Source organism: Saccostrea cucullata, unplaced genomic scaffold, assembly GCF_032062105.1.
Source record: "Saccostrea cucullata isolate Sc308-1 unplaced genomic scaffold, CSIRO_AGI_Scuc_v1 ctg319, whole genome shotgun sequence".
In the NCBI taxonomy this organism is placed as follows: domain Eukaryota; kingdom Metazoa; phylum Mollusca; class Bivalvia; order Ostreida; family Ostreidae; genus Saccostrea; species Saccostrea cuccullata.
Window position 1 is genome coordinate 896,147 of NW_026920610.1, and position 72,089 is coordinate 968,235.

At 31.7% G+C, this 72,089-nt stretch overlaps 1 protein-coding gene across 3 annotated transcripts; it reads left to right on the top strand.

Annotated features, from left to right (window-relative positions):
* The first annotated feature begins 32,771 nt into the window (after positions 1-32,771).
* Positions 32,772-60,203, top strand: LOC134253713 (short transient receptor potential channel 7-like). 3 transcript variants are annotated; one of them, XM_062736293.1, is made up of 17 exons: positions 39,628-39,789; positions 40,615-40,672; positions 43,255-43,367; positions 47,704-47,862; positions 48,183-48,674; positions 48,978-49,154; positions 50,209-50,373; positions 52,717-52,969; positions 55,298-55,437; positions 55,707-55,806; positions 56,729-56,880; positions 57,408-57,562; positions 57,715-57,913; positions 58,063-58,293; positions 58,432-58,569; positions 58,693-58,759; positions 58,883-60,203. In XM_062736293.1, exons 1-17 carry the CDS (start codon positions 39,643-39,645, stop codon positions 59,446-59,448), a joined length of 3,312 nt encoding a protein of 1,103 aa, XP_062592277.1. In that variant the 5' UTR covers positions 39,628-39,642; the 3' UTR covers positions 59,449-60,203. The 3 variants fall into 3 exon arrangements, with proteins under 3 accessions (XP_062592285.1, XP_062592277.1, XP_062592294.1); XM_062736301.1 differs by lacking the exons at positions 39,628-39,789; positions 40,615-40,672 and adding an exon at positions 32,772-32,989; XM_062736310.1 differs by lacking the exon at positions 40,615-40,672 and having other exon boundaries at positions 39,708-39,789.
* Positions 60,204-72,089: the final 11,886 nt, after the last annotated feature.

The following is a 72,089-nucleotide window of genomic DNA, read 5'->3' on the forward strand; positions in this document are numbered from 1 at the left end:
TTTCTTTGTGATATGATAGTTGACTGCTTAAGATACCGTATCTAAAAAAAAATAAGTTAAATCTGGTGGTTAATTTGTGGTTAACTTGTTGACCCCCAGCCTCCTTAACATTTCAAATTTCTAAAACGATGTAGAGTTTTAGAATGTTAATATAATAGATCAGATTTCTAATTTTCAAAAACTCAAATGGATTTGGTATATTGAAATTTAATATTTTAGTTCAAAAATCTAAATTTTCAAATTTCCAAACATGTTTCAGAATTTTAATATTTTAGATTTTTACCTTAAATATTCAAAATTCAAATTTCCAAAAACACATTTTGTATTTTAAAATTTTGATTTTTTAAGTTACCGTTTCTTCAGAAAACTTACGCTCAACAATCTAAAATTCAATAACATTTAGAATTTACTTCAAACTTCCAACTTTCAAACGTTTTAGATTTTTAGACATTGAGAATTTTGATTTAAACACTCAACTTTTAAATAACCAAAGCATTTTTTACATTTTGAGTTTTTAGAAGTTTACTGCAAATATCCAAAATATCAAATTCCAGACCTGGTTTAAATTTTGAAACTATTTCAAAAATTCATTTGGTTAATCAAAATACCTTTTAGATAGTTAGAATATTGAACTGATATTCAGAATTCAAATCGGGTTTGGACATTTGATATTTTGGATATTTAAAGTAAAATTCTAAAAACCCAAAGTGTTTTGGTTATTTGAAATTAGAACATTTGAATCAAAATTCCAAATTTCTAAAAATCTAAAATGTTTCAGTTGGATTTTAGAAGTTTGAAGCTAATTTGAAATAATCAAATGACGAAAAATATTACTGGACTATAGATTGATAAGTGTAAACTTTCTGAACAAACGGTAGACTAAAAACTCAAACGTTTAAATTACAAAAATCGTTTTTTGAAATTTGAATTTTGAACATTTAAGGTAAAAGTCTCAAATATTAAAATTTTGAAACCTGTTTCGAAATTTGAAAATTATATTTTTGAACTAAAATATTAAATTCCAATATACCAAATCAGTTTGAGTTTTTAAAATTTAGGTATTTGAACTAATATATTAAAATTCTAAAACTCAAAATAATTTGAAATTTGAATTGTAAAGTGTTACACGGACTCCCCATGAAATTTTTAAAAAATACCACAAACTGACACATCTCTTTCATTTTTGGATATTTTACTAGAGAAGGACGTTGATGCCAATCTAACAACCAAACTCTATGATAAATGTGATGGCTTTAACTTTTCAGTCGTCAACTTCCCTTACTTACATACCTTCTTCACCTGTATACGGGCCGGGTTTATATCTCTCAACTTATTCGATAGACTATGAACAATTTGTAAATCGGGGTAATTTATTTACAATTCTGTGGTCTATAAAATGACCTTGTCAGCAAATACAATCTATCATTTTAAAAGTCAAATACTGACTGACGTTTTCATACTGATTGCTCTAGGCCATTATTTACACACTGAATTGTCGACGGATTTATCCGTTAATTTTCGACCATGACAAGGAGCACACGGCGGGTGTGACCAGTCGGCAGGGGATGCTCACTCCTCCACTGCACCTTATCCTACCTTTAATGTTTTAGATATGTCTATGTTGCTCTGCTCCAAAATTCGTATTATTTGTAAATGACTTTCGAGCTTGAATGCTGTTCCTTATATCCATAATGTCATGTATAAAAGATATAAATTTATTATAATTAAGTAGATATCAAGTCTTTACTTCCTTTGAAATTAGACCTCTATAACTAAATAAATAGTGAAACGTTTCTTTACAATATTAAACAACGTTGAGACTTGATAATGAATGGAACACACCGATTATTTCTGCATACGGAGATTTTAAACGTGTTTGGTTTTTTTCTGTTTAATGTTGGACCATTGATCCAAAAGATTTGTAATATTTTTTTCCCGGACAGTAATGTGCCCTGCTGCTGTATCTGACCACCGAAAAACCACACATTATCTTGCACATCTAGAATACATAAAATGTCAATTTGTTAATTACAGTCTGGAATACTATGTGGAAAATAACTGTCCTGACCTATTGTCCTTTACTATTGGAATGAAGATTGATTAATATCAAATTTGAATGCATTATAACAGCTTAAATACTTCATTTCATAGCCAGCATTTTGTGCAGCCAAATATTGCTGATTGAACATATTACATGATTCAAAATAATGCGCTTTCAAACAGAAAGTCACATTATATTCTCATTACTGAGTATTATAAAAGATTCCCCTTTTCTCTTTGAATATCCATAATCAGTACATCAGTGTATAATTATTTTTAACTTCCCCATAATCCACAGAATACTAGTATCATTTTGTGGCATGTAGCTTACAAATGGTGCACTTGATATTTGAACTTTTCGGGCCGTTATACAATTTGTCAGAAGAGGGGCCGCGATAAGTTGGAGATGGAAGTAAATAGAATTGGAGAATAAATTGTAAATCCTAATGGCATTCATTATTACAGCAACATAAATCCAAGGCTCGGAAGTACTGACCATGCTCATGGGATGGTGAATTTCGTGTTCAAAAATGAAACATCGGAAGTCTTTCAACAACTAAAAATACACATGTAGATAAACGAAATCGGATATTTTATAAACTGCCAAAATCAGCGGTTGTTTTAATTTTATCAAAATGAATCTATTCAGACAGACATAAAAGAGTCGAACACATGAAACAAGAAAGAAACTGAGACACTCGTATTCTGGCGAGTTAACCCTTTAGACCAACATAACACTATAGGAATGACGGATGGCTATGAATTGGCTATCAATTCTGCAAGGAAAAAAATATTTTTTTATCTAGAAATGTTTGATAATTCCTCATGTCTAAATTTGACCATTTCCGCAACACTTGCAGTACTTTGTATTTTTTAAATAATAGCAATACGAAGTTTTTCTTTTTCAAATACCGGGGTATTCTCGGATTTTTAGGGATTGGTTACTGCTTTTCTTGGCCCCGAATCCGTCAAATGTCTGCTTTTTAAACTGCAAATGTAGTTCAACAGATGAAAAACATAGAACAATTAATTTTTTCTGGAATATGTTTTTACAAGGGAAGATGGAAATGAATGAGATAATTTTAGTAAGTTCAAATAAGATTATGGTTGCAAGGGCGAGAACTTTTTGAGCAGTTAACAAAATTTCTTGGTAAACTAAACAATAAAGATCTTGAAGCTTGTGAACTTTTAAAGAACGGAACCCTTAAAATTCTCGGTTAAAATTGGTTGTAACTTGCATAAGGAGGCAACTAAAATTCAACAATGTATACTTTCTTGGTTTTTCTGTTAATGGGAGAGGTTTAGAAGTCACCATCAACGAATAGACTGGATAAGTACTTGAACTACCCTACAAACCCTAATGAATGGAAAACTATTGTAAATGGAAATGGGTTACAAAGGTTTTTGCACTATTACATTGGTGCAATTACATTAAAAAACACACATATTAATTAACAAATCTTTGTAAAATTTTACGGTTATAACGAACTCTGATATAACGAATTTACGGATATAGCGAACTGATTTTGAGTCCCGTTGAGGTTAAACATAATGAAATTTCTCTTATAACAACTTTCAAAGATTATAAAAAATTTGATAAATTGAACTTAAGCATTTGAATATAAAATTCAATTCATAATAAAACCTTATTTATCGAAGATATGTTTTGTAATATTTGCTTCCCTAACATATTTGGTAGTAATACTTAAAGAAAAGCATGCGTATATAATGGTTATATGAATTCGTTATACGGATATAACGAATTACGGATATAGCGAATTAAAATGCGAGGACTTCGCTATAACCGAGTTTTACTGTATATTAAAAAACATATTAATTACTATAGTACGTATTCGATAAGTGATGGTTCTCTCTTCTACAACTACTGTATAAGAAGGTTATAAATAAAGGGACATTGTTACAACAATATAAGATACAATGAAATATTTATTAACAGATATTGAGTTAATGCTACAAAATCTCAAGAGGGTATAGGAGCACAAAGAAATAATAAAATATTTATTAACAGATTTATTCAAACCATATTTCATTTACATTGCCATTCACGGCTCTTAGAGTACCGGATGAACCATTGATTCTATAATGTCCACTCTAGCAAACGTATTTAGTTCGCATCCTTAAGTGCTAGTAAGACAAATGAAAAAGCCTTTATAGTGCACGTGGTTGTAGAGAGAACCTTGACTCTTGGGACACTTAGGAGCTATATATGTATGTCATCAAATTAAGTAAAGCAACACAATGGAAGCGACCCTGGTTTATCTGCGATCTTTTTCCATTCATCGGTTTTGTTGGATTTTCGATTATCTTTTCGGTCTATTTCTCGATGATTGCTTTGCAGACTTTACGGATAAACTACAATGGAATTTTATTGAATGTGAAGATCTCCAAAGTTGGGTTCACCAATAAGCATTGTGCTCTACTCAGGGAGATCTTGCCTAGGTAACAAGTGTTTAACCTAAACGTCTCTCTTTCCCCCTTTCTTCCTTCGATAAAAAGCATGCATATGCCTTGACAATGTTATTCGTTGCTTCCTTTCTGTTAAACTAAACTATACATGCAGGTTAAGAAACTGAAACCGGACCTGATGGTCAGGTTCAAGATCCGTGAACAGCTGTAACGACAACCTATCAATTTGTAAGACAGTGATAATGTATTCAGCTCCTGAAAAAGTATTCTATCAAGATACCTGAATCCGCCTGAACATTAGATTTTCAGTTAAACACAGAAACTATCCTGTAGAAACCTTACCTCTACTCTGCGAAAAACGTGAGAAATATTATATTTATAAGCAGAATTTTTGCTAGAATTCAATTTTTTTTATTCTTGTTCGCAACAATGAGGAAATAAAGAACAGTATTCAAGCTCAAAAGTCCATTAAACACTATGAAATAGGAGCGGAACAAGAACGGACATCAGACATCAGAGGTGGGATCAGGTGCTAGGAAGGAGTGAGCATTCCCTGCCGACCGGTCCCACCCGCCATCTGCTCCTTGTCATAATTGGGAAATAACGGGAAAATCCGTGGACAACTCAGTGTTTAAAAAATTATGACCTAACAAGCAGTATGAAAAACTTCAGTCAGCATTTGACTTATTGATAAATTGTATTTGCTGACAAGGTGTTTGTATCGACCAAAGAACTTACAAAATGATGACTTTAAACGAGACTGCTGATATTCTATCTTCATCAACTTGCTTCATCAACAACTCACCTCGTTTTAGAAATTGTACTTACGTAGAACATGCTCTTCCGTATCGAATAAACTAAGAGATATAAACTCCATATGCAGGTGACAAAGGTACAGTCATGTATAAATTGCTGCTTACGAAAGAAAATGAGATTCAGAATATAAACCAGAAGAGTTTCATTGCTATTTTTCCAATTCTTGCAAAAATGTTCAAAGAATCTTCAGAGCAACAAAAAATATATTTTTAGAACTTTTCAAAAATTGTATATGAAACTTTAATGTTCAATTCATCTCATTTTTAAACCAAATTATGTGGCCTGTCCATTTTTAAATTTATTTGCTGAAAAAAAAACAGATTTCACTTCTTGAATAAGAAAAGGCCTTTTAAAGAAAGATATTTGGACTTTGGACGAAATTATAACATAAATCCTTAAAAAGCAAGGTTATTTACTGTATGATTTTTTTCGGGGCAAATTTCACAACTAAAACAGAAAGATATTAATGCATGCAGACATTGTTAGTTTAGAGATTCTAAGAATTTTTCACCTACAAGTTTATTAAACATGATGAAATCCTATTTATTGATATTAATAAAACTAAAAATCTGCTTCTTTTAGCTTTTATTTTGGTTTAATACTTTTCATTTTTTTAATGACATTATCTTTCGGGTATGGCTTTTCGTGTCTTTCTTTGTACAGAAAGAAAAACAAACATTCCTTAGGGATTGCCAGCGAAAAAAGCAATGTAAAATCTCGGAAATGATTTGTGTTTGAGAACAAAGTAGAAATCAACTTCAAGATAATGATTCCTTAGAGGCAGCTAGAAGGAAATAGCTTGACAGATAAACTAAATCACGCCTTCATAAAAAAACACTGACTTTCAAACATGGCGTACATTTTATATTTTGCGATATTTTTCCTGAGTGTTTTATGTGTCGAGAGGTAACAAAACACAGGTCATGTTTGATGGCGATTTGTTCAACGTCCCTTCACAAAAAGTTGACTTAAATTGCGACGCCAACACTTGCGAGTGGAGGACTGCAAATTTAGACCTGTACTCGGTACTTACCTTTGAGCAGTGAGGTCTTTTTTTTGTGCCAGCTAGTACCTACTGCGATAAAATATATTTATTTTAAAATTTTAGGACCAGTCTTCATGTCCCGCAATGTGATTGAAACCGCCCACCCCGTAATATAACGACAAACGAAAGAGCTCAAAGAAATTCATTAAATTTGAGTAAAAATATTTAATTTTTATCAATCAATTACGTCACATCACAAGAGTTATACTAGATTGTCTCCGTTAAAAACAAGGTAGAACTACGTCTTGGTTTGCGTTTGTTCTGCGTGGTTATGCTTTTGCTAACAAAAACGATCAATTTATTGAACGATTTAGCCGTATATCTTACACACGTTCTTTATTTCATAGACAGTAAAGATGACGCTGAAAAAAAAAATCAAATTTTTTTAAAAGAAATGTTTAAGCTAATTAAAATTTATGACACCAGTCCACGAATTTTGATAACCTCTCGACTTGTACAACCACAATATATAAAATAGAAAGAATAAATTGGCGCTTAATTTTTTAATTCCAGCTTCCAAACAACTATCAGAAAATTAATTGTGCAAATTCTTGAGGGAAGATACTTTTATAAAAATGCTCGTTTCCCTTTTAAATGAACGTTCTTTGAAGTAATAGATCACACAATGTATGCACTTAACAGGAAATGCTAAGCTGCACCAAGTTTTCATTTACTTCTATGGCGGCGTTATCTAAATAAAAGTGCATAAACCATGACGCCACTGTCGTAAATTTTCATTAATTCTTTGCAACTATTACTGTTTCCAGCTTCCTTTTAAAGAAGTCAGTAAACTCGAACTGATGTACAGAAGCAAAAGTGGAGGTGGGTTTCTATGGCAAGCCCTTCTTCTATTCATTCGAAAAATAAAATTTATCTTAAAATTACAGAGATATCTCCTACGTATTTATAGAAATATCTTAAAAAAACAAATATCACTCACCTTCAGGAGGTAATCTCTATAGGAAAGATATATCTCTTACACTAAGAGAGATATCTTTTCCATTTAATTAAAGAGGTATCCCTTATACCTTTCAGAGCTTTCTCTTTTCTTAAGAAACATACGAGGGTTGTTCGGAAAGTTCGTGGACAAGCGCCATGAAATTAAAACCGCTCAAGATACATCAATGAATTTTTCAAGGTTAATTAGCATCATTTTTTTTATTTATTAAATAAACTACTAGTATACATCGTTAATTTTATTTTTTAATCAAATGTTGATGTTTTTGAAAGCAGTGGTATGTGCAGGCGGCACAACCTCGAAGATTACGTTTCTCTACCTAAATGTGATTGAGAAAAAACTTTTTATGTGAGCAGTTTTGATCCAAAAATCCTGTTTATTCACTCATGTAGTATGACTCAATTGTACTGTAAAATTTGCAATCTTTACCCCATTCTGTAAGTTCTTTGAAATTTTATCATAATTTTATTTGCAATCCCTAAACAGTGAGGTTAAATGAGGTCATTTAACCTCATTGTTTAGTGATTGCAAATGCCAAAAAAAGATTAGAGAGACCAGAGATAAAAGTTAAAAGTTATTGTGGATTTGTAGTAAGGGTATTCAAAGGTAGTCACGTCGTAAAGTGACGTTGATTATGTGTGATAGAGGCTGAAGTCCGACAAGCAAATATGCTGTTATAATCAACAGAGGATCTTTCACGATGTATAGATCTATTTATAATATTGTACGCATTGAAATCAGTTGATCATGACATTTTACAATAATAAAAAAAAAACAAGACCGATTAAAATTTTTTAATTAAATCCAAGGAATCTCATTAAGATAAGTGTATGAGGTAGACAATGCGGGCCTCGAGAAACAATGACGTCATGAAACTAAATGGCGACTGCGCCGGTGATCATAAATTGTCATTTTTATTTTAGGATAATTTGATAAATTCTCAAGGTATCAAGCTAAAATTTTCAGCATTTTTAAAACTTTTGTTGTTTGATGTTCCCTCCAAATTTTGTAAGCATAGACTGCATATAGTATTAATTTTATCGCATCCGTTCACGAACTTTTCGAACAACCCTCGTATACATTGTATATGATAATGTTTAAGAAATATCTCTTTCACTTTGAGAGATATCTCACTTCAAAAAATATCTCTTTTTGTTAGGTAGATATTTTTTTTTACGTTCAGATTACCTTTCCAAGTTAAAGAGATATCTATCAAAATTAAGAGATGTCTCTTAAAGTTTATCTTCAGAGATATCTATCAAACGTCATTTGCTTGATGTATATTTCCTTCTTGTTCCATATTACTCAAACGAACTCGATGACATTACAGATAAGTGAATGCTCTTTAATAGCAATGAAGAATTGTCCTGATTAAAACTTTCAAATCGACCTCAAATGTTTTTCATTTTATCCTAGTATAATTGAAGCGACATTGGATTTTTCCAGTTGACACGGTTATAAAAACTACCGGTATTGTACAAAAGGGAGAAAGCTTAGATTCTAAGTGGTGTGAATCAGATGTGGATACTCAAAAATTCCCAATAACTTTTAGACAATTTGAAAACATAAGATTTTACCAAAATCAACAGCTTGAAAACTTACGACTTTTCAACTTTATACAAAACCATTCCCCACGATAAATTAAAGTCCAAGCTTTTTGAAATCATTGACAACTGCTTTTTCAATAAAAATGGAAACCATAAATTTACTTACCTTGTCATTGGTTATTTGCAAAATTATTTTGTTAAAACATTCTGATAGTACACACAAGTACTCTGAATATCAAAAAGATGCTTGAGTTTCTGATTGACAATATCTATGTGGTTTTTGGAGACCAGGTCTTCCAACAATTTATTGGAATCCCCACGGGTACCAATTGCGCTCCGTTATCAACGGACCTACTTTTGTATTCGTATGAGGCAGAATTTGTGCAAAATCTTATGCGTGAAAAGACGAAAACACTTGCTGTGGCCTTCAATTCAACATATAGATATATCGAAGACGTCCTGTCAATTAACAATGGTTATTTCCATTCCTATGTCGATACGATATATCCTGGTGAGCTTGAGATAAAAGATACAACAGAGTCTGACACATCTGTTTTATACTTGGATATTTTACTCGAAAAAGACATTAATGGTAATCTAACAAACAAGCTATATGATAACACACGATGACTTTAACTTTTCTATCGTCAACTTTCCTTTCTTATGCAGCAATATACCTTCATCACCTGCATACGGATTTCTCAATTGTTTCGATACGCTAGAGCATGCTCTACGTATGAACAATATCTAAAACGAGGTAAACTATTGACAATCAAGTTGATGAAACAAGAATACCAGCAGTCTCTTTTTAAGTCATCATTTTGTAAGTTCTATGGTCGACACACAGTGACCTCGTCACCAAATACAATTTATCATTGGGTCAAATGCCGACAGACGTTTTTCATGCTAATTGTTAGTCCATTATTTCTACACTGAATTGACGACGGATTTTTCTGTTATTTCCCGATCATGACAAGGAGCACAAGGCGGCTGTGACCGGTCGGCATGGGATTCTCACTCCTCCATGGCACCTGATCCCAACTCTGATGTTTTGGAGGTTCGTGTTTGCTCTGCTCCTATTTTGTATTGTTTTATGGACTTTTGATGTTAAATACTGTTTGTTATCTCCATATGTTTCATTCTGAATATTTATTGGTTATATCATAAACGATTATGCATCATCAATCACTTTGAAAATTGCATCATGACGTTATACAACAATGTGAAAATCAAACGATTTAATGTTTTGGATTTAAATGCATTAGTGCATTAATATTGTTTACAACTGTTTTGATACAAGGCATGTTATACATGTACTTCCTTATTTGGAATTATGAAGACATTTTTCACATTTGTTCAAACACTTAGAAAATGTATTTTCAAAACTTTTTTCGTTTATTTCTTCTACTTTGCACCAAGTCAAAATATTTATAGAAATTCTATCTCAAAAGAACATTTGGAAGTTCCTTTACTCACAAGTGTCATGGACCATGCTTTGAAGCGAGCAGTTTTCAATAAAGCCACATTAATGCACTGAGAAAAATGAATTATTATACCTCTTATGATAACCACGATAATTATCAAAGTTTAGTAGATGACAACAATTTGAAATCAATTTCCAAATAAATACTGATATTTGTTCTGATATTTCCACATGATCTTTGGAAAATGCAATCATAATGAATTACACCAGCCGTTTATAACCGTAAACATTAGTCTTCCGCGTAACAAATTAAAGAGACGCCTCTTTATGTTTAATTCCGGAAGTATATATAAGACTGCATAAAACAAAGAAGAATCTTGGTGTCCTACATATATTGTGAAACTGACGACATTAATATTACAGATGTCAATGTACATTTCACATGATGGTCCACCGGGATTAACGTTTTAGGTATAAATCAATGATGAGGGAATAAATAGAACGAAGATTACCTATACCATAGATGGACCGATTTTGTGCAGTTTGGCCCCAAGGCGTGGAGATGCAATCACTGGAAATACAGGGTTTCGGGAACTGAGTGTGTGTCAACGTTTTCGATAATTAGTTTTCCAACAGGTGCTCTTGTCACGACGGCCGTGCATAACGAGTTTTCCTGCTATTTCAAAATGACATCTCACCTGAAAATCATCAACGGAAAGCGACAATTGAGGACTCTTCATCCACAAGCTACAAATCATTACCTCGAACTTGCTAGCGCAACATTTACTTAAATTTCTGTTTTGCTTGCGACTGATTGGGGATTCTATTGCAATCGTCTCCTGAATAAGGATCCAGCGGACAAATCATTCTTCAACGGAGATATTTGTGTGGTATTTACTCATGGATTTGATTTCATTTTTGGATGAAAATTTAACACTGCATTAAGGTAGGTTTTCTTCATTATAGATGATGTACATATATAGACATATATAGACAAAACTATATTATATATAATGTCATTAGACTACTTTATAGGTGGGGTTGTCATTTACTTATGAAAAAAATAATGTTTTGGTGTCAAAATTCACTTTATTACTTTTTTAAATATAAATATCTTTCGCAGAGAAATCGAGTGTCATTTAATACTAAGAGACAGGTAGGATATATTGAATACTACAATAAAGTATTGAAATCTTACACGACTACATTTATAAAATATAACATCGGACAATAACAATTGTATTTAAGTGTAACATGTAAACAATGTATGTTTTTATTGCTTCATACACCGTATGCGTACCGTGGATCTCTGAACAAACAGAAAAAAAATACTTTGTTCGTTTGTAATAATTGGCGTCAATTCGAGAATTCATTTTGTTGTACAGTAAGTGTTCTTCTGGATAGAAGCACAAACTCTTCGTTTTATTTTTCATTTCTGATTATGTACGACGAAATAGAGACAATTCCGTTGATGTTCTATCTCTTCGATTGTTTTGGATGCTTTGCTTTGATACAGAATGCATTTATATCATTGTCTGTCTTCTTTGAAAAAATCGTGTAATAAAAAGTACTTTTATGCTCAACATACTTAACTAATTAAGCATGAAGTGAAAAAGCTCGTCAAACTTTTCAATATACATGTATAAAATTATGTGATACTGAAGAAAGATTAATTTAACGTCATTTAGAGTTTTCTTTCTCTGAATAATTGTCCCGACCATGCAAAGTCAAGATAACTGTAATATAAAATGATGTTTATCATACATATAAAGCATGCTTTAGCATAGAATTCGGATCAAAGGGAGTACGTGCAAATGGCAAATAAAGCACTTAAAATCAAAATCTAGAATTCCAAACAAATACAATGAACACTACAAATGTCAAATCTCCCATATTTACAGTATTGTTTTCCAAACAAAAACACCAAACAAACAAACAAAGAAAAACAAACAACATTGTCATCGCGAATAAATGAACAGATGCATGTAAACAAAAACAACAAGACGGTCTTTTTATTTGGATAACTTCATTTTCCCCAGAACCAAGATAAAATACGTGTAGGTAAGTATACCAGAGGACAGGTGGAAGGGCAGAGACCCCAGTTAAGTTCGTAAAAAGTAAATATAGATGACATCCTTCTATATCATGCACGATGCAGTATATGTATAACTTATTAAAACACATATACAGACACATTATAGCAAATTCACAGGTTTATATTTGATCATCAATCAACTTTTTACAACAAAATCCTTTCCTAAAATAAAACGGTTATATAACTTAGTTGTCTCATTATTTTACCTGTTTTATGTAACAAGTTAACAACATTTCATGTATCTTAACATTCCTCATACCATTTATATCCCAAGTAATAAAGGTGTCATTTTTCATTGCAAATTTATTTACATAATGCGATATGCAGATTATCCGATATTATCGAGCAATTCTAAGGACAAAATGATGATGATGTTGTTGTTTTAAGACCTTGTTTTAAGCGCTGGCCGGGTTTGAAGTTCAGATAAGCCCCGTGTAGGCATGAAAGTAAAAAAGTAAGTTCTTTAAAATGAATTATTTATCGAATATTATTTCTGAAAATATATTTCAATAAAACATTGTTTTCCTTTAATCTAAACACTGTATCTTTACGTCTAAGCCCTTTGGGAACATTTTGAATTTGGATAGGCACCACCAAAAAAGGAATTACTTGATAATTTTATCTATTGCAAAGCTGTTTATTTTGCAAACAGATTGAGGAATATCTTTACAACCGTCAAAAGTGCAAATTATACTTATTATGCAGTATTGAAGTCTGTGTACGAAGTGGTAAATTAAAAGACTACAATTGTACCAACACGACAGATCAGCATTAACGCAAGATTAAAAAAAAGAATGGAGTTGTAGGATGAATTCTGTAGTGTAGAAACGGATATTTTTGGAGATGTCATCGCAAACAATTGTCTCGATAAAACAAATGGGAAAATATTCTAAACATAATAAGAGAGAATTCAATTTTTTTTCATCTAGTGACGGAACAAAAGCAGTACAGACTAAGTGGCGAACAGAAATTGGTTGATAATTAATTGTTAGGCTAGAAGGGCACAATTTAAGTGCACCTTAGACTTTTTAATATCATGCCGAGATCTAAATCATTTGGACATTTTTTTCTTTACCAAGACAATATTTTGTTGAAAGATCCCTGAAAAAAGTTTAAGAACTGGTATGAAACAAGTCCATCAAAATACGACCCCAATGACTGGAAATATTTTCCAGCAAGGTCACAGTAACGAAATATATGAAGATGATAATGAATAATATGTAAAGCTGAACACCACTCACAAATAGGAATACGACATTTTCGAGATTACTATCTACGATATCAGTACCAGGGTGTACTCTTTGCATTTATTGTCATGAGTATCGGTGTGGAATAGCGACCTGTGCTCTAGTAGTATCTTGCATTGCCTTTATTTACAATTTAATGCAGTAACGTGTATTTGTGTTTGTTTGTATACTGCACTGATCTTGAATCTTTTGTAAGTTTGTTTGATATCTAACTTTCCTGCATTAGAAGAAGTATACATGTATTTTTTGTCGCTACCGAGTAGAGTATAGCATTCATCCGTCCACTCTATTGACAATTGATTACACTGAATAGTGACCAAGTGAGCTGCTCTATATACAGGGACCTCAGATATAGCGAGAGTCCGATCGAATATGGAGGACACATTCCTTTTAGGAATCGTGGTCAGCTTTAAGTCCAAAAAGTCCAATCAAGCAATAGAAATCAGAAGCAGGTCTATCTAAAGCAAACACGGATTTTCTAAACCTTCAGAGGTGGGATCATGTATCATGGAGGAGTGAGCATTCCCTGCCGATCGGTCCCACCAACCCTGACAATAAGGTGAAAATTAAAAAAACTAATGACTCGACTCCGCATCGAACTAGTCAGGTGCTCTACCGCAGTGCTATCCACGTCAATATTCATGTTCCCTACAGTCAAAAGATTCCTTTTCCCCTGGCAGGACTCTCAGTTTCTAGAACAGTGGTGGTTGAATATAACGGGAAAGAAAAAAAAATTAGAACGAGAATCAAACCATGCATGGCCCCTGCATTACATGTCAGAAGGGTAGCTGCAAATATACGGTCCACGTACAATAATGGTAAAGGTGAAGATAATGAAAAGTGATCGATGTACGAAATATCTATAAACAGTGAAAATTTGTTAAGAGAACAAAAATATGTCATACGGAAGCAAGATAGAAAATAAATGTAACCATCTGCTTTTGTGCGCATATTACTTGACTGACTAATACATGTATGTTTGCAAGCATTGTGAAAAAGAATTGACAGCTTCCTGCATTTCAATGTATGTCATTTTTTAATACTATTATATTATGAAAGTACATACGTTGCTCTTTAGAGAAGTGTGCAAACCTTTTGTCACTTACTAAAGTGAAGTAAACAATTTAGCCGCTCAGATGTGCTTAAAGTAAAGCTATATGAAGGGAAAGTTAAACCAATAATTGTATTATTGACTGCTCTTTGTTATTGTGAAAATCTATATTCATTTCAAGAATTTCAAATAGATCATACACGCATTAGCAATGCGATGACTGTTTTTTTTTCTTTTCATGAATGAAAAAAAAGAAGTTATTATTGATTTATTATTATAAATTTATCACGATGTAATATCTATATTTGATTTTTTTTAAGCAGAACTAATAATGTGCTAGCCAAAGAAATATCACCTGAATGAAATACAAAGCTAGTTCATTTTTTTTCTTAAAAAATGAGACTTACATACCTATATGTAGAGATGATGACTAGACATGGGTCAAAGTACATTTTTTATATCATGCTTTGAAGAGAACCCTTCAGACGATTCTTAAGCAAAGAATGATTGTAGTATAACACTAGTCTGTACTTCACAATGCTTTAAGATATTTTTTACCAAAATTAGGGAACCAAGGAGAGGCTAAGGTGTTGATATGTGATCGATACAATGACTTGTCACAAAGTACTATCTATTGCTAATTCAAATACTGTGTTTTCCATGTTGTTCTGTCATTCTTTATACACTGAATTTTCTACGGATTTTTCAAGACAAGGAGTACACAGCAGGTTTAACTGGTCGGCAGGGAAAGCTCACTACTTCATGGCACCTTATCCCATCTCTGATGTTTTAGAGGTCCGTGGCTGCCCTGTTTTTGATTCTGATTTGTTTCGTTCGAATGGATTTTTGAGCTTGAATACTGTTCTTAACGTATTATCTCCTCATTTTAGGTGATAAGTTAATAAAAAAAATAAATGGTAAATTGTAAAAACTTAAAAAGCAAAATTTGTTCGGCTACATCTCACTCGACACTTAAAAAACAGATCGATTAATTTTAATTTGTTTAAAGAAGGGGACATAGGAAAAATAAATACAGCTTATAGATCTTCAGATGGGGTAAGAAGATACTTTTTAAAATAATACAGATTAGAGGATTCCTACGGCCTGTCTTAATTGACAGCACCTACAAATTATTTGAAAGAAACAGTTCTCACTCATCAATATCCAAACACATAACGACTATATTTCAGACAATATCATGGTTTTGAGCTGCTCTTCAAACATCAAGAGCACAATTTACTGAGAGAAAACCTTCACATTAATTACAAGTTGTGTTATATGAACATCTATATAACTAAAAAAATACAGCAGATACAATTATTTATGGACGTCCTGCCCTTCAACACTAGACTCTTACATGTGTATCAACAACCAAAGTGAAAAAAATGCCAACCTCAAACCACTAAGTTTAAAAACTACTGCCTGATCTGGATTGATGCTTACAAAATTTTTATTGAAGTTTATTCGTCAATTTTCTTCTTGGGAACTTCTCGCGCGTTTAAGCTTAAGCATCATCAATACGTAATGCTTTATGTACCATAAGCAAAAGTTGTTAAGGTGTATCATAGCTTTTCAGAAGAAGCTTAAGTACACCACTTGTAAGGTATACAACAACACCCTGTTCCCTCAGAGAAGAATTTATAAAGAATAGCAGCATTTCATACAATTCGTACAACGATTACCGAAAAATGTTACTTAAAATTTCTTGTAGGTATATAATAAAATAAATGTACTTAATGTATATGAAATTGTAAGAACGATTGCATGTGGAAACAGTTGCATTTGCCGTCCTTCGAGGAAGGAGTCGTCTTTAAAGTCTAGGATGAAAAATATGGAGATAACGAACTGTATTCAAGCTCAAAAGTCCATCAAACAAAACAAAATAGGAGAAGAGCAAACACGGACCTCCAAAACATCAGGTAACTTGCAATAATGTAGACTTCTCCCATTTTGGGGGGAGAGGGCTACAACTCTTTAAAATCTTCGTAATGTTGTAAGTGAGGGAGTGATTCACTCACATTTTGGCTCAAATTGTCAGTAAATGACTATTTTATTAACAATTCTTACCTCGACTCCCAAAATGTAGTTATGCAAGACATAAATCGATCCAAAAATATAAAGAACGATCCTTATATCGGTTATTTTTCGTGTATGTCAACATCACAAATTGAATTTATCCGCCATGTTTACTGACCTTGAAAAATTTTATTTTGGGACAGCCAATGAGAATTTAGGATCTATAGGAGCGGATCTTTTAGCAATGCCCTTATTTTAAGCCTAAATATCGCTGTTTATGAAAAAAAAACATATGGAATGGTTTTAATAATCGATATTTAGTGATATTTTTCAACATAATTATATATAAATACAGACATATGATTTGTTGAGTTATTCTAAATTTCAAGTCTAAGTACTTCACGCGTGAACTGTCATGGCTGCTGAATAGATCGACGGGTAGCAGATTAGCAGTAGCAACATGCTGATTTATTTTACATGGTTTTCGTGTTTAACGGGCTATGTTCTTGATAGTGAATTAAAATTTCCTCATATTAGAAGTAAGCTGAATGTAAAAACTATTTATTTTCCCTGCAGTCGCTTGTATTTAGAAAAAAAAAATATTTGCACCATTACGGAGATGCTGAGGAATTGTAGCCCTCTCCAAAAAATATCAGATAAAAAAAATCGGAGAGGGCTACATTATTGCCGCTAATAAGAGGTTAGATCAGGTGTCATGGAGCTTTTAATAAGAAAACATAAATTAATTCTTTGTATTTCATATAGTCTTTATTGGAACTTTGTAGTACATATATTTGATGGTAGGTCAGATTAGAGGAACTAGTGCAAAACAAATGGTTGTTTTAATGTCAACATCCATGATCATGATACACATTCTAAACTACCATTATCAGAAAGCAAATACTATAATTATTTCTATCTCCTGAGTGTACTCAATCACAAACTTCAATTTGCAGACACGAACTATTAATGATGATTGAAGAACCTTATATGTTTTTCATTTGTGATTTCTTTATCTTATGTCCTTCAACTCCTGAGCCAATTGAAATGTTCTGTAATTGCTATTTCTTTTCATATGCTTTAATGACAACCTGTCACGCAGTTTGTTGAGAGCACATAAAATGATCTGCGATATATTTTTCAATGAGGATGTCATCTTGATTTAACAATTTTAATTATGTTAAAATTTGAGGTATGATCTCAATCTTTAATAATTCCAAATACATGTATTGCACTTTGTTACTTTTGTCTTAAGGCTATTGTGATCATTAAAATGTATTATTATGATGAATACATGTATCTAGATAATCTTCGTTGAGTCGGCAATTTCATCTATAAATGTAGTCCGAAATATCTGAGATTTTTGCAGGCTTTTTCACGGAAAACGTCAGAACCGGCGCCCTTATGAAAACTGGAAATTTCGCGGTCTCCAACTAGAGCCTATTTTCAATACTTTCGAATCGAATTAAAGACCGAAATTACAATTTATCCATAGTCCAATGCCTATAGTACTCACCAATATCGATGAAAAGAAAAATATCACTCATAATTTCGTAGCAGATCTCTGCAAGGTATTAAAATGTACGAAATGAAAAGAAAACTCGACGGTGTGATGAAATATTTCACCGGACATGTATTTTTACGAACAAACAATAAAAACGAGTTTGGAAATACTTAAAGCATTGCACCATTGATAAATTGTAAATTCAGCATTAATTTGATTCTCAAGTATCGAAAATTTACCCGAGCAGATTCCCAGTTGTCGTATTGGCGCCGGTTCTGGCGTTTTCCAGGCACAAAAATATCAAAATCGTGAAGCCTTGAAAACGTACGCTATTTCATACTACTAAAAATGTAACAATCTAGATTCCATTCTTTTTTAAATAAAATAATTTGAGAATGAGTTTGGACAAATATTATGTGTGTTCGAGAGGTTCATTGATTTTGGACTTAATTATTCTACTTTAATCTAAATTTAATGACCTCTAAAACATCAGAAATGGGATCAGATGATAATGGTACTACGATATATTGCTACAAAATGAGGGAGTTGATGATGGAAAAGTTCAAGACATCGCTTTTATCATAAAATTTTGTATTTAGATTACAACATTTACATCTTTTTTCGTAAAATATCCATATATGAAAGGGGCGCTATGATATGTTTTATGTCGAGATCAGAGGGATAAATCGATCGATCGAACGAATGAATAAACATGAACATTTATTATAGAAAAGAAATCGCAAGTATATCTGAATGTGAATGAGGGAATATATAGACTTCTTCTTTTTATGCCCTTTAAAATGTTTTGAAATTATTCTGCTTTATATGAAAATAAAAATAGGTCTGCATAGAACATGGAATAATTTGTGCCCGTTGAAATTCCGAATGATAATGTGAGGATTTAATCGCAAAGAACTACAGACATGTAGCTATTTGAATCAGAAACTCAAGCATCGTCCGAGAAAAGCCGAGTAACGATTGGGATTTTAAGTATTTTGACTTTATTTAAAAGAAAATGTTTGAAAATTCAAGTGTGTACAATATTCATATACAAGGTTAAAGATTTTAACTTATTTGTTCAAATTTAATTTGATTTGAAATTTTTACTATTTATGATATTGAGATAAGGCTTTCACAATACATTTTGAGAAATAAATGCAGTTTTGATTATAACCAGTTTGAGAGATAATACTCAATAATCTATTGGAAATATGGAAATACTCTCTGTTCAGCAATATAATGATCAATTTGGAAATAAAGCAATACATAAGGAGTAAATTAATGTAGTTAATTAATGTATTTGTCATCTACTAAAGTAGTACATTGGCTTACGTACTGCAATATCCTGTGTAGACAGGGTAAAAATAAAAACAAATAGCCTAGACATAATGGAAAATTTGAGAAAAAAGAGAATTTGTTTTTTTCATTTATTTCCAAAACATTTCTTAAAATGCCTCTAAGTAAAACACAAAATTGTCATTTGGCGAGTAAAGCGGGAAAAAAATCAATAAATCACTCCATACTGATATAATGTGACTTCAGTTTTTTCAGACTAATTGAGTGTGAAGGGGTACAATAATCTGTTAAAGAAGTACTTAATAACTGGTTTATGGCTGAATTGCACGAAAGAGAAGATATTTTACCACTAGAAATGTTTCACTCGGACGCCTGTAAGAGACCATGTTTTTATGTGTTTAATGTACAAAACAGAAAACGTCTCACCATTAGAAATGTTTTGCAGGAAGGACAATAGGGGACAATGTTTTCATTTGGTGAATTACAAACCTTTAAGAGACACAGAGGAGCTGGTATAGGGGACATTTAGCAAATTTAGCCTTCATTTAGTGATATTTTGATTGATATTTTCATATCCATTATTCAGCGTCTTTGTTATTGGCGCCGGTTACAAGTCCAAAGCCAGGAATCACCAATGTTTTATGCCGTATATACGTGAGTAGTTTTTTGAATGTCATATAAAAAGCTTTACTCTATTTGCTTAGATTTTTGGATGTTTGGAAAATATTTCTTCAATATGAATATACCTATGCCGTCTTTAATAAATTATTTATTTGCCCTCTCCAATACATTTTGAGAAATAAATGCAGTTTTGATTATAACCATTTTTTGAGAGATAATACTGAAATAATCTATTGGAAATATGAATCAATTTGGAAATCAAAATTTCTAGTTAATTAATGTATTTGTCATCTACTAAAGTAGTACATTGGCTTTTGCAATATCCTGTGTCAGTACTTTTTTCAAATTCCTGAAATAATTTTTTTTGGTCCATATTTGAATTTTTCCATTCCGAAAATATATATTAAACTTTTCTGAAAAATAAAGAATTGCTCAGCTACTTAGAAATGTTTTGCAGGAAGGACAATAAGGGACAATGTTTTCATTTGGTGAATTACAAACCTTTAAGAGACCCTGGTATGAGAGGACAATTTCATATAAAAAGCTTTTATTTATGTTTGGAAAATATTTCTTCAATATGAATATACCTATGCCGTCTTTAATAAATTAAGATGATTCTTCAAAATTTTCAACTCAGTACTTTTTTCAAAAGAAATAAAAATATTTGAATTGGTCCATTCCGAAAATGCAAGAATGAAAAATGAATATTCTCACTACTTATCAACCTGGAATCTTGGATTGTTTGTCTGATATGTCATAATCATCTGGTAATTTTACCTCATGTTCTTTGTATATATTTAGTATTAAGAAAATAGACTCCAACAATGTTACATTAAGGCTCATAATTCATTCTAAAGTAATTAAGTATGCTAATTTAGATTTCTGCTAGAATGCATATTTCTGTGAATCTTTTCTGCATAATTATGTCACCTCAAACAAAAATGAGGTGGCATATTGTTATAAGTAGACCAAAAACTATGTCTGCAAATATTCTTGCAGATGCATTTAAAGAATCTTACAGAATTAAGTATTATAACTTACTCTATACTCTAAATGTACCAGTTTTACGTGAAATTTTCAATATTGCCACCTAAGAAAAAATATATACATGTATGTACATTTCTTTAAACGTTTTTTCAGACACCGTCCAGCAAAACATTTAAAAAATTAAACAATTGTCCATTGCATTTTAGCAAAATGTTATCTACCAAAAATTCTAATTTCATTACAAAAAGTTTGTTACTCTGTCATGTACAGAATACGAGAGTTATGATAAAGGTCAGATTACAAAGAATGATTGATCTTAAAAGATATACAGAAAATGTAAATCAGTAACTGGAGGTAAAAACGGTCCCTTGGAAATTCCAGATCTGGACCAAGACCATGAAACTGAGAAACACACTTAAATCTATTACGAATCAAAATATATTTTTGTAATAATTTTGAAAATGTATTTTCAAAAAAATAATTTTTAAAATATGTTTAAATTAAAAGAAAATTATTGCCTGCACATTATGGCATATATGTTAAATATATAGCTTAAGATAAATATCAAAACAAAATATTGACTTAATTTAAGGATGACGTTTACTCAGGTTTCAGAAAACAGAAAGGAAATTTTATAAAGTATGATATGTTAAATCAAAAATTGTTCTAAATGGATAGAATTACAAAGTTTTAACTCAACATCAATTTAAAAATTTCATATTTTATTATTTGAAGAAAATATACAGGAACAAAAGTCGGTGTATGGTGATGCAGAGGGAATTCGGACTAAATTCTTAATTTTTCATTTTTATAAAAATCTTTTAATTCTTGCAATATTAATCACAATGTAAAGGTTACATGTTTTTTTAGACATCATTTTGCAAATTTCATATTTCTTAAAGCTCATAAATTAGTTCAAATAATTGAATGCTATTAAATGAAGAAGTTCAAAAGTATGAACAAAAACCATTCCAGGCAACATATCTCAATAATTTAATCATTGACCCCATATAATGTTAATACCATGAGAATAACGACAGGAAAGGTAATATGAGGCTATAAATAATTAAGAGTTCTTATCAGTCAGATTTTTTAAATATTTGATTAAAAATGGGGAAAAAATATAAATATAACAGAGGAAATTCGGACTGTAATAATTATTAAGTTTATGGCCCAAACTCTTATCTTTTCTTTATATGAAGCAACACTGTTCCATTGCTATAATATTTCATTATTTAAAGAGTTTTGTTGCTTGTAATATTTTGTGAGTGAAGAAAAAATTGGTCAAAGTGTGAAAAATTGAGGTATTTCCTGAGAAATACTCAGGGGCCACTAGCATGAAAAGTAGGTCATTGACCTAATTATTTGAAATTGAAATTTAACACAAGAATTATAGGTGTACAATGTGCATTAGGTGGTTTTTCGTTCTTATCAGTGGAATTTTTAGTCATCTGAGTAAAGGTATACCTTAAGTCTATTCTAAGTTTATGGTACTAAATCCAGGTGTCTAGTAGGAGTATGTATCCCTGTTACATGTGCTTACATGATGCATGTACTTGCATGTGCTTAGTAATAGTTCATTCTTTCTCTCGGGAGGCAGAAAAATTGTTTTAACGTGGCAGTACTGACACGATCTTCCAAAATGTTTAATAATTAGGTATTATATACTTGTTCTATTTTCTCTCCTTTTAACTCCTCAAATGCAGTGTTAGAATCAGTCAGGAGTGACTTTTGCTATTGGTAATGCATGCCATTTGCTTTCAAAAGCATATACGTATATTCTATTTCTTGACTCCAATCCCCTTTCCTTGTAAAACGTCGATCCCTCACGTTTTTTGAACACGTTGATTCTAAGGAATCCGATTAATTTGCGAATTTTTGTCTGTTAATTCAGAGTAATGGTTGTCCTTCTTTTTCTACTCTTCATACACCAGTTATTGATTTTGACCTTGAGACTCTCTGCTTAGAAGAGATCCATCCGCAGTCAGAAAGCTTAAAGATATGTATAAGTATAGCTAAAAGTCATAAGCTTCTTATACTCAATGTCAGTACTTAATTACACATTTGTTTATATCAAAAATTGTTAAATGAATTTGAGGGAGAAAGTTATATGATACAAAGAAGTCTAAGTATCAAAAAGTTATATCTTATACTTATACCTAAGTGATAGTTAAACTTAATATACTTAAAATTAGTGCAGTTATACGGGGGTATATATCTAGAATATCATGTACATGTCAGTAACAATCATATTTAATTTAATTTACCATTCCTCCACTAGTACTGGATTTCAAAATTGCATAAATTCCTTACAAATATTTAGAGGGATCCAGTAAATATGAAGCCTCTTATTTTACTTCTTATTAAATATTAAGAATATTAAGAATTAACGTGTACTGAAGGAGAAACATCAAGGGTACTTTACAAGTATAATATATTTGAAAAGTGATGATAATGAGAATTGTAAACTTTAATACTTAAAGGGACCTCTGAAAAGAGGATGGGCGAACAAGGCGGGCAGAATGCCTATAGCGTCAGATATTAAGAAATCATATTAAATATGTGAATTGATTATTCAAATTAACTTCTAATTATTCAAATTTTTGAAATTATGAGAAAAAATCTTTTCTGAGAAAGAAAAAATCTCGTAAAAATTTTCTTTCATAAAATTATTAGATGGTATTCGTGGGATTCGAACTCTAGCAATAAGAATCCGACGTATCAATAGCATACTGCTTTGAGACTAACGCGTTAACCACTATGCTACACCGCTTATGATGATTTTAGGCATTTAAATCGTCTGTACTTTAAACATATTTTATTGAGTTTAATTCAATCAGGATTGGGCAACAGGCAATGCCTATGTACACCCTCTCCTTGTATAATTGGTCAAGATACAATAGTAGGAAATAATACATGAACATGATAATCAATAAAATTATAATGAAAAATAAAGATTCACAATCAAGTATTATTTATCAATATTATATCTCAAAAAAATGACAACCCCCTAACTGTATACATATTATTTACATACTGTTCCAGCTTAAAGATAATACAAATATTTGGAAAAAAAAATTATGCATTTAATAGAATATTTAATATAACAGTGTCCCTAATTTAGTCTTTTAGAAGATTTAATAAATTCTTGTACATATGAAAATATTTTACAATTTGTTTAATAAGAGTATTGAGATTTTCCTCTTAGTAGAGCGTCGAGTTCAAAAACAACATCAATATCATTTAATTTTTTTACCAATATGTTTCTTTCAACATTATACGATGGGCAGTTGATAAAATAATGTTCAGTATCTTCAGTATGAAATCCACACTTGACATGATTGAATATCTGATCAAAAATGATTTTTTTAAGTGTGCATTAAGATTGCTAGCATTGTTTCGCAACTGACAATGCAAGTTATTCTCTTTTCTATTACCAAAGTTAAAGTACCTACAAGGTTTATTAGTTGCTCCCCAATTCTTAAGTTTTGCTTGAAAAATGGCTAATGAAGGAGAGTTTTTTACATCTTCACGAAGACTGTTCCAAAGTTTTACGGTTGAGGGAATAAAACTATTATAGTATGGCATTGTTTTACAAACTAGTATACATAAGTTATTACATCCATGACCTTAGGTTGTAAGCATGTTGAACAGGAAAACAAGGTTGAATCAAATCATACAAATAATCAGGTGCAGAACCATTAATCATTTTATACATCAATTGAAGTTTGTGTTTTTCTAGATCTCTTCTAAGATATAATGGTTCCCATCCTAGTTCACCATACAAACAAGTTCTGGATGAATTAACTCTAAGCCCAGTAATAATTCTGGCCGCTTCTATCTGAACTTTTTCAAGCAATTCTGAACTACTTTGGGTACAATTATCCCATACAACATCAGCATATTCTAAAATTGGTCTTATTAAGGCAAAATAAATTTTTATTAGTGAATTTCTATCAATACTATGTTTCAGTAACCTAATTATATTTAATCTTTTACATGCCTTTTCATATATATTTAATATGTGATTGTTCCAAGAACCATCTGCTTGAAATTGTAATCCTAAATGAACATGAGTATTTGATTGTTTTATATAATCACCTCCATATCCAAACTGAATATTAGGATAACTTATGTGTTTTCTAGTAAAATCAACATTAACAGTTTTTTCACTATTAAAATCTACAGCCCAAGCTTTGGACCAATTTCTTATCTTTTCAAGATCTTGAGTAAGGGACATTGTTGGAGCATTGATATCATTGTCTATAATAGCAAACAAAGAAGTATCATCAGCAAACAGTCGAATATTACAAGAGATATCTTTAGCTATATCATTTATATATAACAAAAACAAGAATTGAAATTTAACACAAGGGACCCAGTACAGACCCCTGAGGTACCCCAGCATCTATTGTTTTATATGATGATGAAAAGCCTTCTAAATTCACTCTTTGTTGTCGTTCAGTAAGATAGTCTTCAATCCAACCCAGTATATTACTTCTATATCCAAAGTTTTTAAGTTTGAAAATCATTCCCTTATGCCATACCTTGTCAAAAGCTTTGGAAATGTCACAAAATATAAAGCGTATATCTCTGCCTCTGTCAAGGTTTGACATAATTTTATCATATATTTCAACTAATTGGTTAACAGTAGAATCCCCAGGTTGGAACCCAGATTGGTATTTACACAATAAGTCATGTTCCTTAATATGATTAAACATATATTTAAAAAGTATTTTTTCCATTAGTTTACATATAGAACAAGTCAATGATATTGGTCTGTAATTATTAGGTTGTTGGGGACAGCCTTTATTTTTAAAAATAGGTGAAATATGTGTTTGTTTCCATATGTATGGAAGAACTTTATTTGTAAGTGAAAGGTTAAATAATCTACATAGAGGTTTATATATGGAATAACGGGTTTCCTTCAATATTCTGGGAGAAATTCCATCTGGTCCACACGGTTTAGAGGGATCAAGTATCCTTAACTGATCAAGAACATCTTGATCATTTATTTCAAAATCACAGAAGTAGTCTGGAGGTCCAGCTCCATGTCCGGGCAAATCTGGCTCATTTTCAATATGTGATATATTAGAGAAAAAATTATTAAATTCTTCAGCTTTATCAATTGGATGAATCAATATTCTACCATCTTGTGATTTGATAGAGGATGGGGGAGAGCTTTGTTTCTTTAACCTTGCAACGGATTTTGCTATACGCCACCACTTTCCTGGTGGAATAGATTTGTCAATGAGTTGAGAGACAAGTTTAATTTTGTACTCCTTCCTACTTTTCCGTACTAAGTCTATTACTTCGTTACGGACTTGTCTGAATTTTTGCCAGTGTAATTTTTTTTTTAAATCGTCTGTGTGATATGACCCGCGACTGAATGGACTTCAAGTATTTCTCGGAAAGATGCTAATGTTGTTTCATAAAAGTGTACTTTTAAGGTATAGTGGGTCTTCGCTCCATGTTTTTGAAAACCAAAAAATGTGTATTTTATTGCATACTTTTAGGATCATCTTTCAAAAAAATGGAGAGAAGACCCACCCATATTGAAAAATTTTGTTTAAGTATGAGAAAATGACCGTTTTTGTCCTTTTTGGTGTGTACAAGCTTTTTCATAGGCAAATATTTTCAGTGTTTGTGAGATTTTTGTAAATTGTAGAGATTTTACGTAAAGCATACTTTAATATTAGAGGAAATATCAAGTAAAATTTGGATTCAATTGAGATTAAAATTTTCGCTTCTTATCTGTCGCACTATAGGCATTCTGCCCGCCTTATTCACCCATCTTCTTTTAAATCACATAATTTTACCAAAATAAAACATTTGAAGTTACGACTTTTCAACATTTTATACAATCATTCACCACCCGATGGGCCTAATGTCCAGTCCAGGCTACTCGACATCATAAATATCAGCTGGTTTTTTTAAATAACGGAGCTCCCAGATTAACTTTTGCTACTTGGTCATCTACAAAATTATATTGTTAAAATATGCTCTGATTGTACGAACAAGTACCCCGACATTGATATTACAAATATGCTTTGATTGCCATTTTTATGTAATTTTAAGCTCATCTGGACCGAAAGCTCAAGTGAGATTTTCTGATCACATTTTGATCGGGTTCCGTCTTTTTTCTGCGAATCTCTAAAAGTTTTTCCCCCCATAATTTTGACATCTCAGGAACCACTGGGTCCATGTAAACACCAAACGTGCCTGAAAGAATAACAGAGTAAAGGGGAATCAAGAAGTGTCACATCATCTTCGGAATGGAGAAAATAGCAGAAAAGTCAGTTAATATGTGAAAAAGATCTTCTGGAGAACCTAATGGCTAGAAAATGTAAAACTTATATTGACCCTAAGAGGTAGGGTAGGGCCATAATGTGCTAACAGTCTTCTTTTTTTTTTTTTTTTTTTTTACATTTTTATTCAAATCATGACCGTAGGGCGCAGTATGAGACCATAGCAGGGTTATCAAAAGAATATAAAATAAAAAATATAATTATATCAATAGAAACTTTATTGTCGAGAACTCTAAAGCCAGGATTAGTCTTAATAGTTTAAAAAAAATTCTAAGGTATTGTACATTCAAGTGTATTTATAATTGTCTCCAGGAGTAGACCCCACCCATCCCCCTGCCCCTGCACTACGTACGGCACTACCACACTACTGCAATCGCCTTTTCAATACTAAACCTTTTTCTGCTTTTCCAAGTCAAATTGATAAGGTGATCGACGTAACCCATTGCCCTCTTGTTGGAATTAGGGTCTCCCAACAATCTTATGGAGTTAGAATAGGTACTAATTGTATGTGAAGGACTTTAAACAAGAAACAAACAAACAAAACCTTCAATTCATAATCTAGATATATCGACCATGTTCAATCAATTATCAATATTCATTTTCATATTACATTTTAGTTGATTCAATATTTCTCTTTTAACTCGAAAAAAGAGTAAATATTTCTATATTTCTCTAGTCTTAGAACTTAATGGTTACCTTTTAACAAATCTTTCTGGTAAACATGATATCTTAACTCTTTGACCGTCATATTCCCTTTTAATGTAGCAAAATACAATTATCACTTACTTCCTGAGTTTACGTATCTCACTTAAATGAAGCATGCTCTGTGTACGTACAATTTCTGAAACAAAGCAAGCCATCAAAATTGGAATCGTACATCATTTACATTCTTCAAAAATTGATTAAAAAGAATACATGTATTAACAATCTTATTAAAGACGATTTAAAAGTTACATTTAGCAGGGACCTATATACTATCTTAGTATATAGGCCCCTGCATTTTGTAAGTAAGAGAAAATACGAAAATATGAATATATTAAATTTATAGCATTGAATTCATATGTTTGGATGTCGTTGGTCGTTCATGAACAACAACGTCTGGTCGTGACGACAAGACGTTAAATTATATCATCGCCATGTTTAATTGTTCGCGCGACACTGTGCTGATTTGCGACCAACTGCATCCAAAAATCTCGTTTTACGTCATACACAAGTCAGTTTATTGTTTTGTCAATGTGAATTTTCATTATTTTTTTTTAAATTATAACAAACTTCCTATAATTGCAATACATTGTATTTTTATGTGATATTGCTGTTATCGAATTCAGCTCTAACACTGCAAATCTCACATTATAGGTGAAAAGAAAGAAAATTATTAAATGAAATGAATCCTGTTTTATTCCTATTTTACCCAACTTAATTATATTTTTTACTTAACTAGGTTAGCAAAGACCTGTTAAACATAAAATTACCATGCATTTTTTTAAAATTAACACCTTTGCAGCCTGCAAATCTTGCAATAATCATAATTTACTGAAGCTGATGCAGAGCACGAAATAAACACCAGAGAGTATCGATTCCTTTGGTTATGGTAAAGAGCAATGGGCGTTGGAAAAAACAGGCGAAAAGGTGGATAAATAAACACATTCAATATTTACATGCTTTTCCCTCTAATTCCCGTTCTACTAACTGTATAAACATCTTGGTATTGTTTTTAGCCGTACATTAAACGTAAAGAATGTGATCATTGACAGATACTGCATGCTTGGATTAATATACGATGCCCTTGGTTTCGTAAAAAGCCATTCTGATTGTGGAGATGTCGATGCTGATGCGTGGAGTCTGAAATAGTCTGAGCCAGAGACAATAAACAATAGGAATTAAATGAACAGTGACCAGAACCTTAACATTCAGAGCCTTTTGTAAGATGGATCACGTATTGGTGCTTCCTGTCCTTAACTTGATTAGAAAAAATAAATCACTGCTTTTCTTTTTATATCAGTATTCACAAGGTCTGTTGATGTATTAATTTTTAGTAAGAATACATTGTAACAGCAATTGATTCTCCTTTTAAAAATACATCAGCAGTCTCGTTTAAAGTGATCATTTCGTAAGTTCTATGGTCGATACAATGACCTTGTCAGCAGATACAATTTATTATTTGTTAGTTCATTAATTATACACTGAATTGGCGACGGATTTTCCCGTTGTTTCCCGATCATGACAAGGAGCACACGGCACGTGTGACCGGTCGGCAGGGAAACTCACTCCTCCATGGCACCTGATCCCATCTCCGATGTTTTGGAAGTCCGTGTTTGCTCTGCTCCTATATTGTTTTGTTTTATTGACTTTTGATCTTGAATTCTGTTCGTTATCTCCAAATGTTTCATTGTAAACCAACTTACACTTGCAAAAACTTTTAATTGCGAATCTAAAAATTGTTCAATTTCATGGCCTTTATTCGCGGATCTATTTGCGACGACTTATTTTTGCGACTTTTGGTGTCAAATTCTACGCAAAGCATGCTTTTATTCTGTGAAAAAGAAATAAAGGATGGAGAAATGACATGTATTTGTGATATGTTTGCCGTTATATCGATATTAAGTCTTCCATTCTGACTGATGACGGGTGAAGTACACTCGACTCTCCTTTATTTGACAATACGGTTCTACTTCTTAGAGGTCAATTTCGAGCCATCGTCACTTGTTTTCTTGTTTATCATACACTGAAGTTTTCCTTTTTATGCCTTGAACTACTTTTCAAATAAATATATAAAGTACATAGGAGCGATTATCATTATGTACGTGTATTTAATTATATATTTTATATAATTATATATTTCTATGTTGTAAAACAAGTATCATTTCGCGTTGACGCTTTAGTTGCAAATCAATAATACTGCGCTTTCATAGAGTTTTGCAAATCCCATGGACAAGTAACTTAATGTAATATTAACTATTTTTATCATTATTATTATTAAGGACTATGATATTGCCTCAGTTTCCTTGATGAAAAAGCAAATATTACGTTCTCTGCAAATACATTATATTTACCTGGTACCTTATTCTCTCATTTCAAACAATGATTATTTGGTCTACAAAAATTCATTTCATAATCTTTACTTAAAACAAGGATGTTTTTTCTCTCAAAAATATTGCTCTGTAATTGCAGAAAGACATCCCATTCTGTTAGATTTAAAAGAATATTTATTGGCCATTTTCTTCCTTTTTTACGAATCACCATTTGTAACATTTTGACTAAGTATCCTATCCTTAGCTCTAAATTGCTACCATATTAAGAAAGAGAATAACAAGAATTGACATGCAAAAATAATAATGGTGATTTAAAGAAGGCATTTTCTTTACATCTCAGTCATTTGTTTTTTCGTGATTTTTATCTTGCTCTAACAAAAAGCATTTCCATATGATAAACGCTGATACTTATATCATATTGAGATACATAGAAATATATTTCTTATGATAGAGATTCATTTAAACGTAACAAATCACCAGGAAACATTGAACTTTGGCCCTTAAATTATCCAGTAAGAAATCATAAAAGGGGCATTCTGCTTGTTAATGACGTCATATATGTACCATCAAAATAAAAAATGTCTTTGAATCAATCAGCTACTGTAAAAATTTAAATTTTTAGGGTAGAACGTTTTACAAAAAATTGTTCAAAACACTGATATACACATATTTTTCGATATTTGCTAGAGGTTCTTACTTCATTACAGAGTAGAAGGACCCAGAATATTTATATTTATAGACGGTTAACTTTTATGGCTGAGATTAAAATGTGTGGTTTAATTTGAAACGGAATGCAACAAATTTTAATCTAATTATTCAATGGCAGCCGGGATCGATTTAGAGGGTATTTTAAATACTCCTCCATGGCACCTGATCCCAATAAACTCTCGTATTTTAGAGTTCTACATTTGCTCTGTTTACTATTTGTATGGTTTTAGTGGGCTTTTGAGGATGATAACTGAATATTGTCTTCTGTAAGTACATTTAAAATCCTCTATATAGCCGATGTACAGATATTTACAGTTTATTCCATGTTGAAACATAAGATTTATTCACACAGACAGTATTGAGCCTTTAGAGCTTCTAACTCACTAACGCAAGTGTTAAAAGCAACTTGTGACGTCACTTTTTTATATTTTAGCGCTAATGAAGAGTCACGATTTACATTGAAAACGGCGTTTGTTACGCACAAATTCTTTTGATGTGAGTCTACTGGGACACAACTTACAAAGTTTATGTAGGTAAATTTCATATGAAGAAACGTGTAACACTTTCGAGGGATAAACTCGGTGCCTTCAATTTTTAGTTGAACATTCATAGCTCACTAGGCTTATTGAAGCCATTTACATAACTTCATTACATTCTACGCTGTTTCCTCTCAGTATATATAAATTAAATTTCACAAGGACGTTAAATATGATATCATATTTAAATGTATCTTGTTAAACCATGTCTATATTATTTATTGACAAACAATAATAACAAGTACACAAGCAATTAGTATAAGTTCTTCATTTTTTCAAAGCCATGAGCCTCTAGAAGTTCCTTTGAGACCCCAGTTCCATTGTTTATAGGGAATTTAGCGCTTTTCCTAAACAAATCATCACGTAATGTGCTAACGTAACGTCAGGACTAGATGATTCAGAAGAAACAAATTCTATGTAATATTTTATTGAAATAATACGTTTTGTATTATGGATTCTTCTTTGACTTTTTGCAGGTTCTTGTTACAAGTAAGCACCTATTTATCTTTGCCTTTAGACACCAACTGACAGTTGGTGTAAAAAATATGTTTACATACGTTCAGGATGTACACATGGTTGGGACCCTTATTTTAATAGTATTCAGTTTTTCCTTCACAGAATTGCAATGCTAGCAATTATAGATAAGGTCTGGAATACCTTTATTTGCAAAGCTTTCTTAGCTTAGAGAAATTACTAAATCTTTGAATGATGTGTGGTGTAATCGGTGCATCTTCACATATGGACTTAGTTTGGTAAAAGATTAGGTTTTGACGTTTCAGTAAGTTTACACATCCTTTTGGAATTAACATGTGTCAAATGGATGATTTAGCACGTCCTGAATTTCTATTCAGAAATGTTTGACTTTGTTATTCAAATGGTCAATATGAGACAAAAATCTATAATTCACAATGTTGAACTAATTAGAGACGACATTATGGGCGAATCTGATACAATGTGGTCTGTGCGTAGAAGTTAGACTCAGCACCTGAGGTTTGAAGAAGCAATCACATCAGGACTGTGTGTTTAGATTGAGCCAGGTACAGCTTTAGACCTCACCGACTTACTGAAGATGCATGTTGACTAATCATGTCGTAATTATGTGGTGGAATCCGTTTAATATAGGAACATTTTTCCTACCTTTAGTTTCAGAATGTGTCATGAAATTTACTCACGCTACTTCGATAGACTTCTAAAACCTGAAAGACTTTTCAATGTTGGAATAATTATAATGTGTTAGAAATTTTGTGTTTTGACAAATCATGGATTCAAAAATCCGGTCAAGAAACTTTTACCGTGCTGGGAAAGGTTTTATCATTGCTAAGCGTATTTCAGGTAAGATGTTTAGAGAATGGTAAGCACTTGTTTATTTTCACAGCTTCAATGAAGAACAAGTTTTTCAGGAAGCCCAAAATGCCGACCGAGATTTATAAATATTTTGTTCTTCTATGTCTAATGTATCACAATCTATAAAATATTTTTGCGAACCCTTTCAAGATTGATTATCCGTATTAGGGATCTATCTAAAATGATGACTTAAATAATACTGATCAATATCATAATCAAAATCAGTAATACGTTTTTAGAAATGATCAAATATTGTTGATATAGTTTTGAAATTTTTGTTTACAATGTTGGCACTTGTGACTGTTTTATAGCGATATTTTGTTAGCAATTTAGTATTTGATCAAACCTAAAAACGACTCTGTAATCCGCCAATGTAAGATTAAAAAAATACATATTGATTTCAGTTATGTAACGAAGACTCAAAGCTGTGTATAGAAGTATAGAAAAGTCAAGAAGATAAATACATTTTTTTTTTAAAAAGTTCCCATTGCATAACATGCACAATCTTTTCATATACATTGAGGTCTAAACACACGACGTTTTCACATATTTTAAGGGTTTTAAATCCAGTTAGATAGACGAGCAGGGTTTTTCTGATCTTTTAGTTTATTTGATATACTGCTCTAACAATTTTTAATGAAGCTACTAGACAGTTTTCTATTCTGGTGTACCTTCTGAAGTAATGAGAGTTAACTTCTGTATACCATCTTGTTGAAATAAGCTATTTCGTTTAAGGAATGTTTCTTTTAGTCTTGTTTGTCTTTGTTTTCCCATTTTTATAAACAAAAAGATTGCTGTAATTTCAACAATTTTCGATGATCGATGTCTGATGGAAGAAAAACAACTAAAATTGAATTTCAATGTTGTTCTGCTATAAGACGACGATATTTCTGTTTATCTGGAATCTGACAGGCGTTAGCCTTTAACTTTGATGTGCTCTACGTAGCTGTATTTGCTAATGGATACATGTTAATTACTTTACTTGATACTCTTTAGACAGATCAATTTGTCCTTTACTGATTTCATTGATGTAATTGATTATTTTAATTTACTGAATAATGCAGACAAGAAGGCATGTCTCTAAACGTGATCATCTAATTTATCGGATGGGCTGATAATTCGTCAAAATAAGGACTTGACACCGCTAGTTTAATTCAAATAAAGCTGCATTTTATAAAATCAATTCTGAGCTGCTGAAATGGAATTGAGTGTTATGTGATTGAATTATCTGTTTCTATATAACATTTTTAATCACTGATATTCAGTTCTGAAAAGGAATCTTTGAAGTGATGGAATTTAAGTGTCGTGTCGGACCTGTTTTTAAAAAAATATATATATATATAACACAGAAGCAGACACTTAGTACAATCTACTTTCTTCTAACATCGAAGTTATCAGCGGAAACTAAAACTTAAGAAAAAATAAAAAAAAAGGAATAGTGTCGAATTATGTTTTGCATCTTTGGAGTTCTTGATTCTCGCACGTGCTCTCGCTCTCAGGTTGAAATTGATTTTCTTTGAGATGTGTTTACTGTTGTCAGTCTGCCCTGAGTTTCTTTCAGAAAATAGACACTCATCCAGCCTGTTGTTTAAACAGATATCTGTGGAGATATTTTCCTTAGTCCGCCAGAACTCAGATACTTGGGAAATCTACCCCACACGGACAAAAGGTGCTGCCTCATTAAGCCAATGTCAATTCTTTTGCTAAAACAGAAGTAAAAGACATGATTCTTTGATTGCCTCTGTTTAGATACTAGATTTCTTTAATTAGGTATTTGATCTCTCATATTGTCTGTTCATTTTCTTGACAGAGGTGCATCATTAACTGTAATTTATCTTTGCTTAATGTCAATATTTTTGAAAGAAATGCAGAATCACTTCATTTATTGAGACCTGACTCCGCCGAAAACAAACTATTTTTTAAGTTCGTTATCTTTGGTTACGGAATAGCAAATCGACTTACCTGTAAGCATCTTAAATACGCCTTTTTTTGGATACCTTTTTTCATTATCAATATTTTAGTTCATAGTTCCTCTTGGATGAAGGTAAATAAAAGTTTCAAAACAACTAAAAGTTCCAGAAAAAATTTTGAGCTAAATATTATATTTCGGTAAGAGATCAAAAGAAAAATTATAAAAATCAAAATTGTAGACTTACTCATGCTTTATTTTTTGGATATTTGATATTTTAGATGAAATTAGACTTATTTCAAGATCCTCTTATGTTACTTAATACATTTAAGCAATTATATAATATAACGAAAATAAACAACAATTAAATCAATACAGAAGTGTCGTAATCGGGGTGTAATTAAGTAATAAATTCTGAAAGTCTAAGAAAAAGCAGAGACGATGAGGTTTTGACTTGTCACTAAATGGCTTAATATTTCCAAATTGGCTTTTTTAGAGAAGGAGCAAGGGATTGTTCTTGTTCCTGAGTGGGAACGAAGAAATTGAAGATCTTCTGTCAATATTTTATCATGTTACAATGGTACACACGTCATTTAGTTTCGTCTGTTGGGGATATTATTTTTCAGTATATCAAATTTAGAACGAGAACTGCTGCGCGTCTTATTGCCTTTTGTTTGGATTTTGACCATTTAATGAAGCTAAACAGAGAAATGTTTGATTAGTGATATTGTTCAAAAGAGTAACTTAAGTGTTATTAGTTAGTCGATGAACGTACATGTTTTATCGGTGATCTTTCTAATGTGTATAAAAATCAACAGGGCTAATAATGATTTTTTTTATTCCAGTTTTTACATTTGATTTCAAAGATGAATGTATTTGAGTGAAATGTATAGAATGTTTTGAGAGTGTACCTGACAATGGTATAAGATGTATAATACTAAAGCTTTTATTTACTAAATATATTATCCACTCTGAAAAAAATCTCTAAGAAATAAAAACATAGCACAAAGAAAACAGACACAGTTTCAAGTGGTTTAAAGAGCATTAAAGTGACTTCCAACGAGTGTATTTTCTTTAATGCTTGAAATATTTACTACTGATAAAGAAGCCGAATTTTGATACATGTATTATATTCAAAGATATGTGGTGTTTTTGTATCATTCTTTCAATGAGTATGAACTTGTTGGAAAATTGAATTTGTTTTAAATCTATTGGAATGAAATTGTATAATAGATGAAATACAGCCATATATCATAGGACAATCTAGTGATTTGTTGTTGTTTTATTCATAATTCAAATAGCTAACTTATCTGCTGTTTGAAGAGAAACAGAATACGTGATTGTAAATCATAGAGGAGGCACCACAGAGTACTGATACAATATGATGATAAAAAAGATTCTGACACTCGAAAAATCCAGAAACAAAAACGATTATGTCGTATAATTCTTAAAGAACTTTAAAACTACTGTTAGGATATTTACATGATATGTGGAAGAATCGTCATTTTGAACGGAAAAATCTCTGATGGTTTTGAATCTTATATCAAATTGACACAGACTAGCTACATTGTGATGGTGATTATCGAGCGATTTGATGGAGTGTTTTGATGCCTGTTTTATAGATTTGTATGTTAAACTATCGGCTAAGGCGAGTTAGATATCAGTTCCGCTAAAAAAAAAGGTCGACGTCATGGCAAGGAGATTTATTAACAAGACAACTCCCTGATGCTTTTGTTAAAGAGAAATAGATATCCCTCTGAGAGAAAGAAAAAAGAGAGAGGGGGAAAGAGCTTTAAGAACCAGCAGATACCAGAAAGAAATGAAATTTCTTGCTGTGGATTAAATTTAAACATATTTCATGGACGTTTTATCAATTAATGAAATTAATATTCATTGAATTTCATGTCAACTCAAAGGTTTCGAAGTAAATGACACAAAAGAATCTGCGACATCTGCCTCATACTTGGGTGTTTTACTCCATGAACGTATAAATAAGAGGAATGACCCACTGGCAAATGACATAAATATTATGATGATTTTCCATTGTCAACTTTCCCCTATACATGTAGAAATATATCACAATTATCCGTATATGAAGCGATGGTTATGTCTTCCCAAATGATCTAATTTTCTTGAAAAATGATCTTTGTGTCCAGAATTTCAGACATTGCTCTTTTAAGCAATAAACCTTAATATGACGCTTCAATTACCCATTGTTAAAACTAATGAACAACAACCTACATGTAGCTAGTGAACTACCGTCTGGTCATTTTCTTAAAACAAACAAAAGCAAACAGTTCTTTATTTTCAGAAAAAACTACAGACTCTTAACAAAAAATATTATGAAAGTTTTTGGGCTGATTATTTTCACATACTACCTGGATAATTGCCTACTTTTGGTCGAAAGAAACACACGACGATCTCTAATTCAATTCGATACAGCCCTTAATTTGAACCTCATTTCATTGCTTCTGTATATAATTTTTGTTTTTTAATATACAGAATTGGATGATTATATAGATATATTTTGATTCAATGGGTGGGTTGGTAGACAAAAAATAAAAACTTTATGGATATATAGTTAACAAAAACATAGGTATCTTGGTCACGTGGTCTCCAAAAACCACATAGCTATTGTCAATCAGAAACATCTTTTTATTATCAATTCAAAGTATTTGCGTGTATAATCAGAATGTTTTTTACGAAATAATTTTGCGAATGACCAGTGACAATGCACATTTACGAGTTTGGTTTTAATTGGAAAAGAAAATCAGCTGTCAATGATATCAAAAGGCCTGGGGCCCGTTTTACAAAGGGACTTACGACTTAAGACCAAATCTAATTCTTCGTATGACTTTGTAATAAACATCGATTGAAAATTATTTTCATATTATTAAAAAAAATGTGGTAAGATATTTTAACACACATAATTTTGGAAAAAGAATTCTTAATTTTGCAAAATTTTACAATCATCTCTGAAGTTTTTGGTCATAGTCTTAAGTTCTTTCGTAAAACGGGCCCCAGGATTTTAATTTATCGTGAGGAATACTTGTATAAGTTGCAAAGTCGTAAGTTTTTATGTTGTTGATTTTGGTAAAGTTTTGTGATTTCAATTGTTCAAAAAGTTCCTTTAGTTTTTTTTAGTATCCACATCTGATTTACATCACTTCACAAATATACTGTTGCACAGTACTTTTGAAGTTTCCTCTTCACTACTGTTAATATTTTAGTGATGAGTAAAGAAAGAAGCTTGCAATTTGTAGAACATGAATTGGAATCCCCTATATATCTTTGTTAGTAAGGATTTTAATGAAGTTTCGGAATTAAAAATAGATATGGTAATTCAAATTCATTTGTTTGTTTGGAATATTAAAAATATTCAAAACTGACAAATTATTTTGAAGAATTTCCTCCCTAAAAAGGAAACTATGAGTATAAATTGGACTGCCACAAGTAGAATTAAATCCAAGTTCCTCTAAAATACATCTTATATAATGAACCTTACATCCACAAAGACAATGTTGTTACCTACTTTGTCTGCAGGGACCAGTACGTACTGATCATGTTATCTATCCAATTCTCTTTTTACTTCTGGATTATTGAATACAGAAGGATAGATGGTTTTCATATTGCCCCTCAATCGCTTAATGCGCAATTTTAACACACATATGATCCTTTTGATCTATTCTGACAAAGTGTCAAGGTCTTCCTTACATACTTGTTGCTATTTTGTTTAAAAATGAAGGTTATTTAATGTCGAGGGTGAAGATAACGAACAGGCCTCGCTCTGTAAAAATAAATTATTTACAGTAAAATTCTATGAAGAGGGCATACTACACAGACCTCTGGAGATTCCAGAGATTGGATCAGGTGCCTAGGACAAACAATAATCCCATGTTTTCTCTTCAAACCTGCCGTGAGCCATATATAGAATAATGGATAGATTACGTAGTCAATTCTATTCAAATTTTCTTATTCGATTTTCGTTAATACCCTGTATATAAAGTGCATTTGAAACTATATATTTTAAGTGTGAGAAGTCGTGTGACTGAACATACATGTAGTTGTTTACATCATCGAAGAAATGACGGTTGCCATCACCGTTAGAAAACTTTCATGACGTTCTTTAACGCGTGGCGCTTTTTATATAGTGATGACAACAGTAATATTTTATATGATAGTAATGACCTCCTCTTTATTATGAAAATAAATCTTTTCAAAAGATATTTCTCTCTTTTAAAAGCGCTACGTGTATGTCTTTAACACCTAAAGATATCTTTCTAAGAGAAATAGCTCCTACACGAAAGATATATCACCTTTAAGTAAGAGAGCATCTTTTTGAACCGAAGAAATATCTTGTTTTCGAAGTGAAACACGAAACACTGTGCTACACATGTTTTATTTAGTAATATTTCATTTTCAATATTCTATCCCACCATTTTGATTTTTTGGTTGTTGAAGCATTGCACTGGTGGCATACTTTGATAAGGGGGAGAATAGCTATATAGCATCTGGAAAAATTAACTTCATTTATCGATATTCCATGTTATACTAAATAACGATTAGATTTATGATTTATCGATATTCAATACATGTAAAGACACTGCTTGATATATCGATATACAGCATGGCAAACTAACATGTACATTAAATGGCGCGTGATCGCTTGATTTCAGAGCTCCGTTATATCCGTTTTGGCACGGAGGTTCGTTGAAAAACGAGAACAGTAAAAATGCCATTTCTCAGACCTTCTGTTCGGCACTCTCTTCTAAATACAAACAAATCGTTCAAAATTTCACAGGTTGTTCATAAGGAAAACAGCAGTGATATGGTTTCTATCAAGGGGAGGTTTAATTTCTTAATAAATATTTTGTTTTTGGTAAGTAAATTTCAGCTATTTGAATAATTACAATTAAAAGTTATATCAAACTTTAGAATTTTGGTTTTCGAGAATAGCCGTAGATGGAAAATAATTAAATAAAAAAAAAGGGAAAAGTAACAGACATTCTGACACAAATTTCATGTAAAGCAGCATTTAGATCTACCAGTGACGATTGAAAATATACCAATGCACAACAGAACATGTAATTTCTTGATTGTTGACCTTTGCCCGACAAAACAATCCCTCTCTACTTAGAAATAATAAATATTTATTTTGTCTTTATGATGTACATGTATAGTTTCGTTCCCTATGGTCGTTTACGAAATGTTCCAATTAGAATAGACCGATACGACGGATGTCTTCACCGAACAGAATGACGGTTTCTGGTTAATCAACACTTAGATTCCCATTCCTTCTATTGTTGTTGTATGGACTGAGTATGCTAGAACAGAGGAGTAATCCTTTTTTGGTAAATGAACAAAAAATCCCCAATCGATTATGAAAATTCCTTATGCTTTGTTGGACAAATTATTCCAACGTTTAAAGTGTTAGCTTCGGCTTTTATTGTGAGTACGTTTCATATTCTCTTGAGGTCTGGATTTTGATCCAACAGTTTCTAAGAAAATGTAATTGACGGCCAGATTTAAGAAGTTTGTGGATATCGTGAACTAAATAAATTACGTCACGTTTTCTTTTATTATCTTCATTATGCTGGAAAATTACATAATGAATGTAGGATTTCATAAGATGTAGGGAAAAACTTTTCATTACGACATGAAATAGACTAGCTTCTGAGGTTTCTCGGCTCTTCTCATCATGCAGGCGGAAAAAAGAAAATACAAGTACTGCGTTCTTAAGCGCTGTTCTACATTCCCGACCAGTAAGTACTTCCTTATTCTAAAGTAATTAGTAACAAGTGTATTTAATTCATTGTTTCTCTATAATTCTAAGAGTCAAAATACCAACCATATCGTTGTTATCAAGCCTGTTCTTTCTAATAGCTAGATGATATCAAGAAAAAAAATAATATAAAGAAATTATTTCATTGAAAAAAGTTGTAAAGACCAGTTGAGGATTTTAATAAATAAACTATACCTAGCATTTCAATGTGAAATTTAAAAGATATTCTGCGTTTAACTCAGAATCATTGATCTTATCATACTTTTTGATGACACGAATTGATTCATCTCAAATATCTTAATTTATCTTGTGGGCGGATTCATTTGTATATCTGATAATCATTATTAAGAGAGAGAACATTAAAGATATAAAATGTATCATATTTTCACATACAAAATTTCAGCATTGACAGAATATGCCAAAGAGCAGGATTTACAATTCAGAACCCCAAAGCTATTTCTATCTATATTTGATCCTAGTCACTTCTAAAAATGGAAATAAAATCTATTAAGTGTCATACCTCATAAAGCATTCAATTTGTATGTTTAAAACATGATATAATTATTCCCTTGAAATGGCCAAAAATATAGTCCTGCCATTTTTCCAAAACTCTTTGTTGCAAGAATTGAAGTTAATAGGTTTTAAGAACCCTAGCAAGTTGCAAAATTTTTATCTCGATTAAATAATCATTGATCTATCTAAGAATTTAATCTTAAACGAATCTATTTTTTTTTAAATTATGAACGTGGATTAGGATAAAGAATCAGAATGTAACATTCCGATTCAAATTTGATGTCAAAAATGCAAGATCGGGTATATATTATTTTGTCATCTAGTGAATTTACATGTCCTGCATAGTAAAACTAAACCTGACATCATAGAAGATTAACTACGACAACAATTACAAGTGGTGAAACTATAATTTTTAATGTGAATTAAAAATATTCCTGATTTGAAGTAAAGAGACAAAACTTCATTTTTTTTTACCTGTAAATGTTACGTGATGCTGATCAGGAATATATGAAATTAGTTTAAAGCTTGTAAGCAACGGTTCTGATTTTTTTAACCCCTCCCCCTACCCCATATGTGTGTGGAACACTTTTCTTTTTTCTCTATCTCGTTTTATGTACCTAAACGTACGATTTATTATTCACATGAAGTCAGTCTCTTTACAAATAAGTCAAAATTATGCAAAAGAGCACATGGCGTGTGTGAGTGGTCGACATGGGATGCTTACTTCTCCATGGTATCTGATCCTACCGCTGAAGTTTTAGAGATCCGTGTTTGTTTTCCCTCTGATTAATAGTGTTTCAACGGACTTTCGAAACCGATAAATGTTCGTCATCTTCATATTGAAAATAAGCCTTAAATTTCATTGATTATGAAAATTTCATAAAATATGAAAAGCGTAAAATTAAATTTTAAGTAATCGATTATTTAATTAATTTAATCGTTAGAAAATATTATTAGCATAAAAGTAAAATGGTTTTATTAACTCTATTGAATATTTGTTCTTGTTCTTTAAATTTAATTTCAATGTATTTTACTTTTATATAGTTGTAGTAAAAATATACCTCTGACATTTTCGGAAAAAAGAGAAAATAAACCAATCTTTCTTTCTTTGTCTGATCATCTGTGTCGGTTTTTGCCCTTCCCAACCCACACTGAAGGCACCTGCTTGTAATCGATTACCTTCGGTAGATGGTAACTTGTGATTATACTGTCTCTCTGCCGATTCCATGCCGACTTAATCTTGATTTCTTTCGAGGAACTGCTGGGGAGGATATTGTACTTACTTACACACAACCCTGTAAATAAAGACCACAAGCTGTAGGAATTGTTTTAGTGATACAAAATACATACCGCTTTTCCAGAAAGTGGAAGAGTTTGATTTCTTATTGATAACCAAGTTTCAGCGCTTGCAAATTTATCTTCGCGCACCTCTCATTTCACTTTATTCATATCATATATATTCATTGTTGAATGTTTGATATTTTATTCAGCTATATTTAAGTAGACGGGTGTCAACTGATTTTAGGAACATGATAAATACGATAAATTACCAAGATCAAATATTAAGGACACATGCAAACCTCTGTTTGATTCGTCTCATTTAATTAATTGTACAGGTATCATATTATACTACTTGCTTATCTAATTTTAATGTCTTTGCTTGGGTTGGAATATATTATTTAATTCACATAAAAGATGGTCATTACTGTGTAGAACCAGTGGGGAAATCAGTGATAATTATCCAGATTACCTCACCTGAAACTACCTGATTTCCATGGTTACATTTATATAATTGAGCAATTTATCATCTATTTGAATCTCTTTAGTATTTGTAACAGAAAGTCACGTGAAAATATACACGCACAAACTGAGAAAATTGTTTTAGAGATTTGTTTTCTCCAAAATACTTTTCGGATAAAGATCTGGACGTACAGAACATCAGTTAAATGTTCGTTGTCCTCTGACACTTGTCCTTGTGGCCGGTTTATAAATAGAGGAACAATTCTGATGAATAATGGAAATTGTGATCTTTGTTATTTGTCTTTACAGCGACCCGTAGCAATGACGTAAACGACAGCATGCCGTACAAATCACACAAGGACAAAAAGTCTCTATCCCGTCTGAACCTGTCCAGTGAGAAAGCCAGCAGCAGTAAAGGACAGGTAAGTACCGTTTCCTAAGTATAATTACTGTACAAAAAAAGTACAAGACTGGTGAGTACCGTATTTTTAAGCAGGGTCAAAGTAGAGGGGAAAAAGCAATGGAAAAGTACCGACTTTTGAAGGCAGTAATACAGATAGTCTTCTAAAGGAAATAGGAAAAAAGAACTGATAAGTACTAAATTATATAAACGGTCCCAGGAGAGAAAAACACAATAAAGGAGCGGTAAGAACAATATTCTAATGATAGCATAACAGAGTTGGTTATACTTGGGCAAAAAAGAAACATATTATTAAAGTTAGGAAAACACAATTTTATCTTCTAGCTAAAATTTCCAACAACTTCTAAAAACGAGGTAACTCATTGATAAAAAGTTGATGAAAGAGGAACAGCAACAATATCAGTTAAGTCATCTTTTCATAAGTTCTATGATCGATACAATGAACAATCTAAAATTACCTAGAGTCAAATGCTGACTGAAGTTTTCCAGAGTAATTGTTACAATTTACGCACCGAATTGTCGACGAATTTTACTCTCCGCTATTTCCCGATCAAGACAAAGAGCACTTGGCGGTTGTGACTGGTTGGCAGGGAATGCTATCTCCTCAATGGCACCTGATCCCACCTCTGATGTTTTAGAGGTCCGTGTTTGCTCTGCTCCTGATTTGCACTTTTTGAATGGACTTTCAGCTTGAATAATATACACTTGTATGGGTGCGAGTGGGATAGCTCTTTTATCAAACCCGCGACAGGGAATTATTGCCCGAGGGCTTGCCCGAGGGGAATAGTCCCTGTTAAGGGTTTGATAAAAGAGCTATCCCACTCACAACCAGTGGATAAGCGTTTTATTATACTGATGTATAATATAATTTCTGAGGTTTGCATTTTTTGGAGTAAGATAATACTGCAAGAATAATCTGAAATCCTTATGATGTCACAATGCTACTGAAGTCATTATGACATCGATATCATTAGTCAATAGAAATAATCGCTTGAAATCAAAATTGGCGGCAAAAATTGCATGAAAATTTTCCGAGGGTGGATAGCAAAAACTATACCCGGGGTATAGCTTTGCTATGCGTGAACTATAAAAGATCGTTATTTTACCTTCTGAACTTTATATAGCAAACAGTTTAACAGAAGTATAATAATGTTTGTTATCTCCATTCTCCATGGGTTTTATTCAGAAATATATAACACTTTTAACACTTAAAAAAATCTTAAGTTAAATCATTGATACAGGGGCTACATTCTAATTTTCACATTACCATTTAGAATTTCTGAAAACAATGAAATAATGATATGAGTTTTTATCATTTTATTATATGCAATATATTGTAAGGATAATAAATAGATTGATCGATCCTGTTAATCTGATAATGATTCTAGATTATAAACAGAACAAAAAAACGAACCTCTGGAAACTCAGGAAATGGGAAAAAAAATTACAGTAAAGATTTTAAAATCTAAAAATATTTCCATTTCTAATTTTTTTCTCTGCGATAACTCTTTGAAAGTTGTCGGAGTTTATTTCTTGATAATTCTGCCGGAATGTAAATTAGCAGGTCGAAAGGTCAGGAGCTTAGGAGGCCTAAAATGCATGCAAATCTCGTGCGCATCTGTCTCTATGTCTGACGCTAAGGTGGCAAAATTTGCATGTAAATCTCGTGCAGCTGCCTAGGTGTTTGACGTCACTGGGCGATTACTATTGAAATTGGCATGGAAGTCCTCGTGTAATTTAAGTCTATTTCTACAGTTTTAAAGTCTAAATCTACCATTTTATTTCAATGAAAATATAAGGAATCACTGTCTAGTTAGGAGAGTATGCTAGGGACAACAACAATAGTGGGAAACATGGAATAATTTTAGCATAACGGGCTTCGCCCGTTATGCAAATTATCCCATGTTTCCCACTATTGTTGATGCCCTGGCATACTCTCCTAACTAGACAGTGATTCCTTAAATGTATTTTTTTTTTAATTCATAAATATCGCCGTTGGTAGAGATCTTGCCAATTCAAGCTTCTCTTTCTAATAAACAAAGGTAGTAATATATCTTATAACCCACAAAGTTAAATGACTTGTCTGTAAAACACAGAAATCGGTAGCCAATAACATTTTGTTTAAGAAAAGTATACACCATCAAGAATTTTTATGTTTTACGCTCATTTCTGCCATGCTTTCAGTTTTCGGATGATTTATAAAATGGTTCTCTTCAGTTTTATTGGCGACATCCTGATAAAAGCATGCACTCAAGTGAAAACAATTATCATGAATGAAAATATAAAAGTATGTGGAACGAGAATTCATCCATTTTATTAAATTTGCAGCCTCTATTACTATGAATGTTGTGTTCTAGATCTTAAAGACAGAGACGTCATTATTCTAGAACACACTTCATTTTTCTGCTGTCTGCCTCAGTTGATTATTTTATAATTTACAATAACAATATAGGGCTTGTGTTTTGAAGCTGCTGTAAACAGAGAAGATTAATTTTTGAGTTCTGTAAATCAAGGAAAACCATTGAAAACTGTTTGAAGCTGTGGTAATGAGATATCTAGGCTTCAAAGGTATTTTTCTTAATGATAATAAGCAGAACGCTTTTTTCAGGTTATAACTACATGTGCGTGAATCGTATTCTATTGAAATTCACGATGAAACTTTGTAAATTTATATTTTCAATTTTTTGAACTTGAAATATAGATAACGAATAATTATTATACCCAAACGTCATAGAATGAAACATATGTAGAAAACAAACAGTATTCAAGCTCAAAACAAAACAAAATTGGAGCAGAGCAAACACAAAAATATACAAATGGGGACCAGAACCAACACGGACCTCTAAAAATATCAATAATGGGATCAGGTGCAGTAAGGAGTAAGCATTTCCCCTCGACCTTTCCCACCGGCTGCCGTGTGCTCCTTGTCATAATCGGGCAAACACACAAATTCGTAGAAACTTCAGTGCGTGTTTAATGGCCCTACAGTATGTATGGAAAATCAGCCAATAGTCCACTTAACGAAAGATTGTATTTGCTGACAAGATCATTTTTTCAACCAATAATACGTATGCAAAATGATGATATTCTTAATTCATCAAGTTTTTTCCAACAGTTTGCCTCGTTTTAGAAATTGTTCGAACCAGCAGGTGAAGTACATGTGTAAAGTTCTTATGCAGAATAAAATGGATATATTGATAAATAAATGAGAAATCGAGACAAGAAAAATTGAAGGACATGTCCTTCTATTTTTCTTGTCTGGATTTCTCATTTATCACATTTATCATAAAATTTCTTTGCCAAGTTAACAACTTTTTCCGAAATAAAAAACAGATGTGTCAAATTTTTGCGGTTTTTATAATCTCAAGGGATAAATATATATGTTCCACTTATACAAACTGTAATTTTAGGAATCCCCTTTACTTACAAAGGAAACTATGGGTATAAGTTTGAATACGACTTACAGAATTAAATCTGACTACCTCTAAAAATACAGCTAAAATAACGAATCTTACAAAGACAAATGGTATTTTCTCCTGTTTTGTTTGTTTACCCAGTTTCAAGGGGGAAAAGTAATTTAAGGTACTGTCGCTTATTATTTTGATTCTGCAACTGCATGGACATTGTTGATTCTAGACACTACCACAAAACCAACGCCTGGCACAATGTAATGCGCAAATATTCTCAAATGTTGCAAAGACAAGGTACATGTACATTAAAACATGACAAATATATCTTATACTTTAGATTTGCACTGGTCAATCACGCCAAGTTAATAGGTAGGCTGTACAGCTTATGAAATGATCAATTCGTTCGCGCCTGAACATTCTAAATACAGCAATGGGAAGAATATAAGGTGCACTAAGTTAGCACAATCAATCAATAAAACAAAGCAGAATCCCAGCAGATAGGGCACTTTACATGCATCTTTGTATCATTACTCTTTTGTTGCTTTGGGCACAAGAAACAAATATGTTGGAAATATTAATAGAAAAAATCGTAATAAATATTTCAGGAAAGATAAAACTAACAAGGTGCCTTGAGATGAATAAACTTCAATCGAATTTAAATATGTACTTGTATGGCATCACTGAAATTTGAAACTAAAATTCAACTCACAGAACAATAAAGAAAAACAAAGAATAAATAAAAACGACAATAAACATACCTTAAGCATTGTTATCCACAAATATGTTTTAAGTTTATGTAAAATGAAAATTTAACAACCGTAAAGTTACTGGCCATGAAATTGGCGAAAACAGAGGAAGAGAGTGTCTCTTTTTTATTTATGTAACCATCATTGATTATAATAATAACATGAAATTATTAAATTTTAGCTGTCAGATCTTGAAGAGGAGTTTATTTTTGCCGCTGAGTTTGGGGACATTCCGACCGTAAAACGACTTTTGGAGGAACATCAGAGCTTCAATGTTGATTTCAACGACATCCTTGGTCGCACTCCACTTCGCCTAGCAGTCGGCAATGAACACTTGGAGGTAATTTATATTTCACTGAGAGCCTCTCAGCATCTGTTCAATATCATACAACACTGATGTGAATATAAAGTGTTATGGATTGCTATCGACAAACTATTTAAAGAGAGACTAATTACCAAAAATAGGTAGACTTGAAAAAAAAATAGAGAAGATCATAATAAATATAACAGCAACTCAGAACTCTTATTCATCTAGAACTTCAGAAGTAATTAACTTTTTTAGAGTTAAAGAGATATTCTGCAGTTTAATTGTATTTTGAAGTGTAGTTGCACATTTAAAAACCACTCACTTAGAAGTGGTATTTTGTATTACAATGGCAGGTTGTGGAACTGCTACTTGATCGTTCAAACGCTTCCAGCATCCACGAAGCTCTGCTACAAGCTATAAGTGCAGGTCACGAACAAATTGCTGAGACAATATTGAAACATCCCAAGTACAGAGACGTCAAACGAGAAAACAAACGTTTTGGAGAGACGGATTACTTCTTTAATACGACCAGTGAAGACTCTCCGTTTTCTTCTGATATTACACCTCTTATACTCGCAGCAGAAAGGAATCAGTTTGAGATTGTCCAACTTTTGTTGTTAAGAGGGGAGACAATCAGGAAGCCCCATCATTACTACTGTAACTGTCAGGAGTGTAGTAACAAACTGGTCTTTGACCAGTTACGATTAGCCAAAACTCGATTGAACGCCTACAGGGGACTGGCCAGTAGTGCCTATATATCTTTGTCTAGTAACGATCCAATACTTACTGCATTTGAACTTGCCAGGGAGCTCAGATGTGTGGCAAAAGTTGAAAAATATTATAAGGTGAGAATTCAAAGAATGTCAGATGAGAAAATAGTAACACATTGCAATATCTATCAGAACATTTAATCAATATTCTTGTTTTCCTAAGAAATTTCTACTTATCTAGAACACTTTGACATCCCTTAATCAAAGCCAAGAAAACCCCAAATAACTAGCGTCTAAATTAAAGATATTCCTTTTATTTTGTACATCTCTAGAGATAAATTGTATGATTTATAGTAATGATGTATCCAAAATGCCTCCAAAATCTTGATGATATATTTTAATTTCTGTTTTGTCGTAATTTTTTTGGTTTACTTTCAGAGTGATTATTTAGCATTAGCAGATCAATTAAGTGAGTATGTGGTTCGATTACTGGACAAGGTTAGAGGTCACGACGAACTAGAAAAACTTTTGAATAAAAAGAAACGTGAGGCTGATGATGAAACATTTGAACAATTATCCAGACTGAAATTGGCAATTCATTACAATGAAAAGAAAGTAAGTTATTTTAAATAATTCATATTTTTCTTGCATTAGTTTGTTGATAAAAGAAATCAAACCAAAATTAAAAACAAACAAACAAACAAGCAAAATAACAACTTGAGTCATATTTATTTACTGAAATGAATCAGTTTAACCACAAAAATTTCACTTTGTGTCCAAAATTTATCAAATATGAGATTTAAAGTGACATAAACTTGTATAGATTAAAAAGAAAGTTGGTTACAGAAAAGTGTAATGTTGAAAGTTTATATTTTCTCAATAATTTAAAAAGTTATTTTTTTTCCCTTTTGCAACTAAATTAAAAATATATCTATGTATATACCAATTCAGAGATCAATTTTTGTTCGTGTCTGTCCTTAATAATGAATTAAAAGAAGAGTTGAGAAACTAGTAAACATGAATCTAATGTCCATCCATTACCTGTTTCTTTGTTCTTTATCATCATATTAGACATATAGTTAGTTTAATAAATCAGAATCTTCAAATCTGACAGGAGGTTAACGATCTTTAAGTTTCGATTTCTTGTTAACATTCTACAAAAATTACATCTTTGAAGTTTTTTTTTTTTGATTTATCAGCATTGGTAAAATAAGTGATATGTCCACTATCACAAACAATATTCTTTACAAGGTGAATGACTTCAATTTCAAGAAAAACTGTTTGTCGTTCGTTCTGATTTATAACAGTCTTTGATAAAAGATTTGTTTTCAATTCGTTCTGATTTATAACAGTCTTTGAGAAGATTTGTTTTTAATTGATGTTCGCTTTTAAAGTTAAAAATGTATCATGATTATAATGAAATGGAAGAAAAATAAGAAAATATCAGAATGATATAAAGTAAAACACGCTTATAACGTAGTGTCAGAGACGTACGATTTTTCTTCATTATAAACGTTATTGTTATATCCGTTTAGGTTACAATATATTCTAAACTTCGGGGAAGGAAAATCACTTCACTGTAAAAATCAATTCAATTATATATCTCGTCTTATGATAAGTATAGAAGTCATCAAGATGTTCTAATTATACCATGATCATTTGGTTACAGTTTGTGGCCCACCCTAGCTGTCAGCAGAAGTTGGTCAGTATTTGGTATAATGACCTGAGGGCTATGGAGCGCTCTAACTGGTTCTTCCGGTCTCTGATGGTGTTCGGGGTCACCTCGGTGTACCCATTACTGGCCATTCTGTACTGGTTCGCTCCACATTCTAAGGTATAATCACCCGTCTACTAACCAATTCTTTAGCAAGCATTATAACATAAGGTACCGAAAATGTACTGTAACAGAAAACACACTATTTCAATACTAAACTGTTCCACTTATAATTAGTAATTTCGGGTATTTCTATTTACTTTTTCTTTATTCATTTTCCACGTATAATAGCCCTTGATTAATTAAAATTATAAAGGAAATCAAAAGAGCTAATAATACACAATATGCACACTTTACACTGTGTAATCTGTTGAACGGACCAGAAATAAATGATATTAAACATAGATTTCACAGGGAAATTAGAAAATTTCGTCTAGCTTGATTAGTAAAAAAACCTAGATGAAACGGATTGTACTTAGATTCAAAATAAAGAAATTTAATCATCATAATCCTCTAAAATAAACTGGTTCAAAGGAACACTAAAGGATATCAAGATGTAACTGTTTTAACTGTTTAACGGATGAGCAATAGACTACATTTTCACTCAAAAGTACAGAGCAGATGCGTTCCTCTAAATTTCACGCAAGAACGTTTTCAAGTGTTAGGGTTAATGGGTGTTTGACATACACTTGATAATCGGAAAGATTCTTAAATATCTTAAGGATTCTGACATAAATTTCTCATTCAATACACTTTGAAAATAATATTGCATTTGAATTGGTCTACTGGTTTTTATAAAAGCATCAGGAATTTTGACACATTTCTAAATGCGACAGATAATTTTAATCGTTTTATGTTTTGCTAATTTTCTCTTTTGTCTTTTTCTATATAACTACAGCATATCGAATCATTATGCTACAATTGCTCATTTCAGAATATTGATTTTTTTTTTTTAGAAAATTAAACACTCTAAGAAAAAAAAAAACATCTGTATGTACTATAATTGACTTTAATCAATTTCCTAGTTCATTTATAGTTCATTTATTCACGAATATAAATTTAATAAACCTATGATATGATGTATTTCAACTCGAATACATTAAAGAAAATTCGATGATAAAGAAGAATTACTTTTTTAAAAACATTTTAAACCTGGAGTGATGTTTGAATGATCTCCTCCCATGAATATCTTTTAAATATGACCATTAAACATAACGGTATACAAATGGAAATACATATATAAGAATTGTAAAAGAGAGAGATGTTAACTTATATTTATGATACTTAATATTTCCGTTTCTATTTGTTTTCTATGTGATAACTCTTTGAAAGTTAGTTGAGTTGATTTCTTGATCATTCTACCAGAATGTAAATTTCGCCCACTGATAAGTAAGGAGCAAAAGAGCCTAATTTGCATGTAAATCTCGTGCGACTGTCTTTGTGTTTGACGCTAAAAAGGCAATATGCATGTAAATCTCGTGCGTCTGTCTTTGTGTTTGACATCAGAGGGCGGGGACATTCAAAATTCACATGGGAGGCTTCCTGTAATTTAAATCTATTCGTCTACATTTTTTAAATTTAAATTTGCAATTTTATTTCACAATGAAATTGAAATATGAGAAATTATTGTGTAGTTAGTAGATTATGCAAGGGACATATTTGGATCAACGATACTTGGAAACGTGGGATAATTATCCCACGTTTCCAACTATGTTTGATGCCCTGGCATACTCTACTAACTAGACAATGATTCCTTAAAAAAATACTCATACAATAATATTCCTAAGTGTATAAAGCTTTTTCGTAGATTTAATTACATTCGTATTGAACTTGATGGTGTTTTACTTATAAATGAGTAGATAACGTAGTTACTGCAAAATCACAATTTTGGGGGCAAATTTTTCTGGTGAAAATCAATGTGTTCTTAAAATTTTTTTTAAAATATAAAATATAATTGTAGAGTAAGTACTTATATGATATTTTACTCAACGAATCACTGTCTAGTTTGTTGGGTATGCCACGCAAGGGCTTCAGCGATAGTTTGAAACGCGGGATAATTTGCATAACGGGTTAATTAGCAAATATAATCCCAGGTTTCCAACTGCCGTTGTTGTCGCTAGGATACCCCAAAAAGTAGACAATGATTTCTTATATTTGCTTATATATTTGAAAAAAAAATGTGAATATAAGATAGATTTAAAATCCATGAGGCCTTCCATGTTAATTCTAATAGTCTCCGCCCACGGACTTCGGAAACAATATAAAAACAGCCGTAAATTGAAATGCATAATTATTATGGTCTGTAAATTTTACTTGGCGAAATTTGCATTTAGATGTAATTATCGAGAAATCAGCATTAAAACTCTCAAAAAGTTATCACAGAAAATCATTTAGAAATGAAAATATATTTTTATAATGACATGTGTATCGGCGACATTAACATAATTATACACTTGTTTACAGGTTGGACGCTTCCTTCAGTATCCATGTATTAAGTTTATCGGGCATGCCATGTCCTTTGTAACTTTTCTCGTCATGATTTTGATCTCAAGTGCTGAGGGGACGACGGACCTCACCCGCCTCTCCTCTTTTTCTGGTCCCTACAAACACTACCTCTGGTACAAAAACCACAGTCGTCTGACGCTTCCGGAAGACTTTGTTGTCCGCACGAGTCGGCCAGAAATTATACAGATTGGGCTTAGTCTATGGATCATAGGTAAGTACATAGCTTATTAGTAATTCGTGGCCTTCTGCTGCATGCATGCATGATCACTTATTTGGATTTGTAAAATAAGCATGGCTATTTTAATGTAAAACTGGTATATTTATATTGGTATATAGCAAGAAATTGTCGTAGTTTTCATTAGGCAGTATACCAAACTTTGATAGATTCAGTGAACAGGACCTCGTTGAATTCTAAATGATGTCAGCCTATTTAGCTGTCTTGATATGCAGAGAGAGCTCCCTGGGGGCTTAGTCTTTTATATTACTTAAGAGATACAGTCTGAACTATTAACTGAGATGATATTCTCGTGGAATTCCAATAGAAGCTGGCCTAATCTCGGTGTCAAACCACAAATCATGCCTATAGTTCGGGATCCCGGGCTAATCATTATCGTATGGTGCTATGAATATAACTGTTTTGCATATATCTGGTTCTAAAAGACCTGATCAATCTGGTTAGTAGGTCTCCAGATCACTAATGACAAATACTATTATTTTGTGATGGATGTGATAGGTTGCGATGCAAATTATTCTATGGGGCGTTGGGTTTCAAGTGTGATTCAGCAATTAAGGTTATATCTCAGTTCATAAAAAAGAAAGGTCATTAAATTGCTCAATCAAAATAATACGAGGTATTCATCCCAAACCCAGGTAAACAGCGCCTATTAAACATGAATACAATTTCAGCTTAAAATTTTCAAATTTATTTTTTCCATTTTTTATGCTTAAAATACTTCTTTAATGTATTTTTAATGATTATAAAAAAATGATTTTCAGTTGATGGAAACAAGACAGGTTTAGAGCTCCAAACCTTTGTTATGTAAACAAGATCCATGCCATGTTTTTGTTTACAAGGATTAGATATACCTATATATGTTCGTTCGAAGCAGATTTTGTCAATAAAGACTTAATTCTAAATAAGATTAGGCAATCGCTAGTGATTTGCTGAATCTCCTTTTGTTATTAGTATGATATTTTCTATATGTAAACAAAAATAAGGCACAAGTTTTCTTTACATTATGAAAAATTTAAGTTCTGTATCTCCTTTGTAAATCAACAAATGATTTTCAAATTTTTGCTGATAATTTGAATGACCTTAATTAGAAATTGTAAACATAAAACAAAATCAGTTGGAACTGTGTCCATGTCCCTTTAAAATATAACGACATACTAGAGAGTATGCAAACATGTACAAGATATTGTAATTGAAACACGATATATTTTTAACTGACTTTAAAACATTTAATAGGTCATCCTAAGATTAATTACGACACCAATGGAGACGTTCGTTTGTTAAACATCTGTTGACCTTATCCAAACCTTCAGAGTATATAACTGACTCCCTCAAGAACATGCTATTTTAACGAAAATGAAGAATATATTTCATCTGGACATTATTGTATGTGAGATATAGAAATCTTGTTTGTGTTTGAAATATTTTACAGACTAATAAATTTTACAGACAATAAAATAAGGTTTCTTTGAACACTCTCTCTTCACTGTATATATACTGTACATAAAATCACATTTTTCGTGAAGTCAAATTTTCGTGGTTTGAGGAAAAACTCTTAGTTCGTTGGGATTTAATTTCGTGGGTAAAGAATTGTTGAATAGAAATGTTTGTTACAGTTTACATTTCTTAGTAGACATGAGTTCGTGAGTCTCTTCACGCCTCGAAATTAACGAAAATTAAATTCCCATGAAAATTTGTGATTTCACAGTATACTGTAGACTATTTAATTTCAACATGCTGAACAACATGCTGAACAAAGAAAGTAGAATTCACGGTAAAAGTATCTACACAAAGGGTCTACTAAAAGCAATAGTTCTGGTTAAGATGTTTGACATATTTAACATGAATACAACCTCTGTTTTACTAGGAACAACTACATATTCTTCATGACTTTTAGTGCGATTATCAAACGGAGTTCTAGACAAAAGTGTGCAATTTGTTAACATTTCGAGAAACTGTTTGAAAATACCATTATGTTTTCTCGAGAAACTTTGAACCTTAGTCTTGTGATAATTTTTTTTCAACTTGTTTTGCAAAACTTAAGCAAAAGCAAGATATAAGTAGAGTTTCATTGTATGTACCTAAACGGAACAGCTGTCAAAAAAGAGATCAATTTTATTTCACTGGACAATTTCTGAAAACCTGTACACTTCAGTAGTATAAAGCATGTTTCCAAATTTTAGTCTCAGAATCGTATAAAACCCTTTATCTATATACATCGTAATCATTATTTTCTTTCGTTTCTGTTTTTTTTTTTTTTTTTTTTTTTTTCAATTTGGCTATTAAAAATCTATTTACTTTTATCAGGTATGCTTTGGCAGGAGATAAAGCAGGTATTTAGTGAGGGCCTGTACGACTACTTTGATTCTTTGTATAATTACCTGGATGTGGCCGTGCTCACTCTCTATCTGTCATCATTCACTCTTAGATACGTCTGCATTTGGAAGGTACGTCTCCAGAATAAGAATAGGCAAATATCATTCAAATATCATTAACAATATTTGAAGTCTTGGTATCTTTGAATTTAAGTTCAGAATGAAACTTGTTTGATCTTCCTCGCTGGGATTTTCAATAAATGTCAATTTTGTGCATAATATCCGATACATTGAAATTTAATTTTCATTTCATTATTAAATTTCATTGAAAGGAAGTATGTATGAGGACCCCTTATAGAAACAAGCCATGGAATGTAATCTTAAAAATGCTCATTTTTCAGGTAAACGTTGCTTTAAAATATTTTGAAACTCATGAACCTTGGGAATTGTTGTTAAGGAGTGATCGGACAGCAGCACAACAGATGTACTGGATCATTGCAGGTGAGAATACTTTCAAGAAGTAGTTTGAGAATATAAAATTTAATGATTGTTTTGAGATATCATATAAATGTGTGTGTTATAAGCCCCCTCCAACTAGTAATAATCACCCGGAAATCATGCACTAGAGTAAGACACCCTTAGACAATGTGCACTACGACCCCCAGCTAGGGGAGATTCCATCTAAAGCAGGAGAATCTGCAGCGAAGTATCACTCTGGATCCACGCTTTCTTGTGGGAAGACTTACTTTAAAACTAGTTGGAGAGTCTGACCTCACCCCCTCCACAGTAGCCTCCTAAATTTATAGTCTATTAACACTCTATGAAGTGTGATAATATAACAAAACATTATAGGGTAGTGCTATTTAAATGTTTTGGACAAATCACAATTAGATTACGTATTCTATTTTACATATAAATTGGGAATTACAAAACATTTTCTTATTTGCATTTGTATAAATCTTTATTAGCTTTAAAAATAGAGATTTGCCTTTTGAATAATCAACCGTTCAAATGATGCTGAAATCTTTGACTCTGGGATCGTGGTCTTTTACTCTCAAATATGCAAGAGATAATAATGCCTTAATCGTCGTCAGTATTAGAGGGGGCTTTTATCTTTTACATAGTACTCGCCCTTTCTTATGAATGGGGTCGTTAATACTGTGTTGTGATCTTACTATGTGTAGTTTAAATAAGTTGAAACATGCATGGAATTGCTCTATCCATTAAATCGAAATTAAAGTTTATAAAAAGGGGGATTTCCTGTAGAAGGAAACCTCAGTTGAAAAAAAAGCTCCACAGTAGGTCTTCTCATTTGAAGCAATGACACTATATGCATGGAGCGAGAAGAGTAAAATAGATTTAGGAGCAGTAAGGATTCTTTCTTGCTAACGAGACCTCATTTTATACGGTACTTGTATTTTAGACAGGTTCTACTGGGATTCCCTAGACCCCCATAATATTGCAGAGGGACTGTTCGCCATTGCCAATGTCATCAGTTTTACCAGAGTCTCGTATATTCTGCCAGCCAATGAAATGTTTGGTCCCATGCAGATCTCCATAGCTCGAATGATGACGGTAAGCATTGTGAAAGTTCGAAGATTCAAAGTACACTGTACTTTACTGTTAAAGGGCAAAAAGTTTTAAAATCATTGCAAAAACATAGATAATGAACCATGCTTTGATGAACAAAAACTTTGAAATCCCAAATCAAATGTGTATTTAGACTGGTTATCTGAACTAAAGGGTGAATTCACCTTTAATAAATTGGCCCCTTTCTTCTGTTTGTAAACCTTTTTCCTTTGGACCTTGTTTTAACAATTAAACCAATATCGCCATCTGAAAAAAATGTAACAGTTCTGTTTATTAATAAATGTTAAAAGGATTTGAAGTTTGAAAACCTATCTATGTTCATGATTATGGTCTACTGAATTACCCGATAAAGAGTAGTCCAAACAAATATACAAGCTGTTGAAAACTTTTTTATATGATACTAAAGTCAGGGTGAAGGTAAAAAAGCAGGGTATTGGATGCAAACCTTACTAACTATTTATCTCTTATTTATCCTCAAGAAGTTCTGATTGATTTTTTCTCTCAATTTACAGGACATTATAAAATTTTTAGCGATCTTTCTGGTGATTCTGGTGGCCTTCATGGTTGGTTTACATAATCTGTATTGGTACTACCCAAAACAAGTGCGAGAGAAAGTTGAGTTTATGCAAAATAACATCACAGTTCGTGCAGAGGAGGCGTTTGGAATGTAAGGATTTCTTATACATGTTTTCTTATATATTAGCAAATAATTCCAACCTAATTTTGAACTTGAGTAATTTTAGCCCTGAAGAAAAGAGTTAGATATGATTAAATATTAGCTATTTTAGGAACATTTGATAAATTATATACTTTCTTCAGTCCAGACAAAACCGTGAGAACAGTGTTCTGGTCCCTATTTGGGAGAGGAGATGCCACCATTGTGGAGTTGGATGAGTTTAATCACATTTTTACTCAATATGTTGGATACTGGATATTTGGTGCATACAACTGGTGCAGTGTTATCGTGCTTCTGAATATGTTAATTGCCATGATGTCGAGATCTTTTGAACTTATACAGGTAACAAATTAAAGACTACAAGTTCATGGACTTTGAATGAGATCTTCATTTTAACAGCATAATATTATATATCCTTTGAATACGTATTTCTAGTATCTCATGCTTAAAGGTTTGATTTATTTAAAACCACTTAACCTCTCTCTATTCAGGAGGATTCGGACACGGAGTGGAAGTTTGCCCGCAGTAAGCTTTACATGGACTATATAAAGTCAGGGGCAACACTGCCCATTCCATTTAACATGGTTCCCTCCCCAAAGTCTGTATGGAAACTATTATCTCGCATTAGTCACTGTTTTTGTAAGGGAGAGACAGGGGATCTCAGACCACACCCAGGGCGAATCAAAGATGTAGAACTTTTTGCCACTAGTCCGACTGCAACGGTGAGGAAAATGCAATGGCTTCTTTTCGACTTAAAATTCAAGTAGCAACAACACATTGTTTAAAATCATTTTTTTTTGCTATACAAACATATTCTTATTTTAGTCCTCTGTTAGTAATACTGAAGTGTGTCGTTTTAGACATCAGGTTGGGATACAGTGCAATCTCAGCGTCAAGCTAATGGTATAAAGAGATTCCGAGAGAGAATGCAAACAACTAATGGTTTTGTTAGAAGTGATTCTGAACCAAATTTGTTTGAGGAAAAACTTACGTATAAGGTAAATGAAAACTTAAGTTCGTAGTTAATTTACCTCTGTGCGTGAAGGTGAGTCATTCTATGCCTTTTGCAATGTAAATAAAGTAATTCTCAATGGTACTAAAATGTATTTTTGTTTTTATAGAGGGTAATGAAAAGAATTGTCAAAAGATACATATTTGACATGCAGAGAGAAAATGACAGTAATGATGGTAAGTAATACTGGATATGAAGCTTATCTATTGTAGACGTAGTTAAAGTGAAAGTATGTTCAATCCCTTTAGTTTTTGTCCATCTCTTGACTACTTTTAAATTCGTTTTTTAATCATTTACAGATTTCGATGAAGTAAAACAGGATATTTCAAGTTTTAGATATGAAATTTTAAATCATTTACAATCACGAGAACAGGAAACGAAAGAATGTTGTGAAAAGATGGACGTGATGGAGCAGAAAATGAACCACCTGATCAAACAACAATCATTGCTGCTCAGTAAATTAGCACAAACAAACAGTGTAGATATTAATCAAAATGGGGGAAATCCTCATGATGTTTTAAGTAGGCAAGATAACAGTGAAAACAGAAAGAGTTCAAATGCACCGTTATTGACAGAAAGTGCTTATTCCTCATTAGAGGAACCATCGGGTGAGGAGGAAATCCTCCAGCAACTGTCTCAGGCCAGAAATCAGTATTTAGAGGACATTCCCGAGGAGGAGGCGGCATCTCATAGGGAGGATAGGCGTCTAAGAGTCAGACTGCGATCTGATAGCCAGGATACTAATACGTCATCAAGATTATCTCGTCAGCAGTCTTTAGATGACGAACATTACTCTACAGATGACGTCATTGTTCACGTTGTCGACGAAAATGACGTCAGTAATTCTTTTGATGAAAAACTGTGATATCTTAACATTTATTGTTGAAAATTTGGTCTTATTTATAATGCCACTTAAAACATTGCTGTGACATCAATCTTTTGTTCTCGTTGTTTAAACATTTTATCTGTATGAGTCGAGTTAGAATTACAAATGTATCATAGGAATGTGGGTAATTATTCAAATTCTACTTTATATATCTTTCTTTCTGGATAACTTTTGAACAAAGATTATGTTTTAAGTAAGATATTTGCCGAATGCAGTTCTTTATGAAAAGTTATAAGACTGTTAACGTTAGGGATTGGATTGTTTTTATATTGTAAACTTTTCGTTTAATGGGACTCAAAAAGCATCAAACATTTTGATATTTTTCATCTAGATCTGTATTCGGTATAAATCCGATATATACCATGTCAACATTTTATCGAGAACTATTTTGAACCCGGGGTATGTTTGTGTGCAGAAAAAAAGCTTATCCCATTTGAATTCAAACGATCAAAACAAGTAAAACTCTAACGAGGTAATTTGGATTGTTCTAATAACACAAATGCATATTTTGTCTGAAATGCTTCCCAATGGTGTTAATTAACCAGTTTTGGTGCTAAGATGTTTATGATTGTAAAATTGCCTCAATCCCATACTGTTACGTTACGTCCTATTATAATATCACAGTTCTCTCCTATTTCACTATTAATCTTGGTTCTTAGAATCTATACTTGTACTTGTTTGATACAGTTTCTTTTTACTTTTAAAAATTTCAAAACAACTCATTTCAATGAATATTTATACCCCCGCTTGAAAAGTGGGAGGGTATATAGTAATCGGGATTTCCGTCCGTCTGTTACGCTTTAGGGTACCCATTTCTTATCCGCAACTCCTCTTATACCAATGAGTGAAATTTAATGAAACTTTCACAGAATCTTTATTATATATTGTCATTGTGCATATCTATTTAACTTTTTGATCCGACACACATTTTGGGTTCCCCGGCCTAAGCAAAACATGGACTTTGTCATCAGTTATAATCATGTGGGAGGCGGGGGGTATCATTTAGTGAGCTCATTGCTCAGAGTACCTCTAGTTGTAATTGAATTAATTATTTAAAAACATTCTCTGTTCTAGAACCTTATCTGAAGGATTCTTCATGTCTTAAAACCATTAAACAGAAGTGCCTATATCCATATAAAGTCTGCACAAATCAACTAACAGAAATAGACATTATTAGAACGATTATCTCATTTATTGATCCCCCAAAAGATGCAGATATCCCTCGAGTAAGGATGCATTCTTCTTAACAGAGATTTATTAATTTTCGTTATATTATGTTTCAGTCAAACGAGCTGTCTTAAATTTCCTAGAGGCTGCAAATCACAAAAAATCCATTCTCTAGAAATAATGAGAGAAAACTTCCGATTAATATTCTTTTTTGGGTTATTTATCAAGTGTATTAAAATGCAAAGCTGTAGAGCGTCCATATCTAAATAAAACTGAGCTGAATATGAATGAAATCCGTCGAATCCATAAACACAAGAATTTCGTTTTTAAGTATATTTTGGACAATTAACAATCCTTGTTAAACTTTCTAACATTACAGAGCATTTAATTTTATTAAGGAAATGGAATATATATTTATGAAAATTTGTTTATAGTAAAGCGTACATTTCGTGATCCGTTCTCAGTTATGGACGACAAACAGGATATGAACAAAGACCTGGGTTGTGTACATCAGGAATCTCTGTGATAATTATATGATGGAGTGGGTTTTTTTCTTTAATTTTATGTTATTATAAAATTTGTATTGCATTAAAAAAAATTTCAGAATACAAAATGAAATGAAAGAATCGAACATTATATTTAAAAAAAAAGTTATTTACACTTTCCTCCTCTATATATTGTGTTGGTGATCATTATAAGGATGTGAATTTCAAGTGTAATACACAACCCCTTCCCTATAGAATTTTAAAATAAGGAAGGAATTCCAGGTCCTTTCGTCCGAATGACAGAAAATTGAATTTGTTATTGTCAAATAAATGATTATTGTTTTACCCTTTTATTGCTTTGTTGTTTTTTTCTTCTCATTACATTTTATTTGTTAACGACGGATTATACAAACTTTTATCAAAACATTTAAAATAACAACCTAAGTCCTATTTATATAATTAAATTAAACAAGTTTAACCGTATAGTTTTTTAAGTTTTTATTCAAAAGTGACAAAAATTTGTATAGATTAACTTGGATGGTTGCAGAGAGGTATAATTTTGAACATCATAGAGGATGTACAATTCTTTAATATATCCGAATTTATTATTTTCCTTATTTTCAACAAATATTGAATCAATAATATTATACCAATCCATGCATCTCTCTTTTGTTTGTATTATCTGTCCTTACATAATAGAAATCAACACCTACTCTCTAATACTTTAGCTTGAACTGATGTGAAAAATAATCTTGAAATATTACTCATATTCAATTTAGTATTATTTCAAAGAAGATTCCAAGAACATGCAAATCGTCATTTTCTGACAGACTGTTTGCAATTTTAATGCATTAAATCTGTATGATACGGAAGTCCCAAATGGACCAATAAAATAACATTTTTAATCGCATTTTGTTTTGTTTATTAGAAATACATATAATGGCCCAATTAAACTTATCTAAACGAAAAATTACATTAAAAATACATTTCTTGAGTTTAAGAATCCAACCTTAGTGATCCAATAATGCTTGGCAAAGAGCAGTAATCCTTGAAAGTATTAATTATAATTTAATATTCCAACTTACATTTTCCCAATTTCTATAACCCTCAAATATTAACTATTGCTATAAAAGCTATTTTATAATTGGATCAACCCAATGGGAAAATTATTGCCGTAATTACCCAAACTGGAATGGAGTAATATCGAGAATATTCAAAAAAGCTTTATTAAACGAATTAAATCTTACTAATTTACTCCTTAACATATATATACAGTAATGTCTGTCCTTATCAAATGCCTTTTAATGTGTATTATTTTCTCTGTTGAAAAAATATTATTACACCTTTTTACACCGTTAGTATGCCTTTGAATTTTTGCTTTATTACGTATTTTAAACAGGCGTGGTTACGTACTCTTGAAAGACGTGATAACGCCTTTTAGTTTAAACCATATTTTATTTGAACATGACAAGCAAGAAATACAGGCAAGAAGTACAAAGATCAAAAAGGATTCGGAAACAAGTTTCAAAAATATACTAATCCGTTTCCTAATTATTAATGATAAAGATGACAGACCCTTATTAGATAGTTACATAACACGGTTTTGAGCTGTATTACAACAATATTTGAGATTGACATACATATTGAATATGAAATCATGTTAAATTACACAAATGAAACACGTTCTAATTATACGGAAGGAATCTTAAAGATGTACAATATGTATGTGAAGAAAAAAAACAAACAAAAGAAAGTGGTTGACATAAAGTAGAAGATAATTAAAGAATAACTACAGGTGCAGTTACAAATATAGTTTTACATTGGAATATATAGGGAAATATAACAATAAAAGATTGGGTAGATATAATGAAGAAGAAAAAAATGAACGTCAGTAAACTTGCAGTTCTGATCTGATATGTGCATTTTCCTAGCCAATTGCTCAGGTGAGCGATGTGGCCCCTGGGCCTCTTGTTATATAATTAAATTTAAAAGCGCATAGTTTTTAAAGTTTTTATTCAAAGTTTCACACTTGTGGAACATTAGAAGTGACAAAAATTTGTATAGATTAACTTGGATGACTGCATGCAGAGAGGTACAATTCTTTAATATAGTTTTCCTTATTTTCAACAAATATTGACCCAATAAGATATACCAATCCATGCACAATTTTTGTTTGTATTGACATATTTAGAAAATCGAACATACTTTAGTGAGTACTTTAAGTATAGCTTGAACTGATGTGAAAAGTAATCTTGAAATATTACTCATATTCAATTTAGTATTGTTTCAAAGAAGATTCCCAGAACATGCAAATCGTCATTTTCTGACAGACTGTTTGCAATTTTAATGCATTTAATCTGTATGATACGTAAGTCCCAAATGGACCAATAAATAACATTTTTAATCGCATTTTGTTTTGTTTATTAGAAATACAGATAATGCCCCAATTAAACTTATTTAAACAAAAATTGCATCAATGACTACATTTCTTGAGTTTAAGAATCCGACCTTAGTGATTCAATAATGCTTGGCAAAGAGCAATAATCCTTTTCGAAAGTATTAATTATAATTGAATATTTTAAGTTACATTTTCCCAATTTCTATAACCCTCAAATATCAACTATTGCTACAAAAGATATTTTATAATTGGATCAACCCAATGGGAAAAAGTATAGCCGTAATTACCCAAACTGGAAAGGAGTACTATTGAGAATATTCAGAAAAGCTTTATTAAACGAATTAAATCTTCCTAATTTACTCCTTAACATATATATGTTGCGTGCATAATGATAGTAAACTCTTTCCTTATCACATGCCTTTTAATGTGTATTATTTTCTCTGTTGAAAAAATATTATTACACTTTTTTACTCCGTTAGTATGCCTTTGAATTTTGCTTTATTACGTATTTTAAACAGGCGTGATTACGTACTGTTGAAAGACGTGATAACGCTTTTTTAAAGAGAGAAACAATGCCTTTTATAGAATAAAAAGGACAATTAAAGAAAAAAACCGTGATCTATTGTACATCGTGTATAAAAATTACAAACAATACAAATGTGTGAATAGGACACAAACAAGGACCCAAGTAAATTCCAGAGGGCCTCTAAAACCTCAGAAGTAGAAACAGGTGCAATGGAGGAGTAAGAATTTCCTGCGTTACGGTCACATCCGCCGTGTGCTGTTTGTCATGCTCGGGAAATAACGAAAACGTCCGCCTACTATTCAGTGAATAAAGTGTACAAAATGGCCTAATAATTAGTATGAAAAACTTCAGTCAGCAATAATATTTGACTTAATGATAAATTGAATATGGTGACAAGGTCATTATATCGACAATAGAACTTACGAAATGATGACTATAAACGAGTCCGTTGTTATTCTCGTTTAATCAGCTTGATTGTCAGTTAATAACTTACCTAGTAGAGGATGTTCACATCGAATCAACTGATTGATATAAACCCAAGAAACAGGTGACAAAGTATACTGCTGCATAGGTAAGGAAAGTTGACGGTTGAAATTTTAAAGTCATCACATATAAAAAAAAAATCATAATGTTTTGTTGTTAGATTATCATAAACGACTTTTTGTAGTAAAATATCCAAACTGAATAAGTACCTGTCAGGTGTGTCAGATTCTGTGGTATCTTTTATTTAAAGCTCGCCATCTTTATGTCTGGCCCATCGACTTGCATATCTACCATGACTTTTGTAAATTGATAAAACGCCACGGCAAGAAGCAAGTGTTTTCTTCTTCTCTGGTAGAAGTTTCAAAAAGGTGTAGGAACGTCTTTTTTGAAAGAATAAAAAAGATTGATGATAACGAACACCACAGAGTCTGCCACTTAAAACTAAAAAAAGGAAAATGGGGAAGAACAAGTGTACTATAATTTGAGGTACATTGTTATGATGTGAATTAATGCTCTCTACAATTTCTTTGCAGTGATATTAAAGTTTCGAAAATTCAAATGATATATAAGACAATATTTTTTTTCATTTTGGTTTAATATTTAAATTATTTCAAACTACTTTTATTTACAAAGTACAGAATTAACAGTCTGACAACTAAAATTTACATGAGGGCAGAAGCTTCAAGGTTTATATTGTTTTAGGGATCAACCCTTGTTTTGAAATTAATCCATAAAATAAAATATTAAAATATATGGTATATGTATAATGATATAAAATATGTACAGTATAATTTTTGTTAAAAGGATAACATTAAGTTCACATAAATAAATATCATAAAATAACGGAGTATTGAAAAACAGTTTATCATCCAGAGTGTAGTAGATGATTCCAAGTGGGATCTAAAGAGATCTTCTTGTCATCAAACTGTACGGACAAAAGGCTGAGGAAAAACTATAATGCTAAACTAACCAAAGAATAATGAAATCTAAAATTCCACAAAAGTACTCCTTGAAACAACTTGGTTATTATTTTTGCATGACATATAAATTTATATATTACATTTAATGGTTAAACAAATATATACCTAAATATAATACATATAAGATGTACATTAGATTTATAACAAATAGATAATATCATAAAACATTCTTAAAAAATATTAAAACATTGCTGTGACGTCATGCCTTTGTTCTTGCAGTCTAAAAATTTACCTGTAGCCGTCCGATAATAATAATTACCAGTCTGATAATATAATATCGGACGGCAATGATAACAAAATCGGACGGTATTTAAAAAACAAAAAGAAGAGTGAAATGAAGGTTAAATATGTCCAGAAACCCCCAATAAGAATGTTAGGAAAAAAATTCAGGGAAAGCAAACGCAAGGAAATTAAGTTGCTACAAAATAGCAAATCCATGGATAAAAAAATCCGAGTTTAAACCTTCCACAACATTAATACTTTCCACTCTTTAAAAGAATTTTAGATACGGCACTTTGAATAAGCGAATTTAAATCCATTTCTGAAAAAGAGTCTGCAAATCTCCTTTTTATTCTATGTTTGTTCCCACTTTTTTCGAAGATATATATGGCCACACTTTTAAAACCTAAAAATATTTCCATTCTCTAAACTAAAACTTCAGTAGCAGAAAAACCTACATTTTTACTTTCCATGGTGATGGTTATAATATCCCAATTATAAACACAAAATTATGTCAGTATCAATGTCAATTTATGCACATCACAAATAAAAATGTGCTATTTCCCCCCCCATTTATTAAAAAAAAAAAAAAAAAATCTTTCACCACCGGACCCCTGTCCTGACACGAAACTAAACGACTGCCATTGAATGAATGAAATGAAACATAGTTCACTCACTATTTTTACTGTCTCATTTCTTTTATCTACTTATCAGACAAATATTTTGGGTAGAAAACAATGGATGCCTAAACTCCCATTGTGTTATTATCGGACTCCTCCAGGTAACTTTTGGACATTTAAATGGCAATGTTTTAAGTAAGATATATGCCTCATACTATTCTATATGTAAAATTATCACACAGTTTTCGGCCCTAACGGGCCTCAAACAGTCTGATAATTTTACATATAGAACAGTATTCGGCATATATCCATTACATACAGTAATATTTACACAAAATTTAAAACAAAGTTAACTGAACATATTATTAATAAAATAAGATCTATGATGTATGAAAACCATTAAAATTAAATGTTTATTTGTGCACTTCTATTGGCGACGGAGGAAGGAAAAGACCATCAACAATAACTTTCGGAATATTCATAGTACTGTTTTGCATCTAGGCTATGATTTTCAATACAAGTTTTCTTATATCTACCAAAATAATAATATTCTAATTACATGATATATGATACAGTATCGAATATCTACATGGTCAATTTAAGTCTATACTTTGAGTATGATGAATAATATTCATTTTATTATGCTAAGTTCAAATCACACGAAAGTGAATTTTTCTTCCGCAATTTTTGGAAACCTGAAAAGCAACTATAATACATGTACTAAATTACTCTCAGTGTACTTGTTTAAACTCTATGAGGGAAAAATGGATACATATTTTAAAAATACTTACATTCATTAAGTTTCTATATTCTCCCATGCATAAATATTGCTTGCAGTCTTCCATAAAAGAGATGAATGAAGAAAACTAATCCCAGAAGGACAGTTGCCACAATATATCCGTGCGCGGACCTTCCCTGACTAGACTGATTCAGGGGGGACTGTGGACGAGTTTCTCCCTCAACCCCGTCGTTGTCCTCCGAGTACTCCGGGTCAGGAGTCGTCGGATCAGAGTTACCTTTTATAACTCGAACTTTAATGCCGTGCACTTGATAAACACAACAGCACGTTATTACAGTCAAAGTAAAGAAAAATATCAAATGCGATTTCTTGTCCATTCGGAGTGTTTGATAATTCGCTGGACTAAATGAATTTGAAGAGAGATTAGGAAGAAAAATTGTTTTTATTTGCACTGACATTGTGAAATATTTCATGTTAATCACGCCCTAAAACACTTAAAATCTAAATATATTCGATATAATTTCCCACTGCTATTTTAAGAACAATGATAAGAGTTGCCTCCCTTGACCTTAGTCGATAGACCAAAGATTTCAATCATGAATATCTTGGCGATTTATAACTCTTTAAAATATGTCTGTTTTCGATTTAAAAATTTTCAAAAAATGTATTTAACCTAACAATGTTTATACAGTTTTTTTGAGGATATATATAGAAAGGTCTCCCTGTTTGGAAATTTAGGATTCCTCATCTAAAAATAGATTTTGTACCTTCTGAAAAGCATACATGTGATCCTTAATCTTGATTATGTCTAAAAATAATCTTATTTTTTTTTAAGTAGCAGAAAACAAACATACATAAAGTTTTAATTGAAGCTTTTTTCCCTGGTGATCTAGTTAAAACGGAACAAATCAGAATTAATAAGTGTCAGGTTTATTTTTACTCAATTATAAACACACATTTAATTTTTTATTCAACTCATGTTTACAAATACCCAAATATTTATGATGGTTGATCAATAAGTAATGTTACTTTTTTTTTTAAATGTAATGTTTTAAAGAAAGTTTGACATGCTATTTCCCTTTCAATTTTAATTTCAGCTTAAAATGCCATTTATTATTAAAATAATATTAAAATAAATATGATAAACTCTAAGTTAGATTTTGTCTATCGCCGCACGAAAAGATAGCTACGGATGCTTTAATGACGTTACGTTTCGGCACTTGTTTCCAGTTCATTCCACAAACTTTTTAATCTCTCGTGTGCTTCTTTATTCATATATGTATTTACTATCTTTTTAATTTACAACGTCTTGTTTTGCTTTGTTGAATTCAAATTATTTGAATTTTGTCCTACTTGTACTGTTATTTCTAAATGCATTCCTTTTTGAGGAAATCCTGCGACTCAAAGTTAGTGAAAAAAAGATAACATCATTTATCATGCATATAACAACATTAATACATTCTACTCGTGCGGCGATAGACAAGACCTAACCTTGTGTTTATTTAAATATTTTAGAGGCTATTGCATATATATATATGAAAATTTTCATGTTTTGAAGAAAGTTTTGTGGAAAATTTTCAATTATTAAAGATTTTATACCAGTTTTAATTTTGGGATCAACCCTCGCACGTCTCTTTTTTTCTCATATCGATAAACTTAAGCAAAAAAAAGAACAAAAAAAAAAGAACAAAAAAATCACCATTGATATAACTATTGTTGACAATTTATTTCAAAAGTAAACTAGTTAGTCAATCCTGGTGTTATCTGCTATTGACATAATATAAAATCTGTGAATGACTTTGCATCCGTCCGATTCACCAACATGTTTGAGGTACATTGTATTAACTCTCATTATGACATAAAATATAATTTAAGATAGCTTTACAAAATGGTCAAACTGTTGTCACTATTATACTTTCAATGACTGGGTTTTCTTTTTTTTTTTTTTTTGCAACATGCAGAAGAACCAAATTGTTTGTTTGAGGCAATTAGACCATATAAGCAAATAATTTGGTTCGTGGTGTCGACAAAATGCATATTTTGCACGAGAACACAGTCAATAAATGTTTTGTTATACCTTTTACTGTTTAATTATTTTTGTATCCCCGCTTTAAAACCGGGGGGGGGGGGGATATATAGTGATGGGGTGTCCGTCAGTCTGTACGTCCGTTACGCTTTGGAACACCCTTCTCTTATCAGCACTTCCTCTTATACCCCTGACTGAAATTTAATGAAATTTTCACAGAATCATTGTAACAAAAAGTCATTGTGCACCTCTAATTTTAATTTTTGATCGGACCCATATTTTAGGTTTCCAATAGCTAAACATGGACACTGCCATTCTCTGTATAATATTGAGGGGTTACAATCTCTTATCCGCAACTCCTTCCACACCAATGGATAAAATCTAATGATACATGTACTTTCACAGATTCTTTATTACAAAGTTTCATTGCAAACCTCCTATTAATTTTACCTTTTGATCTAAAATCTATTTCGGGTCTCCCATGCACACAAAATATGGACTTTGCCATTATAATCATATGGCAAGCAGGAGTATCATTTTGTGATCACAGTGTTCACAGTACCTCAGGTTATTTACTAGTTTATTATAAAATCTTAGTGATGTGAAATGAAAAACATAAATACGCACGCTTTTGTTTTTATTTAATCATAAATAGGAATAGTTATCCCCAAGACCTTGAACACAATATATTTGCGTATCTTTGTCAAAAAATATATATTTTGATATGTTTATGTCCTGAATTAACTACATAGAAATAAGTTATTTATCATATCGCATATTAAATATCCATTAGTTTTAATACTTGAAACATTTTTTAAAAATAATTAATATCTCATTCATATCATTAGGAATTCATGATAATACTGTAATTATTATATATATATTAAGTTTATATAAGCGTCACTTTTTATTCATACTAAGATGGATGTAAAAGCATGTAGAAGTCTACGTATTTATATAATATCATATTTGTATTCACTTTTTTATGAACGGAATAAGAAAAAATATGGCCTGTGTTGCTTAAAATAACATGTTGTAAGGAAACCAAAAAAATTACCATCTTCCTAATTATAATTATTTAATCAATAAACAAGTATTTTAATGTGTCAGTTTAAATTGCCATTCCATGAAGTTTTTTATGGTATGAATTAATTTTTTAGAAATTCATCGTCGAAAATCTTAACAGAATTTAAAGATTTTGTAGGAACATTTTTTCGTGTATAGCGAAAGTTGTATTCATGTAATATCGCCATTAATTAATTAATAATTCAATTTTTTTTCCTAATATAAAAGTTTCCGGTTGTGAAGAGCTGGTAAAGTATTGCAACATATTTACATTGTACAGCAGTCAGAAGTAATTGTAATATTGATCTTTAAAAACCAAAGCGGGTTCCTACATTAATGCATTTAGAATGGGTATGTTACAACGCACTTTGAAAAATTACGCACTTTGAAAAATTTTTTCAAAGTGCGTTAAAATTTGGGACCAAGATAACGCACTTTGAAAAAAATAATTTTTTTTCAAAGTGCGTTAATATCGACCATATTAACGCACTTTGAAAAAATGTAAAGATTGATCAATATTCCTTCAAATAATCGGCATGATAAATAACAGATCCTGGTTTGATAACTTTTTTATGCTAAAGTCACTGCAGGACCTGAAATATTGACGTTTTAAATATTTAAGGTTTTGATAAATAAAAGGGAAAATTAAAGGGTATTGAAAAAAAGAGTGACGATTGTTTATGTTCATTAATTCGTTTCTTCTTTTTTTAAATTCAAGTCTTTGATAAGTAGCTGTAAAGGTGTATAGGGGGCACTAACAGAGGACAGCTTCAAGCAACTTAGTATTTATCATAATAAAAAGGGGCCAATTTGATTGTTCAAAACTATGAAAATTCTTTCTCTCTCATACGTTTTACTGTACTTAAAAATTTCTAGTTTTAATCTGTTTTAATTAACTCATTTATTATTGGGAGTTTTTAAGGTCATACCAGTTAGGTAAATACATAATTATATGAATGCTTTGAGTATAGCATAGACATCGAGACTGGACGAAGGGCCAGGGGAGGAGATGAGGGGCTAAGCTCCCAACTTATTTTGGAAAGATATATACATCATATAAGCATTGAAAATGCAGCGTACCCTTCTTAGGTTTATTGCTCCCCTCCCCCGTTTGTTACCGACACCTATGTATTGGAAAGATAAAGATTTAGACTGAGGGATCTTATACCCGTCTTCTCCTCTTTTCGACGGGAGTAAATCAATTCATTTTTGAGGTTAGGGTTAGGCTTAGTTTTTTGAAAGACAAATAACAAATAAAATCTTTCCATGACTAAAATATGATTTTTTTTTTTCAAAGTGCGTTAAGTGTCTCCATGGTAAAATATATTGATGTAGACTCTTAACGCACTTTGAAAAATTTTTTCAAAGTGCGTTGAGTAGGTCCCAAATTTAACGCACTTTGAAAATTTTTTTCAAAGTGCGTTGATTTTGTCCCAATTTTAACGCACTTTGAAAAATTTTTTCAAAGTGCGTAATTTTTTCAAAGTGCGTTGCCACATGGGCAATAGTCTTTCTTTTTCAAATTTAAACATACAGACGAATTCCAATAACAATAGGATGTAAATTTGTTCATATAAATCATGAGTCAGTTTTTTTCACTAGTTTTTATTGGCCATTGGCTAAATGATCTTATAGACCAAGGGGTTGGGTTGTGTTCTATATATTCATACAAATATTCAGGAATATTCTATATTGGTATTCAGTTCAAACTATAGATTCCGGCGTGATTTTTATCGCTGTATTCGATAAAAATATTCACGACTGCCGATCATAAATCAAAGACAATATCAAATAATGACAGAATTGATCACCAATGACACTTAGGTTCGACTTGTGTGGATAAAAAGTGTATCTTAATACCATTATTGTGGCTTCGGAAAGAAAAGGGAGCCGGGGAAATGGTTCAACTATA

Bases quoted from the DNA above. Each gene is read 5' to 3' on its own strand.
- LOC134253713 (XM_062736293.1), top strand. From the start codon at position 39,643: ATGCCATTTCTCAGACCTTCTGTTCGGCACTCTCTTCTAAATACAAAC. The intron at 47,863-48,182 runs GTAATTTATATT...TTACAATGGCAG, and splicing joins TCGGCAATGAACACTTGGAG to GTTGTGGAACTGCTACTTGA. The intron at 49,155-50,208 runs GTAAGTTATTTT...ATTTGGTTACAG, and splicing joins TTCATTACAATGAAAAGAAA to TTTGTGGCCCACCCTAGCTG.